Source organism: Myodes glareolus, chromosome 4, assembly GCF_982192425.1.
Source record: "Myodes glareolus chromosome 4, mMyoGla1.1, whole genome shotgun sequence".
In the NCBI taxonomy this organism is placed as follows: Eukaryota; Metazoa; Chordata; class Mammalia; order Rodentia; family Cricetidae; genus Myodes; species Myodes glareolus.
The window spans coordinates 80,463,946-80,536,034 of record NC_142029.1 but is presented as its reverse complement, the minus strand read 5'-3'; positions in this window follow the sequence as shown (position 1 = coordinate 80,536,034).

The following is a 72,089-nucleotide window of genomic DNA, read 5'->3' as shown; positions in this document are numbered from 1 at the left end:
ATATGGACTTCCTGCACAGAAATCTGCTGCAGTGATTTGAAATCTCTTATCAAAATAAACACAGTGTGCCAAATGGGTGTTAAGAGCAACAAGGAATGTTCGCTCATCGCCTAGGATGTGGTCTAAATCCTAGATATGACAAAAATCTACACTGAAATGAGGTCATGAGAACAGACCAGAGCAGAAAGAACACTATGGAGTAAGAAGACCGGCTTTCTACTCTTAACCCTGAGAAGCACTCTGTTTTGTTGTGTGACCTTGAATCGGTTGCTTTTACCTGCAGAATGGAGGGGTACACTTCCTTCAAGGTCCCTTCTGGTGATAAGGTTCTTTGATAAGTGGATGTGGTGAGCTCTGCAAAGCTCCACCCACCTCTCAGATGTCTACACGGCACAGCTTTATTCTCATTCTTTAAGCCATGTCTTATTTCAGCTGTTCCTTGGCTATGCAGAAGCTCTTCCATCTCACGTGATCCCACTTTCTTTCATTTCACTGGTCATCTTCTGAGCCGCTGGAGCCATTTCTGGAGAGTCCGTGCCCATGCCCCTGTCTTGTGGTGTCTCCCACAATGGTTTCAGAGTTTCAGGTTTTCCATTAAGGCCTTTGATCCCCTTGAATTGTTTTTGGAGTAGTTGAGAGACAGAGATCTAGTTTCATTCTTCTACAACGGAATATCCAATTTTCCCAGCATTGTTTGTGTGCTGGAGTATTTTCTCCGCTGTCTTTTTCAGTGTCTTTGGTATTTTGTTTTTGTTTAGTTTTTTGTTTCTGTTTTAATTTTGAGAATTTCACATGTGAGTCCAAAGCATCCACATCATTACCCACCTCTCTCTCTAGTCCCCTGAATTTCTCCATGTCCCCCACACTCTCCTCTCCAATTCACTTTTCTTCTATAATTATTGTTTTATCTACATTACTTATATATATATACACATGCAAATCCAATTTGTGTTGCTCATATATACATGTGCTTAGGGATGACCATGTAGGATTAGGAAGCCCTTAGAGGTCTCATCACTGAAGAAAACTGATTAACTGATTCTAATTCTCTTAATAGCTAACTGACAGTCTGTAACTATGCATCTAGGGGTGGGGCATTATGAAACATCCCCCTCCCCATCTATGATGGCATGTGATCTTGTACAGGTTTGGATAGGCAATGATGTGTTTGATATTTCATGGCTGGAGCATCCATGTCATGTCTAGAAGACACTATCATGTATAGATCTTGGGCAGGCAATGTTGTGGTTGGTATTTCGTTGGTGGAGCATCCATGAACGTCTAGAAGATACTATCTTGCAATAGCTGTTCTGGTCCTCTGGCTCTTCCAACCATTCTGGCACCACTTCCATGATGTTCCCTGATCCTTAAATGGAGGGGCTGTCTGTAGATGTATCAATTGGGGATGGAATTTTGGAGTTATAATTGTATACATGAGAAAATTAAATCTAGAGCTAGAGATATGGCTCAGTGGTTAAGAGTGATGGCTGCTTTTCCAGAGAACCCGTGTTCAATGCTCAGCTCATAACCATCTACAATTCTAGTTCTAGGGTATCCAAATGACCTCTTCTTGACTCTGGGGCATGCACTTGGTGCACAAAACATACATGTGAACAAAACACTCATGCACGTAAAATAAATAACTAAAAGTCGATTGATATTAAATAAATAATTTCCTAATACACCTCGAAGATTTAGAAGACCAAGAAAAAGCCAAACCCCAAATCAGTAGACAGAAAGAAATAATAAAAATCAGGGTATAAATCAATTTTAAAAATATTACAAAGACTCAACAAAACAGAGAGTTGGTTCTTTGAAGAGATAAACAAAATTAGCAAACCCTTAGTTAAACTAATCAAAAGAAAGAGAAAGAAGATCCAGTATAAAATTAGAGGTGAAAATTGATAATCTACAACAGATTCTAATGAAATGCAAAGGATCATTAAGGCATACTTTGAACGACTATATTCCAATAAAGTACAAAATCTAAAAGAAAAGGGTAAGTTTCTAAGTACATGTGTCCCACCAAAAGTAAATCAAGAGGATATAAACCGCTTAAACAGATCTATAACCTGCAATGAAACTCAAGTAATGATTATAAATCTCCCAACTAATAATGAAAGCCAAGGCTTAGTATTACTCTGACACAAAACTAGGTGAAGACAATATAGAAAAAGGAAATTGTAGGCTTATCTTCATGATGAATGTGTATGCGAAAAATATGCAAAACCTGACAAACCTACTCTAATAACACATCAGAAAAAAATCATTCACCAGAACCAAGTTAGCTTTAATTTCAGAGTGCTCTGTTTTATCCCTGATCTGTTATAATCAGGTTGGCCTTAATGTTGCTGTCATGGGCAAACTGTTTCTATTTCAATGCAAGACCACACGGCCCTACCAGCAAATAAAGGCCAGTCTGGCCCTGGGCTGTGTTCTCTTCCTCAGCCGAGAGGATTTCTTGCAGCACCTAGAGTAGTGTGTGGAGACCCAACTCCGCACCTGCTGCAGTATTCATGTCTACAGTCCAACCTCGGAGGGGAAAGGAGACAAATACTGGCAGTTTCTTTTCCTTTCTGTTTCTTTGTGTCTAAACAAAATACAGTTGCTCCTCTTAAACAAAATTTATGTGTTCTGTGTTTTAAAAAGTACTAGAAACAGTCTCTGAATCCTGCTTCTAAATGCCCTGGAGAGAGAAGGACCAGCTCAGATCACATGACTGTAACTGTCCAATGAACTTTGAGTAAGAGGGAAGGCTTGTGCAAGACATTTTATTTGGCAAGCTCTTTCCACAAAGAAGCGAAGTCCTCAGAGGACGAGGTCGTAATTTGGGCACAGCTTCAAGCAGGAATAGCCTACCCGGAGTATATGTTGGTGATCCCAATAATAAAATTAATGCTTTGCGTGATTTTTGTGCTTCGGCGTCAAGCCGTTCCCATGATAATTTTTAACCTCTTTAACTGCTTAAGACAATGGATAGTGTTCATTTTTATTTTAAAGTGAGAAAGGTGAGGGTCAGAGGAGTTAGTTTTTTCTATGCCTATACTACACTATAGCCTAGCACTGAGATGAAAATGAGGTTCCTACACCATTGAAAAGGTGAGGTAGTTCTTCCCACATTCTGGGGCATGGTAAAGAGAGATCAGTGAGAATTCAGTCAAGGTGAGATAACAAGAGAGAGACTTAGCCAATTTCCCATCCATCTGTCATATTCTAAACCCAGAGAGAAGCAGTGGGAGACAGTAATGTGTAGGCCAGGGGTGACTATAGAGGGAATAGAATTGTTTTTCATCTAGAAGGAAAAAGAGGTGATGGGAAAGGCAAGAAGGAGAGCCACCTAAGACTCACCGCACCTTCTGCAATGCTTGGACAGTTTAGGTAATCCATGGGCATACTCTCAAGGGCAGAACCTCTTGGGTCGGTGGGGTATGGAATGTGGTTCGGAATGGAGAGACAGAAAGCTCTGCTGAGAAGGTCAGTTCAGTGTCACATCAGCTATGTGACCTCCCTTCCCACAGTCCTCCCTTTATGCAAAGATTAAAGGGATGGCCTTACTTAGGCAGAAATAAAGAATAGCAGAAGGACCACTGGACACCTAGTCTAGCCTTCCAGTTCTGGGATCTATGATTTTAGTATGCACTTCAACGTCAGGAGAGCCTATACACTTGTCTCTGGTGGTACACGCTCATCCATTCCGAAGGGCCACAGCAATTGTGGGTTAAACTCATTGCCTAGATTACCTTCTCAGTAGGCTATTCCTGTAGGACATCCCGGAATAGTCCAGCATGACTTGCAGAGTGTGACCCAACAGCTATGATGGATGCCATGTGGCTCTCTCGTCAGTGGGGCCCTAACTAGACACCGGCTTCCGCTTGACTAAAGTGCGATCTCACTCCCAGTAGAGGGTCAGAGGATCAGTAGGCCAGGCAGGTGACTCCTTCACTTAGCCCCAGCACATTCCAAAGGGCATCAAAGGATCTGAGAGGCGTTTCGTATAAGAATCAAAATACACCCTATCTAAAGAAGGGCAAGCTTGACAGTGTTCAGGACATTTTTCTTTTCTTTTGATATTTCCATGTAAAATGTTTTTATAAGGGACAAGCCATTAATTTCTGGCTTATTACCTGGGAGTTGGAGTTGATTTTAAAGGATTAACACATAAATCAACTCAGCTCTGCCCTTGAGTGGGATCACAGATGTCCCCTAGTCATGGAGAGCTGAGCTTCTATCTTGGTGGTTTAGAGAGGCAGACAATAAACACTAAAGTCTTCACACAACACTTGTCCATCATGGGTGAGTCTCAGGGTAGGAGTCTCCCCTTAGGTCTTCAATTGGTAAGGCAGGAAAGCATCCTGCCATCAGAATCCTCTGTGCATCACCACCCACCACACAGTGCAAGGTTTATCAAGGACGCACAGTTAACTTAAACAAGGCCCCTCCCTGCCCATGGTGTTACCCTCAAAAGCTAAGCACATTAACCTTGTCTCTAGCACCCCTCCCTTTTGTGGCTACTTTGCTGTGAAATTACCTAATTCCCACCCAGTGCTTCATCCTCCGCTTGCTGTGACATGTGATTTAGTCTCATCCATACCCCCAGCACTGCTACCCTTCCCTGTCACTTTCTCCCATTCTCTGCAGCCATTCTCTGTACGGTCATTTGAGTCTCAAATGACTCAAGGATGAGAAGGATTAGGATTAGAGAGAAATAAACCGACTCTCTCTGTTCAGGAAGGTACAGCTATGGTTTGGTGACCAAGGTGTTACTCGGGAGACCTGAAGTCTCACCCTCAAAAGCTTTGTCCCTTTCCTTGCTCTGCTGTGACTCCATGGTTTGTAGGACATTCAATTTGCTACCCACACTGCCCATCATGAGCCCCTGAGCACAGTCCCTACGTTAGAGTCAAAAGCTAATTTACCATGGTGCCAGGAACCTTGACTCCCACACCAGCACAGCCTCCTGACCTCCGGGCTAACAATCGCCTTTCATCTCAAGCAACAACAATGACTTTTATCCTACAGAGTTACCTATCTGAAGATCTACCCAACCTCCCTCCATCCTGGGTCCTCAACTAACAGACAGGATAACTTGGCTACAGATCTTTGCCTCACCAGTAGCTCATGCTGACGGGACTAGACCCTGGATGGACTGCTACACTCACGACGAATAATGGAAGAGTTGTGTTTATTTCTGGAGTCCTTTTCCACGGGCCTCAGAAGAGCTGCTTCCCACATAGAACTGCAACTCTCCCTCGGAGGACTTTAAAATAAGACGTCTGTTCCCCAGTCCGAGTCTCACTTACTGCCTGGTTGCCTGGTGATCGTAATGATGCTGGCGGAGGCTATTAGCATTTTCCCCATCCCAGGTGGACTATGGAAACATTGGGCTGATAATTTTTCTTTTTGACACATAAAATAAATCCTAGCTCTTCCCACCGGCATTTCAGGTTTTAGGTTTCCATGGGATTACAAAGAACAGATAGGCTACAGCTTACGAAAAGAATAGGTTCAAAGACTCCCCCGCCTCTCCTTCTCTCTCTCTCTCTCTCTCTCTCTCTCTCTCTCTCTCTCTCTCTCTCTCTCAGAAAGTCTAGGTCCATTCTAGTCAGTGACCCTGAAGAGAGTTTAAGACTTTGGGGTGCTGAGTGAAGAAAATGAGGGACACCCCTCCAGAAGGCCACAGAGAGGATGTCTGGTGTGCAGCCAGCAGCCAATCCTACCGCCCACACCATAAGCAGTGTGACTGATCTTTAAAAATGGGATCACTCCTTGGGAATTGCTTTCATAGAGCTCACATTCTTCAAAGATGGTCAGTTACCCAACACACCAATTCAGTGCTGAATTTATACGATAAGAGGGGCAGAAATTATTTCAGCTGTTAGGCTAGACATGTATATGCTATGACCCACTCTCAGTCAGGTAGTTTCGTTACCTTACCAGCCAGGTCAGTTTCTCATTCCCAGACAAGCTCTGCCACCGCTGCCTAAGGTTTCCCTCTAATGCTACAGGGCTGAATCGCATGCTTTGTTAAGTGCCATGCCTTCTATGTTGGAACACACTAATTTTTCTTTATCATTTTTGAGAGGGCGAGGACCTTTAAGCATAAAATCTTAAATCTATGATGGCAGAAATGGCTCAGAGCCCGCACCAGTGAAGCGTGTAGGAGACACGGAGCTGAAATATCCCGCACTTCATCGGCACTATCCCCTGGGGACCAAACTCAGAAAACTCATACCTTGAAAAAGCCACCATAAATATTTAGTGAGCTGATAATCGAGGCAGAGCTGATGTAGAGCAGAGGCAGTAAATTCTCTTCCAAGACGTAGGGGAAATATTTTTCTTGGTCGAAATAATTTATGAGTACTGCGGGGGTAGAAGAGATGAGGAGTGGAGAACTAGAAATCGTGATTTGTTACGATTCTTATTTTCAGGACTTGAGTTTATTCCAGAGTGTTTTCTGTCCACCGCAGCATTGTGTGTGTCTGTGTGTGTGTACGAATCATCTGTCATATTCTTAAATCATAAAAACAATATACAAAGCAATTTCGTAAAAACCTTATCCTGGCTGGGATTTCAAGATCTGACCAATTTTGTTTCCATGTCGCCTGCCCTTTGACCAATCAGTGCACAGACCATCTACTGTAGTCTTTTAAAACCTGTACATTAAAAGCTTCTGACTCTGGGCCTAAGGTTTCAAAACCCTGAGGAGGCAAGTTGGTGGCAAAAGAAGAAGCTGAGCGCTAGCCAACACAAAGGCAATTACCAAAGGCCACATGCTAGTATAAAGCTGTAAGACTCATGGTGTGATACTCAAAAACGCCCACTGGGGAAAAACCACCTTAATCTGCCATTGCTCAAGAGCTAGCCATGAGGTTCTAGACAAAGTGGAGCCATCCTTAACTCTGCACGTTAAAAAGTATCTTTATGCTATCTGGAGCATACTAATGCTGGTCAGAACCTAGCTGAACAGCCCAATGTTTTCCCAGTGCATTCAAGAGTATTTATTTCTTACACAATGCCCTTGAAACAAAGGATCTTTATTTCCTGAAGCCAGGCAAGGAAACTCTCTGACAGGTTCATAATGCAGGGGGACATAGCAGAGACTCAGAGATGCTCTGCAGAAAAACAGTTGGTCTGTGTCAGGTCCAAAATGAACCCTGGACAAATGGCTGACTGTGGTGCCTATTAGCACACCAAGGTGCATGCTGGCCTCCATGCTTGCTCAGCATTGCAAGTTCCCATTACAGAGCCTTGCTAAATCCTGGCTCTCCTTCCAGCTCTCTTCAGCATGCCCCCCTACCCTAAACTTCTCCGGTTCTTAGGCTTCCCTTCCCCTAAGTTCTCAATCCTTCATAATTCTGCCATCTCAGCCTTGTGCTTTCTTGGTTCTCTCTCACACTTGGTTCCTTCTCTTGCCTCTCTCTCTTTTTTCCCTCTCTCGCTCTGCCTTGCCACGATGGCTGGGTTCAGTCTCCTGGGTCATGTTCAGTCTCTATTTTCTCTCCCTGTTCTGGACCCTGTCAGATGCCTCTGGCTGTGCTCTCCCTCATGTCTACAACAAAAGCCCTCCACTCTACCATACCTTTGAACAGCCATCTCTTCCTTTCACTCAGTCTGTTTTCATTTAACCCAGACCTTCCCAAGTCAATTTGACATCTAACTCTTGTTGATGGTTACTTTCCAATCTCCAGGAGACCTGTATCCACCATTCCTAATTCTGAGTAGTTCCAAGAAAAGTTGTCATCTCGCTAATTTCCAAGCCACTTCTCACCATGCTCCCGCTCTCTTGCCTCTCTTTCTCCTTGACTCATCTGCCAATTCCTATGATGCTTTTGGGAGGCTCTCAGATGGCCACCTGCTCTCGGAAGTTTTCCTTGTCCCCCCTGGTCCAATTGAAGCTCCACTTTTCTGTTTTCTTTAAACATCTGCCTTTCTCTGTGAGCATAGAGGGCCCTGAATCAAGATATAAATTCCAATGTATCTACCTCCCCCAAAAAAGACGGTTGAACCGGGAACATACTTTACCTCTCTTTGATTTCTTAGCATCTAGCACAGTGCTGAGGCCAAACAAAACAGATGTGGTGCATAGGGGAGAATTAACTGAATTGTACATATGAAACAATAGAGCTGACCTCTACAGGGCCGCTCCTGCTGCAGAAGGCAGTGGCTATATTCTCCTGGGTATCGTCTTTCTGGGGACCTTTTCTATCCTGGAGCCCTGCTTATAGAATATTTATTTGATTCTCCCACAAAACTACTGAATATAAACAAAAGAACATACAAAAAATCTCACTTGATGCCTGATCCTCTAAACAAAACTAATTTTGAGATAAATATAGACTGAGAAAGTCACAAAGCAGCCCATTTGTATTTCCCCAAAGACAGCATTTTACATAGCTAATTAGGATGTTGACGTTGATAGTATTTGTAGACATTATTCATAATTCTTTGTGTGTGTGTGTGTGTGTGTGTGTGTGTGTGCGTGTGTGTGTGTGTTATAGCTCCTTGCAGTTTTCTCACTTTTATAGATTGGTGCTACCAATGCACATACAAGAGAATGTGTGTGTGTGTGTGTGTGTGTGTGTGTGTGTGTGTAAAAGAGAGAGAGAGAGACAGACAGAGAGAGAGAGACAGAGAGACAGAGAGAGAGAGAGAGCTGCTCGTCAGCACAAAGACCTCTTTATGAGAATGATGGCTAGCCACCAACACACACAGCATCTTCTGACCATCACCTGCAGGGTGGGACAGTCATCACTGGAGTTTCAGGACACTGTTGGTGTAGGAGTTCCTTCTGTTTGTATGTTGCTTTCATTGTTTGATGAATAAAAAAAATTGCCTTGGCCTAGTTGATAGGGCAGAACCTAGGTAGGTGGAAAAAACAGAACTGAATGCTGGGAGGAAGGAGGGCAGAGTCAGAGAAGCCATGAATCCTCCGCCTGAGATGGATGCTGGTTAGAATCTCCGGTAAGCCACTGCCACGTGGCAATACACAGATTAATGGAGATGGGTTAAACTAATATGTAAGAGTTAGCCAATAAGAAGTTAGAGCTAAGGGCCAAGCAATATTTTAATTAATATAGTTTCTGTATGGTTATTTTGGGTGTAAAATAGCCAGGCAGCCGGGACAAACAAGCAGGCCCCTCCCTACAACATACTGCCATCTAGCAGGCTGCAGTGTATCCCCTGACTAAGACTAGAACATCCTTGATTTCAGCAGTGTTAGCAGAAGGTTCAGAATGTCAAAGGCTCAGGACAGTACCTCCAGCAGAGCAGGAAACAATCAGACCCCATCTCACCCCCCTTACCTCTTCCAAGGGACTCTCATGCTCTTGCAGCCTGGGAGTCTAAGGAATAAATGTCCTGTCTTGAGAGGAAAGGTTTCTTTGGGTGAGAAACATGGAGGAAAACCAACAGTGTCCAGTGAGTTGACCCAATCCTGGGTCTCTAGCTTGTTCCCATCAACAGAAGGATGAAGATGAGGAGCTCATTCCTAATCACTCAGCAGGCAGAGGCTGCGAACTGGGAGATCCATCTGCCAACACCGTGCCTGGCCTGGGGATAATCCCGGGAAGAAACAGTGACAGCAGTAAGAGGGTTTAGACACGGATCACTGTCTACATGCCAGGAAGCATTTAAGCTCAAAACCTCATTTAGCCCTCAGACCTAAGATCTCTATTGCATGCCCATATTTATTCCTTAGTCACTTTCCGCTCTGCCAGGCATGCAGTAATTGGGAAGCCTTTATCACGACGCCTTCTACAAAGGTCATCAACCTGTGACACTCCATCACGGTGTAGACACAAAGTACCTGAGCACCAGGAGAGCTTCGATGTTGAGTTAGAAGATCTCCTTCCTTCCTGTGGGATCAGAGCCCATGCCCAGGACCCACAGGAACAGGAACTAAGCTCCAAGCAAATTATCTTTTCATTCAGCTTTGTTCTTCTGCCTTCCTCTCTGACATAAAACTTTCTTTTTCATCAGCAAAAACAATTCAGAGTCCTATTTGACTTCAGCAAGATCATAAACTGACTTTTTTTTCATTGCTGAATTCCAGCTTGACCTAGTGGTTCATCCAGGGACCTTTAATTTCAAGCCTCTAACTTGTTGTGTAGAGAAGAGAGAGAATTCTTATTTCTATGTAAACTTCCAGATTTTACACTGATCAGCTCATCTATCTAGGACTGATGTAAGAGCCCCCCACGGATCTGGGAGGGCCACCCACTGATTGGCAAGGCTGTGCAGCTTGCCGCCTGAAGCTCTTGGAGTGAGGAAACAGTGGGTTTCCCATTAGCACCCAGATGGTCTTCCAACCCCCTGGCCTCTTTATAAAAGGCCATTCTGTATCCCACAGCCAGGTTGGAGTCTCTGTTTCATCTGGCCATGGCTCAGTACATCTCATGTGACTCACCTTCATCACACTGTCAAATTTACCTGGAATCATCCTTCCCAAAGAGGCACAGCCCTGGACATTACTGAGCTCCACCGGTTCATTGGGTCCTTGTAGGAAATTAAGACTAAGGTCACTCTTGTGGGTGTTCGGCAAGAGAAGTGGCTTCTTTTCGAAGCTGCCACTGAAGTCCCTTCTCCTAATTCACTCTTCTTGTATCTACAGAGAATTTCCATGTGGCAGAACCTACTATGTCCTTAATGTAGCCTAGTCATGTGTTCAGGTGGCCAGCACATCAATGGTTCACAGAAGTTTGGTTTCAGCTGGGAAGGATTCTGACTCTAAATCCCATGTTGTCTTTATCCTGTCATCATTAAAGGAACCAAGTTTTCAGGGTAGCTTTAAAAGGGAGTGAAGGAGGAAAGGGTTGATGACGATCGTGATGCTGCTGCTCCCACAACTGTGGATAACAATGCCAACATAAAAATAAGTCCATGGCCCTGGCCTTGTATTAAAAACAGTCCCTCTCAATTCCAGATGCTACAGATGTTCTCCACTGTCAACTTTAGTTGTTGCGTCTGATGACCATTGACAGCACACTGTCCCAAGGAAAACAAGGGCAATGCGTTTTACCTGTAAAACACCCCTAGCGGAGAGATGGGATAGATGAAGAAGGGTGCCAATTTATCATTCAGACTGGACACTTTGAAGAGAAAAGGGGGGATCTTATCGATTACAGAAGGGTGATAGGCATAAGCTTTTCAAAGGATATCTGAAACAAGATTCTCCCTCTCCAACGGCATGTGGGAGTCAAATGAAAACCTTCAGAGAGTTCGGGAAGCATGTTTAAGGCCACAGGGCTGCTAAGAGAGGGTGCCGTGTGTTGGAGCAAGGAGAGTTGCAGGCTAGGCTATATGGTCCTTCCTTTCACGCAGCTATGGTATTGAGACCCTCAGCCCCTTAGCACCCAGCTATCAGCAGAGACACGGGCCCTTTCATAGACAAGAGACAGATCAGATTTCTAGGAATGTCAGTCTGGTATCAACAAGTACTCTGTCATCAGTCACACAGTGTGCCTGAGGATCACAGGCTGCTGCTGTGCATGTCAGGGGAGGGCTACCACGGCCAAGAAAGCTCCTTGACCCCTTGACTCACACCGGCTCTTTCCACAATCACTTCCAGAAGCACACCATTGATGGCATTGTTCTTAGCCGAGGAGTACCAGGTTCCATCAAGGATGTCATGGGCAAGCATAGCCAATGAAGGTCTCAGTCAACAGGAGAATGTCAAGTAGCCATGAATCCATTCTTTCACTTATATTCACCATCTGGGAATTCTGAGCTGGGGAGTTCTCAGGCTACACAGTGGTTCAATTGTAACCTAGCCAGTGTCCTGCTTCTTGGGTGAAACCTATATTCTCAGCTCCCATTCACCATCACTCTACCCTTGCCTTAGACTGGACTTTGCTACACTCTGGATCTTTCTCTGCTCTTGGCTTCTGCTTATGTTGTTACCCCAACCTGTTCTATTTCCTTTCTGTAACACTCCATTCAGTCTGAAAACCTATACATTCCTTAATTCGTTACCTCTGTAAAGCCTTTACCGAACAGAATTAAGCCCATGTTTCCTCTTTGCATCCATAGCTTCTCACTAAAAATTTTAATCTAGCCCAAACTCAGCTTTCATCGTTAGCTCTAAGGTCATTTTGTTCACAGGCAGCAAACTGAGCTCTGTCTGTCTGGAAGCCCCTGTCACAGCACTCCAAATACTCTCCATCAAATGAGTAATATGTCCAGTGGTGTTCTCTAGACCTGCCATCTCCTTTGGGTATTGGTATTGTGACAATATTCTGAATTTATGGGAAATGGGACCACTCAGCAGCAACTGGGAAGAGCTCAGTAAATGTTCCTTTTACAAACAACTTATACGAGTCTTAGAAGAAGGGCAATACTAATGCCACTAGAAAAATGAAAAACAGAGGTGTTGGGAAAATAAACTAGCCTCTTCCGGTCAGGATGATTTGAATGCAGATCTATCTAACTCCAAAGCCTGTGTGCTTTTCATCAGCTCTTTGGGGGGGGGGCGGGGAGGGTACATGCAGCCCTTGTAGCCAGCACTTAAGGCCCTGGTGGGCAGCTCTGGCCCCTGCTAACATCAGTTTCTTCTTCTGTACTTCTTATTCTAGCACAGGGCCCCTCAGTGTGTTCTGGGAGTCATGAGATGAAGGTAGAGAATTCGATCCTCCTGTGCCTGTACCCTCTGATCCCAGATACTTACTTCCACCTGCCTGGTGCCCCAAGCCCTCTTCAAAGTCTTCCTGTCTTCAGACTCCAGCTCAGAGGTGATATGATAAGCCCGCATCTCTTGGTTGAGCGATAACTATCTGCCTTCTCTTAAGCAGTGATGCTTGTAGTTAGTACGACTTTGTTTACGCAGAGGTTAGAAATGCACATGGGACCAACTTAATAGTGGGAAGTGTAGGCCTTTGGGGTGGATGGAGAAAAGAGTCTGGAACACAGGGATGCTGCAAACTTATTGCATGTAACTTAACACATTAGTGACCTCTCACACCATATAGACAGACAAACACACAATGGCTCTCTACCTCTCTGTCTTCACCCACTCCCTTCTCCCTTCCTGTCATCCCACAGGCAGACTCTCAGGGTCTTTGCTCTGTAGCCATCAGAGGGAGAGGGAGTAGGGTGAGTTTAAAAGCAGCAACAAGTTCTGCAAACGTTCAACCCTCTAGAGTAGTAACTGAAAACAAAGAATATAAGATCACGGTTGGTGCCGGAGAATTATCTGTATTCTGTCAATCATATTTTAATAAAACGCTGATTGGCCAGGCAGGCAGTATAAGCGGGAAAGCCAGACAGGAAGTAGGGGTGGAGCAAAGAGACTGGGAGTATTCTGGAAGCAGAAGCTCTCTCTCAGCCACTCCTGCACAGATCACTGAAGAGGCAGCATGTAACTTGCCCAGCTGAGAAAGGTACGGAGCCATGTGCTAACATAGATAAGGATAATGGGGTAACATAAGTTATAAGAGTTAACAAGAAGCCTGACCTAATGGGCCAATCAGTTTATAACCTTATGGAGTCCTGTGTGTGATTTTTCTTTGTTGCTTGCCAGCTGTTGGGGTACCAGGAGGGACAGAAACCCCAACAAGCTGGCCCATCATGTTACACACGGTAGTAGAACGCTTTGACAGGAAGGAGATGCCTTGGAAGTGGTTTGACATACGTCCCTTGGCCTGATAAAAATAAGGAGCCAACACTCACTAAGTATCTCCTGTGTCCCAGGAGTTTCACGGCTATATAATTCCCATAACAATTATATATGACTATATATGTGGCTGAGCCATATACTATTAGCATAGCCACCTGGTAAATGAACAAACTAAAGCCTAGAGAAGTCTCACCAGCAAGTGACTGGTCTACATTCCTAGGACATATCACTACCAGAAGCGCTGCCTGGCTATCCTCGCTCCTTCCAGGCACATCACGTTGTTCCTGTTTATAATATTGCTATTCGAAATGACTCTGGGGAACATTTGTTTATTACCCCATCTCCTCCCCTACCTTCCCACTCCACTGAATACACTTAAGACACAGCAGAGATCCTGCTGCCCACATATCCCTCTGCATCCATAGTAGTCCTCAGGAAAGATTTGCATATGTGAAACAGTAGAGATGGAATTGAAAACAAGCCTGTGCTGTCCCGTGGTTCTTAGTCACCCTTCTATTTTATCTTCCTGGACCACTATTCTCTAGCCTGCAGGAACAGATGCATGAGAGCAATGGCGCTACTTGAATATTGAAGTAACCCACAAAAGGAAGCTACTGCTTGTGTCTCCTCTTCCTTAATCGCTTTATCCATCAAAGTCACCTCCTCTAGGGAAACCAGACCTGTTATCAACCAATGGTATCTTCCCTGTGTTATTCTGACAGAAATTTTTTTCTGATGTGGTCTTCACAGTTTTCGTTGGTTTAATTTTATGTTCTAGATTCTCATTCTGTAGCCCACACTAGAAATGTCTATGCACCTCAGGCTGCCCTGAAACCTATAAGGAATCTCCTGCCTCAGTCATTCAAGTGTTCCCATGGCAGGCATAAGCCACCAGAGTGACAAGGAATTCTCATAAGAAATGAAAAAATTGGGTTTCTATCAAGCACGGGGAACACCCACAGTTCTATGAACTCATTAGAGTTCAAGCCAAGTGTGTGGTCTGGGTCTTGGCAGAGGAGGGCTGCTTCTTCTTATTCCTGATCCAGTGCAAATACCCTCATAGGCCCTGGGAATAACTGCAGCCCAGTGGCTTCATTTAGCACCCATAGGTTTTCACAATGACCAGATAGCACTAGGGCTGCTACCTTGTTTTTCCCTGGCCAGGGTCACATCCATCCCCAGTATGTACTGGTAGTGATTCTGAAAGCACCAACTCACCCTATCTAAAAAGAAAAACCACAGGGTGTGGTGGTACACACTTGTTGTCCAAGTACTTGGGAGACTGAGTCAAGAGGATCAGGAATTCAAGGCCAGCATTGGCGATGTAACAAGTCTGAGGCTAGCCTGGACAACAGGAGGCTCTGTGTCAAAGAAAAAAGTATTTGAAAGGATGGTATTGTAACAAGATTATCATTACATTATGAGGAAACAGTTGGATTGGTTTAGCCGGGCATGGTGGCCAAGCATATCTCTATATAACACCAGCGTTTGGGAGATAGAATAATGGAAACAGTGATTCAAATACCAACTTGTACTACATAGTCAGTAGGAGGCCAACCTGGGATACATGAGGCACTATTTCAGAGAGAGAGAGAGAGAGAGAGAGAGAGAGAGAGAGAGAGAGAGAGAGAGAGAGAGAGAGAGAGAGACTGATAGGCTGATTTTCCTGTCTACCAATATTCTCTTTGCCTTGTTCTCCACTGACTTCTTGCTTTGGACTTTGTGGTAAATCACTTCTGCTAACCTTAGGGTTGTGAGTTAGCTATACGCAGACCAGGTTCTATGGATGTGACTTGAACTCTTTCAGGTCACATGAGGCCATTCAGTGTTCAGCAGCCATCCTGCCCAGCCTGAAAATACTAGCCTATCCAGGCCAAGCTTGGCGGTCTGCTTCCAGGCCAGCCTGAAGTCTAGGGATGGAGCAGGAAGAATGCATCTGGTAAGTCTATGCACATCTCCAGATGATGGATGTCAACATAAGTGTTTTGGCCACAACTCCCTTCATGAAGGAGCAGCAATCTAGCCAGTGAGTCACCATGAAAACTAACAAGGCAACGACCCATAAACATCAGAGGATGGTCATGTCACTATGGACTGGAATGACTGGGGAAGACTGTGGACTTAGAAGGGATCTTGGGCGAAGTGTTGGAGAGCAAATGGACTGTTGATAAATAAATATTGGAGAATAATAAATAAGGATAATAACTAAGGCAAAGGCTCGAGGACAGAAATGTGGAGGTGGGAGAGGAAGAAAACAGTGTGTAATTCTGGAGGGTGGAGTGACTTGGCAAAGGCCAAAGCTTCGTGTAGAATACTGGTGAGGAACAGGACTGGAGAAGGACACAGCTGTGTAGCATATGACTCAATAACATTTACTTAACCCAGTTGAAGAAGAGATGGAATGTTCTACATCTTGAAATCTCAGTGATTCAGGTCACGGGGAAAGAGTTTGCAGCCATACCTATGTTCTCCTTTGCTGGGGATTTTGTCGTCTATCCCTTAGGTATCAGTGTGTCTCCAGAACAAATCTTTCCCTGACATCTTTCTGGAATCCTCTCAAGGTAACTGTATCCACTGTCTTACCTTCAGTTACAAAGGATATGCCAAGAGGATTGCTTTGTCTCTGGTCTTGACTTTGAAATTTAGACTCTAAATCCAATTGTTTGACAATCACCTCAATATTTCTTCAATAGAATAATATATTCTTGACAGTACCTAACTAATTTTCACATTTTCTGCCATTCTTATGGGTAATATCCTTTCCTTCCTTCCTTCTTCACTTTCTTTCCTTCCTTCCTTTCACCCTTCCCTCCACATCAATTAAATATCTTCTATATTTTGCATAACAAATGAAATGGCCATTTATCTTTTGAGAATTCATAGTACAGTTAAACAGGTAGAAAAGTTCAATAGGTCTTTTTATTATTTAAAAATAATTAATATATTACTTACAAAAGTAAATATCCCTAACATACCAAAATAAATTAGATATACACAGCTTTGGAAGAATCCAATCACTTTTATCCAGAGGTTCAAAAACTGCCCCTTTCTCAAATAAAATCTGAGAAGAGCCTTAGATCTTGACATTAATCAGACAGAAAAAAAGGCAACAGCACTAGTTTGATGAGACAGGAGGAACAACGAATAGATGTTTATAAAGAGAGCTTTTATATTAACCAGGATAACGGCCCTCACTGTCTACCCATTACTGGCAAGAGCTATTCACATGTTTTTTATATGACCTTCAAATCATCATTTTACAAAAGATCACAGATTAGAAGTTGACCTGGAATCCCATGTTTCCCGGACTTGAGAACCTGAACAATGGAGCACGATGAGAGACAGAGCTGGAGCAGAGGGAAGAAACAAGAGCCCACAGATTCTCGAAAGTAATGAGCCATTATGCTAGGCTTCTAGGAAGAGACCTTACCTGGGGTAGACCTTCCTTAATGAGGGTCATCTTTGGAGTGATCCCAGGATTAATTGAGGGGTAGGAGGCCTCATGAATCAGATGATACAATAGGACGTCTATCATTGGGCAGGTGAACTTCGTGACTCCTGTAGTACGGAGTAGAAAAGAATGACCCTGTCATGACTTGGGTGTTGGGAGGTGTCTGGATTGATAACACTCTGGAATTTGAAGAGCCCTGCTTTTTAAATATTACTCTGCATTTTTGGGGGCTATTCAGTGTAGTATTATTGGGTGCCTGCATTCCAGGCCTTTCTAGGTAAGGTAGATAAAATTAATCAATAAGATACAGCCGCTGGCCTCAAGGGAGTCCTTGATTAATGATGGAGATACAAAAACAAAACAAAACAAAAACCAAATCATCATAGAGAATAACTCTGAATTCTATATATGGACACAGCATAGTGGCCTACATCACAGACAGGCTTCTTGCCTTCATAATCTACAAATTAATAGTTTATGGTAAGGTATTACAATATAGCCTAGGCTGACCCCAAACTCAAGAACCTTCTGTTTTTGCTTCCTAAGGACTGGCATTACATATGCCATAGGCAGACCTGGCTTGCTGTGGGACAATGGTCTTGTATCCTGTAAAGATTTGTCACTTGTATTGGTTTCATAAAATGCTGATTGACCAGCAGTCAGGCAGGAAGTATAGGCTGGGCAACCAGAATAGGAGAATTCTGGGAAGAGGAAAGGCTCAGTCTGAAGTTGTCACCAAGACACAGAGGACACAAGATGAGAATGCCTCACTGATAAAAGGTACAAGTCATATGTCTAACACGGACAAGAATTATGGGACAAGAATTAAGATACAAGAGTTAATAAGAAGTCTGAACTAATAGGCCAACCAGTTTATAATTAATGTAGGCCTCTATGTGTTTCTTTGGGACTAAATGGCTGTGGGTCCAGGCAGGACAGAAACTTCCATCAACACTGACTAAGTGAGGATCCACATTTCGAACAGCTGGTCATCTGTGCTTCCTGACTCTCAGCTACTTCTAACTATGTCCATAATTTTAACTTAACTCTGACATATGTACCTTTTATTATGTACCATATTTAATATCCTAATGGACTTATTCGTGCTAGCAATGCATTCTCTGGGTACTCATCGATTGTCAGGCCTTGCACCAGGCATGGTTCTTAGAGAACTCCTGAAACCAGTTAATACTTGGACTTTGGTTTTAAAATGAGAACACAGGGGTAAGGTTTCTGGATGATACTCAAAATATTACGACCTCTAGTACAGTAGCATTAAGAAAACCAGTCTTCAAGTTCCTGCACTGTGCAGTACCCATCACCAGAGTGGTTCATTTCAGGCTCATGAACTGCAAGAATCGATATTGTGAAAATGGTTATCTGACCAAAAGCAATCTACAGAGTCAGTGCAATCCTCATCAAAACATCAATACCATTTTCACAGAAATCAAGCATGTAAAAAAATGAAAACAAAGCTCAAACTGTCTAGGGAATCAGAGGACACTTATAGGAATGAAGAGAGAGGAGAACAGGGATCTGGCTGGATAAAATGCCCTTATTTAGTTTAGGACCACATACAGTGAATATGAAACAATGAACACCTCAAAGCAAATGTGGTCCACTCTGGGTCCAAAAGGATGAGCAAGAGCCTGAGGCAGGTTTTCCCTTGTGGGAGAGAAGCAGCAGTCTGCCATAGCAAAGACTACAGTGAGGTGAGAGTGACGTTGTTCATATCTCTTCAAGGCCTCACTCCAGAAGGAGGTCACAGCCAGGGGGTGACAGCCAAGCCCCACACGGCTGCCACCATTCAATGTGTCTGGGGTGCAGATGGTGAGAACAGCTTGCAATGTTCTTGTGATAAAGACGGACAGCCTTAATGGACCGTTTCTAGGGAACACAGCTTGGGATCTTTACAGGCTTCTAACCTCCTCTGGGGGGCCACTCCGTACTGATTCTCAGCAGAAGCTTCGTGAATCAGTCAGAATTGGAAGAAGGGTGTTGGTGGGAAAGACTCTGGGGGGAAATGAGAAGTCCCTGTGAGGGATACCTCCCACAGGACTACAAAAGCTTGTGCCCAGTATGCGACCTAGCAGGGTTCACTTAAGGAATGGAAGAGTGAGTGTATACAGGGAGGCTGACAGGCAGGAGAGTTCCCTATGGAGTTCAGAGGTTCCAGTCTCATTAACTTCTCACAAAGGTGATCCAATGCCACACCCCTGGGGCTGACTCCCTGCTGCTTCGGGCCTGAAGATCCTGGGAGAGAAGAACAGAGACAGAAATGGCATAATTGGCCCTATTGGACCCCCAGACAAAGGCACTTAAGAAATTCTGCCACATTTCACTCTCATGGTACCATGAGAGCTCTCAGCAGTCAAATTTCAACATGGAGGAGCCGTCAGTCACCTAAATCACTAAGCTATTTCCAATTATAGCAGAGAAGGGGAGAGTCAGTTTCCAAACTTGAGACCCCCTACTGATGGTTCCTAAAGCTGCCTCCAAATCACAAAATGCCAAGCCCCAACTCAGTTTTCCATGATAGTCATGAAATTCAGCGCCAGCACACTAAAGGCTCATGCCCATGTACAAAGGAAGAAAGGACCTCATTCCTACATTCGGTGAGCTATGTGATCTCTCTCGAGTCATCCAGCACTGAATTGAGCCCAACTGGAAACCTCTGTTATGGTTCAACACAGAAAGAATTTGAAGTTTCTCTTCATTCCTCTGTCGAATCGACAGCCAAAAGTCAGAGCCCAAACTCGCCCTTAGAAAGCAAAGCCTTGCCTCGTAGGCTCCCTCAGAATGAGAAAGGGCTTTTCTCATGAGCAAGCTTGTTCTCACAAGTTAGATAATTGTGATAAATCTCTGGGGTTTGGAAGCGTTTGGATAACACTCTGCAGGCCAGGGCCATTGAACAAACTGAACTGCTTAACCTTGTGGAGTTTGCACAATTCTCACCACAAGTCTGCTCAGAAAATGGGAGCTGGATCTCCAGATGCAGAGGTTTGGGGATGCGGGCCCAGTGCCCAGCCACACTAGTAGGAGTTGTGGTTAAAAGAGGCCTCGAGATATGAGCAGGGCCCAGAAAGCATTCCAGTCGGAAAGAACCAAGTGACCACCGGGAGTCTGCAACTGAGTTTACAACTGAAGCAGAAGGGGGGAGGCAGAACTGTCTGAAATCTCACAAGTGTTTCTAGGCCATTGGTCATTCCCCTGTTCTGGGGTTACTGGTGAGGCCCTTGAGCTGAATCACCAGCCATTTCCTCCTGTCTTACTGGACCCCAGCTGCAGAGCCCTCCTGTCTTACTGGACCCCAGCTGCAGAGCCCTCCTGTCTTACTGGACCCCAGCTGCAGAGCAGGCCACCTTTTCCAAAGTGGCCTATTTGCTATTACTGTTCACCACGCAAAGCTGATCAAATGCCAAGAGGGTCAGAGCAGCCCCTAGCTTACCAGGCCCATAGGAACGAGGAGGGTGGGAGTGTACAAGCTCAGGGACCCAGGCTCATGTTCGTAGTCAGTCCAGTTTCCATGGCCACAGAATGGCACTTGTTCTTCTCTTCGTTTCTCTTTTTCCTTTTGTGCATTTTCTAAGACAGATTTTGATTTATCTCATTTTCTCATTTATTTACTTTACATAACAACCAGTTTCCCCTCCCTCCTCTCCTCCAGTTGTCTCTCTCCCACCTCCCTTCTAGCCTCCCCCCCCAATCAACTCCTCCTCTGTTTCTATTCAGAAAGAGGCAGGCCTCCCATGGGAGTTAACAAAGCAAGCTATCAAGTTGAGGAAGGATCAAGCTCCTCCCCTTGCATCAAGGTTGAGCAAGGCAACCCAACTTGGCCATTGGGTTCCCAGAAGGCAGCTCTAGTGCCAGGGACAGGTCCTGATCACACGGCTAAGAGCCCCACAAACAAACCAAGCTACACAACTCACACACACACACACACACACACACACACACACAAGGCTTAGGTCAGCCCATGGATAAAGAAAATGTGGCACATTTACAAAGTGGATTATTACTCAGCAGTAAAAAAAACAATGACATCATGATTTATCTCTTTTTAGATTAATGGTTATTACTTAAGTAGTATTCTGTGTACTATCATCACAATTTTATAGACTTACAATCTCCAACACAACATTTTTAGAACATTGATGGTTTTGATAAAACTTCTGTGGTTACATTTATTTACAGTTTATTGTTAGCTAACTGGATAGTATAAGTATTTCATCTTGACCCAAGAAGGAAGTCTACTCTTCAGCATGCAGTGAAATCTGGTATGAACAGGTTGGGGACACTTTCCTATGTTATGAGCTATCATAACTCCTCAGGATATTTACTTTTGAGTTGACAAGTAAAAATTATATATTAATGGTGCTCCACATGGTATATATGTATGCATTTGTGGAGCTTTTCCTTTTATAGTAAAAACACCTGGAATATGTTCTTAACCTCTTCAAATATATAGTATATTCGTATTAACTATGACCACCATGCTGTACAATAGATCTCTTGAACTTATTTTTCCATATTTAAGATTCTGTGTTCTTTAATATCTCCCCATTCACCCATGCTAGTCTCTGATTACAATTACACTCTAAAAGGCTTACACTCCACATATAAGTGACAAAGAGATATTTGTCTCTCTATCCCTGCTTGTTTCATTTTATATAGCGTCCCAGGGATTGATCCATTTTCTCACAGATGACACAATTCCTTCCTTTTCTTTTTAAATTTTGTGAAATGAAGAGTAAGCTAATGAATTTCATTTTTATTTTAAGAAATGGTCACAGTTACCCCATCTTTCAGCAGCCACCACTGAGAACAGCCAGCCGCCATCTACACCAAGACTAAATGCCCTCGACACATGCTAGCAAAATCCCTCCTTAAAGAACTAAATTGCAAGCCTTGTTTTCAAATTCCATTCATCCACTGATGACATTTTGGTTGCTTCCTTGTCTCAGCTCTTGTGAAGGTTGGTTAAACGAACATAGAAGCGGAGGTAAACTTTTGATATGCTGATTTCAATTCCTTTAAGTATAAACTAAGAAGTAGACTTGTCGAATCACCTTATCATTCTATTTTAAATTTCTTGAAAGAAGTTAGACACCACTTCTGGTGTGAACAGGTGGGGAACACTTTCATGTTATGAGCTTACTACACATGCATGTATGGACTTTTGCTCCCCACACTGTAGCACACACAAGTTCCTTTTTCTCTACCTTCTCCTCAATACTGCATATCTTCCAGCTTTCTGACAGCAGCCAGTCTAATGTCATTGAGTCATTTCCACACATCCACTAGATAGCTCAATGTCTTTTTTGAAAAATGTTTATTTAGAATCTATGGTGGTTTGAATAGGTGCAGCCCTCATAGACTCCTCTGCTTGAGTGTTTGTTCCATAGGGAGTGGTACTATTAGGAGGTAGGGTCTTATTAGGAGGTAGGGTCTAACAAGGGCACTGTTGGAGTAGGTGTGGCCTTGTCAGAGAAGTGTGTCACTGTGGAGGCAACTTTGAGGTCTCATATATGCTCAAGCCATGTCCAGTGTAGCACACAGTTGCTTCTGCTGTCTGCAGATCAAAGTGCAGAACTCTCAGCTCCTTCTCCAGTTTCATGTCTGCCTGCACGGAGCCATGAAGATAACAAACTAAACCTCTGAAACTGTCAGCCAGCCCCAATTAAATGTCTTCCTTTATAAGAGTTGCTATGATCACAGTGTCTCTTCTGAGAAATAAAAACCCAAAGGCATAGCCTTCTATAAATACTATATTTAAAGTAGGAGGTTTATTTTACTATATTTGAATTTTAGAGCTTCTTCTATAGTTCAGATATTAGTCATTAATCAGAGGTACAGCTAGAAAATATTTTCTTCTGTTTCATAGGTTGTCTCTTTGCTTATTACTTCCTTTTTGGACTAAAAGTTATAATTTGGTATAATCCCATTTTTCAATATTTGTTTTTATTGTCTGTGCTTTGGAGTCACAGACAGAAGAATCACAGACCAGCAACAAGTTACAGAATATTGCCGTGTGCCTTCTATTGCTCTTACAGTTTCAAGTTTTATAGATAAAGTCTTTGATTTAATATTGGCTTGATTATCGAATATGGTGCGGGTTGAGGGTCTGGTTGCATTGCTTGCTCTGCATGTGGACAACAAGTTCTTGTAGCACCATTTGCTGAAGACACAGTTTTTCCCCACTCTATGTCTTATAGCATTGTTGAAAATGATGACAATACATGCATGAATTTTTTTTACTAACTCTCTGTCCTATTCATTTCTTCTCTGTCTGTTTCTGTGTACTTACCATGTAACATGCTATAGATTTGTAGCCAGTGCTCAAACCAAATAGATGGTGCTTGTCATTTTCAAACTGCATGTGTGTGTGTGTGTGTGTGTGTGTGTGTGTGTGTGTCAGGTGCCATGGCATGTATGTGGAGATTGTAGGACAGCATTGTGGAGCGGGTTCTCTCTGCATCCACTTTTATATGGATTCCAGAGTCACCAAACTTACAGGACAAGCTCTATTACCTCTAAGACATCTTGCTAGGTTTTTGTCATTTTTGTCAAAGATTATTTTGACCATTTTGCATCTTTAATATTTTCTTATGAGTGTTAGGACATTTCTACTATATGATAATGATGAGATTTTGATATAGATTACATTGAGTCTGTAGATAACTTTGAATATTCAGGCATTTAACAATATTATTTCTTCCCATACATAACATATGGTGTATTTTAATCCACTTGTTTTTTACTTAATTTTTCAGTTTATTTAAAAAACAATCTACTTTTTATTTTCATGATATGAGTTTAATGTTATTATCATTCATGAGATGACTGACAACAATGGTGCTATTCAAGTTTTTTTAAAAAAAAAGGTGCATCACCCCAAGGTAACACATTCTGTGAATACAGCAGTTTTATCGATTGGTATCTGTTGAGCCAGGAATAAATCTCATCTGATTATAGCAAATATTTTTACATGTTATTAAATTTGCTAGTAATTATTAAAGATTTTTGTATCTATATTCATCATGTGTATTGGCTTATATTTTTATAGCAGTCTATGTAGCTTTCATATAAGTGAAATGTTGAGCATAGGATGATTTTGGAGGTGATTTCATGTCCTGAATTTTTTGGAGACAGTTGAGAAGGAATGGTACTAAATTTTTTAGAACATTTTGTAGAATTTGGTAGCAAAGTCATCATTTTCTGAACTCATCTTTGTCTTTGATGGGAGATCATTCTTTTTTTCTTATAAATCCTTTGGACAGGGCTTCATATAGCTCTGGCTGACTTCAAACACAGTAGTACCTGAAAATGACCTAAACTCCTGATGCCCTGCTTCTGCCTATAGTGTGCTAAGATCCCAACTACAAGTATCCATGTCTTGCTAGAGAGTTTTTATTACTGATTTAATCTCCCTGTGTGTTACTGGTATGTTCCTATTTACTGTTTCTCGTAATTCAGTCTTGGTGGGCTGTACACTGCAGGGAATTTATCCATTGCCAATCAGGTTATCCAATTTTGTATATATTTTTTCACAGATGTCTCTTGGGGTCTCTTTTGCATCCCTGTGGTGTCTGTAGTAATTCCTCTCTTTCTGTTTTGGATTTTATGTGAGATCCTTAACCTAGCAAATGGTACCCAGATGCACTGGTCCTTTCAGAGTCAACCTTTCTAAGAAGGCTTCTATTACTCTTCTGATCTCTGCATCATTTCTTTCTACTCTGTACCTGCTGTTTTATGCCTCCTATTGGTTTTATGCATTTTATTTTCCTAGTTCTTTGAGATTTAACATTGAGCTGTGCATCTGGAATCCTCCAACTTGATACAGACACAAATCACTATAAGCTTCATACCTGTAATTGCTCATGATGCTGACACACATTTTTGTGCTTTGAAAAACTCTATGCATGCTTTGTGTCTTAAAATTTTTCTTAATTTCACATTTCTGCCCTGACATATCAGTTGTTCTGGATTGTGTTTAGTTTTTCACGTATTTATGAATTCTCTGAAATTACTCCTCCTACTGAGAGCTACCTTTCAGGGAACTATGTTTTCCAGAGTCTTCCTTTTGTTAAGACTTGTTTTGTCTTCCCATCCTAGGGAATCCTCATGTATTTTGTGAGAAATGTGCCTTCTGCCACTGCTGGATCTGTGTAAAGCCCATTTTGGATAAACCATAGAAGATGAGGATAAGGGAGAGTGAGGCGAAGTTAGTACACAGCAAGGAAATTCTAGGCCATGCTAATTGAATTTGATTCTCTACATAATTGAGCTTTATTTAAGGAACTGAAGAAAATACACATTTCAGAAAGATTCTTTGCCTTGATTGGAGAGACTAGCCAGGGGGAGGTAGGGCAGAGAACACTCAGGAAGGTGTCTCAATAACCCAGATAAGAGAGAGTTGTCGTTAAATAGGGTACACATTCAGAGATGGTATAGAGAAAGGCAGGGGTCCCAGAAATACTTAATGAGTCTATAATAATAGGCTCATTCTAGAAACAGGTGATTGGTAATGCAAAATGGTTCCTGGTTTCCCGTGTGAGGAAGTGAATATCTGGGACCATTGAGAATAGCTACCTGTGAGGATGAAGGGAAAATGTGGAGAAGGGAGGAGATACAGTATGCTCTGAAGATCATTAACATAAAAATATTACTTTGAATTTCATATACCTTGATACTTTTAGGCTATGCTTAGGTGGCTATGTATCTCATCCTGAATTCTGTGCCCATATTGAATTTTATATCACCTGCTTGTAACCCAGATCTGGACTCTCAGATCTAGATCTCAGTGTACCAGTGATGGGAAATTAAATAGGTGGCTCTAGTTTCTGATATGTTTTTGCCCTGAGTCAGTGATTTTTTTTTTGCAAACGAAAAAAAAAAGATTTTTTTTTCTGTGTTGTAGTTCTCTGTAAGTTCTTCAGGAAAACATTGCCTGTGCAGACCTAGGTATCGACTCCACGCTCAAGGAAGGTGTGTAGGCAATTTTGAGTTGTGCTATTTAAAAGAAGTTTGGGAAGGAAGAATATATTACCTGTGTTTCCTATTATAGTGAAATTTCCAGCATGCCTCCTGCTTAACCAAGTGCTGCTAACAATGTGAGGAACTGAAACTTTAGTCTCAGGCAAGAGAAACACGAACATTTGTCCTCGATCACCTCACAGGTCAGCAGAAAGAAGACGGGCACAGATACAATCCTGTGTCTTTCCTCTTCCCTTTCAGATTTTGTTCTTAGTAAGGGACAATAAATATTATTATGAAAGCCATCTTTATTGACAGATTCAATAGAAAGAATACTGTCCCTAAGAATTCATTCTGACTCAAGATTGAAAACACTCTGTAGTTTCAGATTTCCCATTTCTCCTCCATGATTTTGTATCTAAAGATTATCAACTAGGGAAGGCAGTACTATTGCTACACTGGGCTTCACAATGATGGTAGGCTACTAAAGATGCAGAGGGGACATGCAGCACGATTCCCTAGAACACTTTTCAGAGAATAGCAAAGAAGGTGGGGATGTTCCAGATCATTTTGTGTTTACAATTTGCAAATTATTATCCTCTCCAAAAGCCTGTATGTGAAAGTGCAGCAGTTCTTGTGTTGGTATCAGTATCTATTCACTCACTCTGAAGATACCTGAGGAAGGTCAGAATGGTGCAGGGAGGAAAGAGCATTTCTCCTTTTAAGGGATTGGAGAGGATATGTGAAAGGCAATTCTAATGAAGCATGTGGTCCCCAACTCTACCTCTACATCTGTAATTTCCATGGCACTAATAGATGCACTACATAGTCCACAACATGTATTGCTGATGGTGTTAAACATGGACTGCTCTATGAGGAGGAAAGGGAGGATTTTCTTGCCAGTTGTGCCAATAACTTCAGAGAATAGAGAATATCATGTGAGACTTCTGAAAAGCCATTGCCATCCTGAGACTGAGATGTATGACAACCAAAGAACCACCCTCTTCTTTCTCTTTTGAAACCTTGGTCCAATCATTTCTTCCCCCAGGAAGAATTTTTCTGGTGACCGTGTTCTCCTGTATGGTAGTCACCAGTAAAGGTTTCACTTTAGAAGAAAGTTCAACGGAAGAGAAAAGGAGAAAGTGATCACAATCAAATACAGACTCGAGAGCGCTACCAGTGCAGGCACACTTGGGTGATGGGAGCATCGCTCATGTAGGGTAGATATTCATGAGAATGATTATCTGGAAGTTGCCACCTCCTCTCAAAACTGGGTCAGGGTACTATTTCCTCCAGAGCTATTGAGGATCTATGAGACTGAGCATCTTATACAGTTGTAGATCTTAGGCAAACTATTTAATCTTACCATGTAACAGCTATCCTATTGTAAACGGGGATAATAAAAGTACCTACCTATGAGACTCCTCTTCAAAATTATTTAATAGAAGATAGGTATGGTGGTTGCATGCCTGTAATCACTACAGGTTGATTCCAATGTAGAAGGATCATAAGCTTGAGATGAGTCTGGACTACACAATGACTTCAAAGCCAGGTTGAGTTCCATAGCCTGCCCCAAAGCAAAGCTACTAGTTTAACAGAAGGATTAAGTGTCTCAAAGTAATTATAACCAGCAAAGCTTCACACCCAGAGAATACTACAAGAGCGTTTGTTCCAAGGAGGTTCATAAAACTCGCATGTTACATTCGATGTTGCAATGGAGGAGAGCTGAATTGGATGCTCGGGACCCACAGACTTGACTGTGGCCAGTACTCTCTGTGGCAATAAACCACAGGCAAAGAGCAGGAGGATAGTGAGTGACCGAATAAGAAGTTATAATCTTAGCCTAATTCCCAGTGAACCTTTTGCTTTCTTTTGCTGCAAGATATGATGTATATGAGGGGCTGGAGGCCATGCTTCTTACTACTCTGCAAGAATAAGACCTTGAGGTATTCATAGACACAGGCAGGTGGACTGCTGAAGTCCTCAGACCATGCTTAGGTCCCTGAGCTAATCCCTGAGCAAGATTTAGCCGCTACTTCTCTGCTACATGACAGTGCCTCTAATCTGCCTGAACTCTTTAAATACATTTATAGTTTTGTAGGCACTTTCCTTGTCCACTGCACAGGAGCTCAACAAAAATTGACTGAATTCTGCTGCAAGAATCCCCATCCCCTGTCATCTGCTCTCTTTGGCATTTGTGCTTTTATTCAGATGTCATGATTTGGGGTCCACATTGTAGTTCCGTTCCCACTTGTTTTACAGGGCTTCATCTTTCATCTAAAGCACTTTTTCCTTCCTCCCCTCTCCCTTTTCCTCCCTCTCTCTATCCTTCCCTACCCCTCTCATTCTTTCTATTCTGTATGCCTTGTAGCAAGAATACCCAGCACTAACTCCTGCAGTTCTTTCCTCTCATTTCCCCACACCACTCTCCTCCGTTACCCTGTTCAGCTCAAGCCATTTCCTTATTCACAACACTGCTTCCCTAGTGCACATTTCTCTAATTCTCAACCCAATCAACACATCCTATATCTATCCCCATTTAAAATTGAACAGTGATGTCTTTTGAAACTTTAAGGAAATAATCAACTGTCATATTTTAACTAAAAAGCTCCCTTTTCCAATCTGAATTTATAACACTGAGGATGTGATATAAGCTCACATCAAATAAATGATGGGCTATGTCAATTATTCATTTTCAAATACTTATTGAGAAGTGGAGTTATTATGGTAGCCAGGCTCCTTCTACTCTGGAATTTAAAACTAAAAAGAGAATTCAATTAAAAGTATACACCCAGTCTACCCAGAGCTGTGCCAGATCTTCTGAGAATAGCCTACATTCCAGCCTATCAGAAACCTCAGCGTGTATATGCTAATTTAGGAAGTTAAATTACTTTAATTAAACAGGAAATGCATTGGTATGTATGCAAGACAGCAAGGATAGTTTTTTAAAGCAGCATGTCTTGCCTCTTATTTCCCTCCAGAGGGAAGAACTCAACAGGATGTAAAGAACATGGCAATGTAACATCTTCTACTCCATGTGTCCCCTGAGTATAAGGTCAGGCTGAGGGGCAGAGCAGTTACTTAGCTTTCTATATATAGTACTCATCCTAAAACCCAGTATGCCTGGACTTACATAGCTCATTGCAAACCTCGACTTCTTAGTTTACCTAGAAAGACACCTCTAATAGGTGTATATAAAGTTCAAGATTTTATTCAAAGTTTGCTAAGCCCTCCGAAGAAACATTTTCCTTAAAGACAGAGTGCTTTCAAAATCTGGGCATAGTTCATTGGGTAGTATGCTTATATAGAATGAACAAAGCCCTGAATTTGTTCATCATAAACTAAGGATGGTGGCACTTGCCAGTAATCACAGCACTTAGGAAATAGAGGCAGATAGATCAGGAGTTCAAAACCAGCCTGGGCTGCATAAGACCATACATAAAATAAAATAAAATAAAATAAGCTAAAAACAAATTAATAGATACCATACCTATTTCTCCATCGATGTTTTGTTTTGTTTTGTTTTTTTGTTTGTTTGTTTATGAGATAAGGTTTCGTATAGCCTTGGCTGAACTTGAACTCACTGTGTTACCAAGGATGACTTTGAGTTTCTCATCATCCATGAATGATGGGATTACTAGCTTGCATTACCTTGCTAAATTTGTGTGGTGCTTGGGATGAAACCCAGGACTTTAGGCATGCTAGGCAAGCACTCCACCATATAAACTATAGCCCTAGTTCACTGACAGTTTTACAAAACATGTATTTAGTTCTGTCCAGTGTCTGTGACTAAAGGAATTCACTGGGTGAGATAATGTATTAATCCCAATACTTCATCATTTTGTATGCTTAACATTTGAAATCTGAGAAATGATTCTATAAATGACAGCTTCCTAGTCAATGCCAATGCACTTAACAGTGCCATCTGCATGGTTCTGGCTTTACAGCAGTGAAGGATACATGAGGAGAGGTTGTGGAATCTTCCTTCAGGGTTCCAGAGAACCAATGAGGCCACTTGTGTGGCAGGAGGGTCCCTACATGAAGGAGACAGTATTCCTTCTTGATGGATTTGCAGCTGTAAGCTGACATAAAAACCTTTCCATCCCAAGTTGGTTTTTGGCCATAGACTTTAGCACAACAATAGAAACCTAACTAGGACACCAAGGAAGAGGTATTCCAGCCACGTCATCCACCTGGTTAGTCTAGGGAACATGGAGAACACAAAAGCAAAATCCAGTCACCCGAGAGAAGCCACCTGATGGCTCCTCGGCCTGTAAGTTTATGACCCATTCTGAACCTAGGAGAGAACATCTGGCATTCTTCCAAACAATCAGCATAATTTTGTTGAACATTCACTTAATGTCAGGAAACATTCTGGAATGTAGATACAAAATTGTACTAAGTCTTCCTTACTAATAGCCTTTCCCTTACTTTTTGGGTATTCTTGCATGTCCCCCTAAGGTACATTGTGAGTGAAGGTTTGGTCTTTGGGGTTTTGACATCCAGAAATGGTACTGGGAAAGTTAGATTTTAAGAGGTTCTTAGGTTTTTGGTAGTGTACTTTTGGAAGGTAGCTTTTATGTAACACCTCAAGAGCCTACTGCTCCCCAGGTTTCCAAGCATGGAATTTGCTGTACTGCTGTGCTAGACACAGCTACATAAACCCTGTCCCTATCCTATCAATATTTACTTCTGGCTGCTCTTCCCCGCCCCCACCCAGTGTCCTGTGATCAGGGAACAACACTGACTCACTGTTTCCTCTGCCCTATATGAGCTCAAGGCAGCCATGTGTGGCCAAGCATGAATATTTCATCAACACCAGCTTGGGTGTATGGAATACTAAACATCTTCAGAAAGATGTTCTAGAAATTGTTCAAGTTCTCGATTCAATGGTCTCACCAGTATATGGTAGAAAGAGTGTTTTGTTTTCATTCTCTTTAATAAAATACTACTGATTTACAACAGGATGCCATAATTTAAATTATCCATACATAAAATCTATCCTAATTAACTGTAAATTCTTCAAAGTCAAACAGTATATCTTTTTCTTCTTTAAAATCACCATGTCTGTAGTATAGTTTATGAAATCCAACAATTAAACAGTTAGTCAGTCAGTCAGTAAGCATCAGCTTTGCTGAAGCCTAGTGTTATATTGATTAATCAACAGGACCACAAAATGATAGTGTCCTATTACAATTTTGGACAATACACAGTGTACCACGTGGAAATATCAAGGGCATCTGATTAGCCCACAAGATCTCTGCCTTCCGGGTCACTTGGATGTGTAGTCTCCATTAACATGCAAGAAAGCCAAAGATAGAATTTGCTTTTCTTCAGTATTTCCACAAAAATAAAGGTCTAGCAAAAAGGGGCCATGTATGGCAGCACGTGCAGAGTTTCCAGCATATGTCAGGGGAAAGCCACTGCTGTTACAGGGTTTACCCAGATATTATCTTCTCCATTCAGCCAGTATTTATCACCCTACTTAAAGCAATTTTTGATGAAGATCCTGGCAACCTAAATTCTGCTTTATTTTTAAAGCAGTTATTTGCCTTCAAATATAAACTAACAATGCCCGACAGATGGTAAGCACTCAATGAATGCTTATTAACTGGAAAATGATATCCATAGCTACTGTGGTAGACAGGTCCTCGTGTGACCTTCAAGAGTCTCTCTACATGACATACACACAATAACTATACTCCTATAAATCACTTCCACTGCAGTGAAAGCAAGATCTGTGAGATGAAGGGTTGTCTGGGATAATAGCACCCAAGGTTAGTTCTAGCATATGACAAAAGTGAATAATTTCTTTTTGAGACAGGGTCTTCCTATGTAGCCTAGGCTGGTCTCAAGCCTCTGTTCCTCCTGCCTCTAGCTCCACAGTGATGGGATCAGTCGATAGTAAGGTGAAAACAATACAGGTGGGAATAAAGTTCCTATATCAATCACAAAATGTTATCCTGAATGAATCTTATCTAATTAACAATGATATTAGCTACTTTTTCTTTGCTGTGATAAAACATCGTGACCAATGGAGACCAATGGAAAAGAAGAGATGATTTGGGCTGCGGTTACAAACAGAGGAGATTTGCCTTGGCAGGGAGTCATGGCAGCATTTGGCAGTCATGGCAGCAGAAGCAGGATGCTGAGAGACCACATCTCACCCCCAAGCGCACAGCAGAGAGAGCAAACTGGAAGGAAGGTGAGGCTACTCCACACTACAGAAACTCTGATGTATGAGTGTGAGCCTCCGAGAATCTGACTTCAAAGGTCTGATGAGGCTGACCATAAACATCCTCAAGGCTCCCTTGAATAGTCTGAATGGCCCCCAGCTAAAGATGACAGTTTTGGAAGTGAACATTTGTTCTTTTTTTGGCTTTTATGACAAATCAGACCTTCCAGACAAGCTATAATTTTAGTACATTTGCCACATGAAAGAGGGTTGCTTTCTGACAGTGGCTCTCCAACATTTCATGAGCTTCGTCTTACCTATTTTTCTTACAGAGATGATTTCTTCTGCTCAAATGCTTCCCAGAGGCCATGCTTATGCTATGGAACTCTTGATGTATTCTGTTCTTTAAGAACTGAAATGCAGCCATCCCCTCCCCTCCCATCTTCAGGTTGTTGTATTATAGGGAGGAACTACATTTAGTTTCCTGAGATACTTTGGGCTTGACTCTGTCTCTAGTCACAACTTCCAAACTTTCAAACCTCCCTCCCTCCATTATTCCTTATACTTGATCAACCTTTTATTCTAATTGAAATTGCTTCCTGTTACCCAATCTGTCAGTTTTCACAAGGGTTTTCTTGACACCAACCAAAAAGGAAACTATTTCTTCAACAACACTCTTCCAGAGAGTTCCATCACTGTCTTATCTTCCAATGGCATCATCCTTAGGAACACAAAGGTTTAGAGACAAAATTTTAAGAGCAAAGATTAATGGAAAGTCAAAGCTAGGTGGCCATTGTCTACAGCTATTTGATATTATGATATTTATAGCTAATAGTAAACACTGACTCAGTAATGAACTTTACATTCTGTTATTCATTGTTCATAATAAGAAAGCATTCAAAGATAGAAGTGGTACTTTCCTGTAACTAAATAATATATTGAAATACAGTGAGGAGCACAGAATCTGTGCTACAAGGTCCTGAAAGTCAAGAAGTTTACATAGTTTGCTCTAAACTACATTCTCAGAACCTAATGCAATAGCAGGAATATAATTAGTGCCTGGTAATAAATATGCATTCAAGTAGCAAATGAATGGAAGACATGATGTGAGAGGGTGATGCCTGTAGTGGACCCAACTGCTACCTAGTTTCACTCATGGAACACAACTGAGCAGGCAAAAGTCTCCTTTCCATGCTAGGTCAGGAATGAAGATGACTGCAGGTTCTTTCATTTTGATCTTGTAGTTCAGAGGAGTCTTTTATGTGGACTAGCAAGAGGAAGGGACAGAAGTCATAAGCTAGAACTCAACCACAGGACTATAACTTCCTGGTAAAGAAGCTAGGACATGTATTTTAGCTGCATCCTGAAAAACTTGTAGATGTTGGATTGTTATGAGTAGCTAAGTAGCTTCTACATGTGGGATGCCCCGTATCTTTAAGAAGGTGGAAACCAGATGCCATTTTATCTCCTCAAAGAAAATTGCTTTCTCTCTCCTTATTATATTAACATAAACATGTGTAGGGACTGAGCCTATTCTGACTACAGTCATCTCTGTCGTAATTTTGTTTTATCACCAGATCACACTGGCCCAATAGAACAAAGTCATTAAGATAGTTGTGTGATGTTGACACACTGCTTCTTAGTTGATGCTAGCATGTTAATTGAATAATTAATAATTAATTATTATTATTAAATAATTCTGGCTGGTCACAGCCAACTTTCTCAGCTTTGTACACAAGCGCTTTTCCCACAGCTGTATGTAACCAGAGACTGCTCATTCATTTCCTGGCTGCCCAGACCCAAATAATCACACAGAAACAATGCTAATTACAATACTGCTTAGGCAATGTCTCAGGCATATTTCTAGCTATCTTTTAGATCTTATATTAACCCATTTCTATTATTTTATATTTTACCAGGAGGCTCGTGGTTTGTTACCGCTCACTTCTTGGGTAGCTACATGGTGTCTGTCTCCTTCTGCAGCTACATGGTATCTCTTGGATTCTGCCTACTCTCTCTGTAGTTCTCTTGAATTTCCTGACTGACTTTATTCTGCCCTGCCATAGGCCAAAGCAGCTTCTTTATTAACCATTGGTAATAAAACGTATTTATAGCATACAGAGGGGAATTCCACATCAGCTTTAGACTTCATAAATATACCCCTCTTGCTGTCCCCCAAGACACACTGCTATCCATCACTCCAAAGTAAGCTGTACTCTGTCTGGTATCAGATCTGTCTGCCACTTTCTTTGGTCTCATAGTACCTCGTGACTAGCTCTTACTCAGTGAGACGGGGCTTTTCTAAAACAGCATGTAAAATGAACACTTGCATGGCATGGAATACCATTTCTTCATATGACTTCATTGTACCATTATCTACTATGTCATCAGAATTAGGAACAGAATATCAGCAGCCCTCCCCAACCCTTCAAGCAAATCCTTACCCCTGACCTGTCATTCGTGCGTACTGCTCTGCCTCAGCACAGAATTTAAACCTGGCCTCTTCTCTCGATGTGCCTCCCTAATTCTTAGTTCAAGTCATTGACTTTAAGTGCTGAGTACATTCTGAAATGACCTTCAGTTCACTGGGCCTCTAGTATATTTGAGTAACTTTCCTTTTTCCACCGAAGTTGTGCTTCTAAAGACAAACTAGCTAGAATCCGCCTCAGTTCAACAAGTAAAAGTGAAGCCAGACAGCAAAGTCTCTTTTTTACTTTCTGTGAATTCTCAATTAAGACCCAAATCTACCAAGGCTGGCATTTCAATTAACCAACTATCAACCTATTCCAAATCCTAACTTGCTGTCATAATGTTCTTATGGTCACTTTCCTGCTCTGATACTCTGTTATACTAACTTCTGGGTCAAAGTTCTCTGTGAAAGATTTACATCTAACTCTTCCCTTTTCATTTTAATTTATCCCATTATCCTCCATGTTGGTCTATGTACAACTTTTCACTCCTACAAAACTCTACCCCATTCAATATTGGCTGGTTCCTTGATGTCATGAATACCTGTGATAGCTTATACTGTAAACCGGGTACCTCTTTAACTGTCTCAAAAAGAATGTGAGATCAAACTCAAACAACAGGCCCGTGAGAATTTTCTCTTGAAGATAAAGGACTGTACCAAAATTGGAAGCAGAAGTAAGAATGTAACTTTCTAGAACCCAAACACATTCTTTCTCCCTCTCTAGAAACTGTCACCACAGCCACCACCACTGCCATCATCGTGATCATCATCCAGCTAGTTCTAAACCATCTTTAATTTCCCACACGCATGTCTCAATGCTTTCTTTGTTTGCTTTGCCTCAGGAATGTAGCCACCAGACAGCCCAATTTCGTGAGATTATCTTGTTTCCCAAAAAGGTCATCAAGTGTTCCAAAACTTTTTGCTGGAACCCTGTGCTTCATCTTTAAGCCTTTTAGCCAACATGCTTGCTAGCTTCCAGTCACAAATGAATCTTTCTGAGACAAGGTCACGATGCCACAGAGTTCAAGGGTGATTTTGCATCATGAGAGTCTTCCATGGCTCTGTTGAGCAATTACACTTCAAAATGCTAATGTTTAGTTCTGTCTCAGAAATTGGGGCTCTAGTCTGGCAATCCATGGGAGTGAGACATGAAAATTACTTTTCACCAACATCCCCTGCCCCTTGTAAATCTGATAAATGGTTCAGTATCTGTTCTAAATTCAGACTGTCTAGATGTCTGATTTCTGCTTTTCCTTCCCACTTGACCTCTGGTTATGTGACAAATAGCTTACCTGAGATCCACAACACTTCCATCCCATAAAACATGACTTTAAGATGCTTCTGTGAAGCACAGCTTAGTTTTTGTTTTAGACAGTTCTTTTGAGACATAAGACCTTAGTTTAATTCCCTCCTCCTCTGTATTTAATGAGGCAGATACTGACTCTTACAACATTACATTGTTAAAAGAATTTAAAGTATTTTTATTAATTCTTTGGTAATAAAATACATTGTATTTTTATAATATTCACTCCCTTCCCAATTTCTTGCAGATCCACCACCTCCATACTAACCCAACCTTGTATCCTCATTTTTTTGGTAAGTTCCTTGCATCTAATTTGTCCTGTACATAACCTCCTTGGAGTGTGGCCATCCACTGGAGAACAGTTCATCTCCCTGTGGCCACACCCTTAGAGAAAGCTAGCTCAACCCCTCCCCACAGCTATCAGTTCCCAGCAGCTCCTTAGCCAAGGGTGGGACTTTGTGCCCACTCCCACCCGCCTGCAAGCTGGAATTTTATCTGACTTGAATTACATTTTACTTTTTTCAAAAACAATGACAGTTTCAGTTCATACTAATAATTTATCTGTTTGGATAAAAAAAATGAAAACTGAAAAAGTTCATCCCCAAAGTCACACAGGCAGCTCAGAGACCAGTCAAGTACCTGAGCCTGGAATACAAACTCAGTTCTAGAGATAAAAGAAAAGCCTTGGCATTTCCCAAAGTGTTCACTTTCCTTTGACGTGGCCATGTTGATGCCAAAGATGTCTTGATGGAGTTCACAGGCAGAGAGGTGGAGCCAAGCTTACACATAGCAAGGGACCATGCTAGATATTTCTTCTCTAAACATTACTATAAATATAGCATACAGTGTTTTAAATATAATATAAATAGTTTATGTATAAATATATTCATTTGTAAATATATTTACAAATATATAAATAAATGTACTATAAATATATTAAAATATATTAATTATATATAATAGTGTAGCAATTATATATAATAAATATAGAATGGTGTTACAAAGTATCAAAACACTGTTTCTATATTGATTTATATTTATAAATATTATACTTATAAATTTTTAATAATATATAAATATATAAACATTTATAATCATAAATCAGTATAAAATACTGTGTTTTGATACTTTGCTCAACCATTTTAGCAAGGCTTTATTAAAACATGCCACTCTCTTTGGCCCTCCCTCTATCATGAACTTCTAGTCCATACAAGACTTTGAAAGATCTTTTTGGGGTGATGTTTTCACCCCAAAATGGCAGCCATTTTCTGCCACCACCAAGAAGAGCAGAAGAATGAACTGCTAAAGATTATAAAAGCAGATGGTGTAAGAACCCAATCCTACAAACCTGGATCCTGACCCACGCCCTCCTGAAGTCACACAGCCCTCCCTCCCACCATCCTCTTTGCTTAGCTCCGTCCAAGCCGCCTCTGTCTCAGCTACGCTATTGTTAACCAACACACACAACAGAACGCACACTCATACAATACACACATCAGGACTCACACTTACAATACTCTTTTTCCATGTTCTGCTAGAGTACATACGAAATGTCTTATAAAGGCATAACGTTTAAACAGGTGTACTTAATCTGCTTTATTAAGAGAATAAAAACTAAATGAAGCATCACTGAATAAAAGTGAAGTACATTTAGAAAAATGGAGTAGAAAGTAAAATACCTTTAAAGTTCAATTATTAATATTTAAATAAATAAGATTATTAAGGATAATGACTGCTAAAACACTCTAAAAAGATTAGTATCGTTAGTCAAGTTTTGAAGGTCCTAAGACAGGCAATTAAGACTAGAAACTAAAAGGGGTTTAAACACGAAAAAATAAGTAGTATGATAAATTTCTACATATGAATTCTTAGAGTAAGAATGACATTTATCTAAAAAGCTCTAGGCAGCAAATAAGTAAAAAGGACTCCCTTTTTACTATGTACTAGGAATTCTGGGAGCTTCTAAAAGTTCAGGGAATATAGTAACTGTTCCTGTCTTTATCTTTATATTACTGCTAATATCTCTGCTTCACACTGTATCCCAATTGCCCCAAGAATACCTGGTCCATCCTCCTAATGGAGCAATGACTGTAGGCTATTGGTCTGAATTACAAAGAATTCAAAATGTCACCCAGCGGCTCCTTTCAGATCCATGCCTTATTGGCTTTCCCCTTGTGTGCCTTGGTTGTGTTCTACACAAAGTGAGGAAAAGTGACCCTGACTTATTGAGGCAGATGTGTGGACCAACTGAGAGCATTTCAGTGAATCACTCAGTAGTGTATGCAAAACATAATCCATACTTGGTAAGCTTTAACTGTTTAATTGTTTTAGTAAATGAGACTGAAATCTTACAGGACCTTCTTCTTGTTCATTCCTGTGAACAGTGGACAGGTAGCCATAGTGGGAGTTCAAATATTAATCAAGCGAATTCTTACTTTTCCTCATTTTTTCTTTTCCTTTTTATCCTGTTAAAACACCACACAGACGGGGATGGCGGTGGGAGTAGCAACCACCAAGATTCAAATATTTATATATTTTAATGAAAATGAATAAGGTAATCAAAGATACATGACTTTCTCAGGCATGTTTCAGAACACACTGATAGCAATGTGGAGACACAGAAGAGGGTAAAATCGAGTCAACTTGAATTCAATCTTGAGAAAAATATATATCATGGAAACTAAAAGGGAAGTGTATTGAAAATGGACTCCTGAGGCTGCATGATAAAGTTAGAGTTCTAGGGATGAATTAAATACGGGGATTCAGAGAGTGGGTACTCTTGCTCGGGTACCACACATCTGTTGGAGGACCCGTCAGTTGATTCCATTTCCTGGTTATTGGGAACATGGTGGCAATGGGCGCTGCTGATCAAATGTCTGCAGAACAGCATGGTGAGTCTTCAGGCATAAGCCTCAGAGTGCTTTAGTTCGGTCATGTGGTAGATTTATTTCTGGTTTTTAAAGGAGTCCTCATCCTGATCTCCAGAGTGACTGCATCTCTTTGCATTCCCAGCGACAATGACTGAGGGTGGCTCTTCCCCCACAACCTCGCCAGCATTTGGTGTCAGTTGTTTTGGTGATCTAAGTCATTTTGACTGGGATGAGATGAAATCTCATAGTCATTTTTAACTTGCACTTCCATAATTGCTAAAGGTAATGAGCACTTTTTCAGGCATTTCTTTGTCATTTTTATTTCTTCTACTAAGATCTCTATTTAGATCCCTAACTCTTCATTTTTTTAATTGGACCATTTGTTTCCTTGACTCTTTGCCTTTTGAGTTCTTCGTATATTCTGGATACTAATCTTCTGTCAGATGTACAGCAGGAAAAAAATTCTCTCATATTTTGTGGATTTCTTCTTCACTCAATTGATAATTTCCTTAGCTTTACAGAAATGTTCTAGTTTCATGATGTACCAGGTGTCAAATGTTATCTTTAATTCCTGGGCAAATAGAGTTCTTTTTTTTAAAAAAAAATCCTTCCTACACTTATATCTTATAGGGTATTGCCTATGTTTTCTTCTAGTTTTTGAGTTGCAGGCTTCAAATTGATGTCTTTGATCCACTTGGATCTGGTTTTTGTGCAGAACAATGGACACAGGTCTAACTTCATTCTTCTACATGTGGACACCCAGCTTTCTCAGAAGCATTTGTTGGAGGTTCTGTCTTCTCACCAGTGTGTAGTTCTTTCCTCTTTGTCAAATACCAGAGAACTTTAGTTGTGATAACTCATGTCTATATCTTCTATAATATACTGCTAGTCTATTGTCTGGTTTCTGCCAGTACCATATTGTTTTTTATTACACTAGGTCTATAATATATCTTAAAGATTGGCATATCAATACCTCTAGTATTCTTTTTGCTTAGGATTGCTTCAGTTACCCAGGTGTTCTGGTTCCATATAAATTTGGGATATTTTCCCTATTTCTGAGAAGAATGTTGTAGGTATTTTGATTGGGATTATGCTAAATCTGTAAATTACTTTTGGTAGGATGGTCATTTTCACATTAATTTTACCCATCCATGAACATGGAAGGTCTTTCCTAGTATCTTTCTCTATCTCTTCAGAAATTCGAAGTTGTCAGTATAGAAGTCTTTTACCTCTTTGTTTGGATTTATTTAAAGATATTTAACATCTTAGATATTGTCATAAATGGGAAAGTTTCCATGATCTCGTCCTCAGTGCTTGTTGGTGGTGTATAAAAGATTGATGACATTTTACTGTTCTTATTGCACTATAAATTATTCTCCACCCCCTTCCCTTCCTCCATTTTCCCCCTTTACTTTCTCCTGTGACCCCCACTCTCCCAATTTACACAGGATACACGGGAGAACTTGTCATTTTCTCCTTCCTTTGTAGATCCATGTATGTCTCTCTTAGGGTCCTCTTTGCTGTCTAGGTTCTCTGGGGTTGTGGAAGGTAGGCTGGTTTTTCTTTGCTTTATGTCTAAAAACCACTTAAGAGTATATATTATATTTGCCTTTCTGGGGCTGGGTTGCCTCACTCAATAGGGTTTTTTTCTAGATCCATCCATTTGCATGCAAATTTCAAGATGTCATTATTCTTAACCTCTATGTAGTACTACACTGCGTAAATGTACCACATTTTCTTTATCCATTCGTTGGGTGAGGGGCATCTAGGTTGTTTCCAGGTTCTGGCTATTACAAATAATGCTGCTATGAACATAGTTGAGCACATGTCCTAGTGGTATGATTGAGAATTCTTTGGGTATATACCCAAAGTGATATTCCTGGGTCTTGAGATAAATTGTTTCCTAATTTCCTGAGAAATCACCATATTGATTTTCAAAGTGGCTGTACAAGTTTGAACTCCCACCAGCAATGGAGGAATTTCCCCCTTACCTCACATCCTCTTTATCATAAGCTGTCATTAGTGTTTTTGATTTTGGTCATTCTTACGGTATAATATGGAATCTCAGAGTTGTTTTAATTTGCATTTCTCTGATGGCTAAGGATGAACATTTCCTTAAGTGTCTTTTAGCCATTTGAAATTCATATGTTGAGAGCTCTCTGTTCAGGTCTATACCCCATTTTTTATTGGATTATTTGGTTCTTTTTTTTTATGTCAAATTTCTTGAGTTCTTTGTAGATTTTGGAGATAAGACCTCTGTCTGATATGGGGTTAGTGAAGATCTTTCCCCATTCTGTAGGCTTCTGTTTTGTCTTATTGATTGTGTCCTTTGATTTACAGAAGCTTTTCAGTTTCAAGAGGTTCCATTTATTAATTGTTTCTCTCAGTGTCTGTGCTACTGGGGTTATATTTAGGAGGGGGTTTCCTGTGCCAATACGTTCAAGTGTACTTCCCACTTTCTCTTCTATAAGGTTCAGTTTGGCTAGCTTTATGTTGAAGTCTTTTATCCATTCGGACTTGAGTTTTGTGCATGGCAATAGATATGGATCTGTTTTAATTCTTCTACATGTTGATATCAAGTTATTCCAGCACCATTTGTTAAATATGCTTTTATTCCCATTTGATATTTTTTGCTTCTTTGTCAAAAATCACGTGTTTGAAGGTGTGGATTAATATCCAGGTCTTCAATTCTGTTCTATTGATTCTCCTGTCTGTTTTTATGCTAACATCATACTGTTTTCAGTACTGTCACTCTGTAATAGAGTTTGAAGTCAGGGATTGTGATGCCTCCAGAAATTCTCTTATTATACAGGATTGTTTGGGCTATCCTGGGTTTTTTGCTTTTCCATATGAATTTGAGTACCATTCTTTCGAGGTCTGTGAAGAATTTTGCTGGAATTTTGATGGGCATTGCATTGAATCTTTTTGGTAAGATTGCTTAATTGCTTTTGGTAAGATTGTCATTTTTACTATGTTAATTCTACCTACCCAAGAACATGGGAGATTTTTTCACTTTCTGTTATCTTCTTCAATTTTTTTCTTCAAAGATTTAAAGTTGTGTCATACAAGTCTTCCACTTGTTTGGTTAAAGTTATTTTATGGTATTTGTGGCTATTGTGAAGGGTGATATTTCTCTGATTTTTTCTCAGCTCATTTGTCATCTGTGTACAGGAAGGCCACTGATTTTTTTGAGTTAATCCTGTATCCTGCTACATTACTGAAAGTGTTTATGATGTGTAGAAGTTCCTTGATAGAATTTTTGGGGTCACTTATGTAAGCTATCATATCCTCAGCAAATAGTGAGAGTTTGACTTCTTTTCGGCTTTATATCCCCTTGATCTCCCTTTTGGGTCTTATTGCTCTAGCTAGGACCTCAAGAACTATATTGAATAGATATGGAAAGAGTGGACAACCTTGTCTTATTCCTGATTTCACTGGGAATGCTGGGAGTTTCTCTCCATTTAGTTTTATGTTAGCTGTTGACTTGCTGTATATTGCCTTTATTATGTTTAGGTATGTTCCTTGTATCCCTGCTCTCTTCAAGACCTGTATTATGAAAGGATGTTGTATTTCGTCAAAAGCTTTTTCAACATCTAATGAGATAATCATGTGGTTTTTATTTTTCAGTTTGCTTATATGGTGGATTACGTTGACAGATTTTCATATGTTGAACCATCCCTGCATCTCTGGTATGAAGCCCACTTGATCACAGTGAATGATGGCTCTGATGTGTTCTTGGATTTGATTTGACAGTATATTTGCATCAATGTTCATAAGTGAGATTGGTCTGTAATTCTCTTTCTTAATAATGTATCCATCAATGACTACAGAAGGATATAATATTGCCTATGTAAACGGCAAGTGCATTGTAAGCAGCTTCCAAAACTCTAGAATTGACAGAGACATCTTGATACCTGGACATTCACCCAAAGTTCTTCTGTATCGTTGGGGTATCTAATCTTCAGCCTATAGGCCTCTAATATTTCCATGAAGCAGAAAATTTCAAAGACAGTTCCACCTATATTGGAAGTTTGTCAGTCACTTTCTTCTGTATCCTGCCAAATGTCTGGAAGACTCTTTCATGAAGCAGAAACCCTGAAGGACCAAGTAGGTATTATTTAAATCTGGTTCTGTCATGGAATATCATGTTTTCGCCTTCTAATGTGATTGACAGCTTTTCTGGGTATAGTTGTCTAGGCTGGCATCCATAGTCTGCATAATACTTTACCAGGACCTTCTGGCTTTCATTGCTTCCATTGAGAAGTTAGCCGTAATTCTGATAGGTCTGCTTTATATGTTACTTGACCCTTTTCCTTGGAAGCTCTTAATATTATTTCTTTATTCTGCATGTTTAGTGTTTTGATTATTATGTGGCAAGGAAATTTATTTTTGGTCTAGTCTATTTGGTATTCTGTAAGCTTTTATACTTTCATAGGCAAGTCCTTCTTTGGATTGGGAAAGCTTTCTTTGATTTTGTTAAATATATTTTCTGTGCCTTTTAATTGGACTTCTCCTTCTTCTATCCCTATTATTCTTAAGTTTGTTCTTTTCATGGTATTCCATATTTCCGGCATGTTTTGTGTTAAGCTTGTTTAGATTCAATATTTTCTTTGACCAATGAATCTATCTCCTCTATGATATCTTAAACACCTAAGATTCTCTCTTCCATCTCTTGTATTCTGCTGTTTATGCTTGCATTTATGGTTCCTGACCATTTATTCATAGTTTCCATTTCCGGAATTTCCTCGATTTGTGTTTTCTTTATTGTCTCAATTCCAAATTTCAAGTCTTGAATCATCTCTTTCACCTGTTTGATTGCTTTTTCTTAAATTTCTTTCATGTTTTTTTTCTTCCAATTTTTGTTTGTCTTTTCCTCTACTTCTCTGAGGAAATTTTTAATTTCCTCTTTAAGGGCCTCAAACAGTTTTCTAACAGTTATTTTTGAGGTTATTTTCTTCTGCTTCATCTGTGTTGGGGTGTTCTAGTTTTGCTGTTGTAGAGCCACTAGATTTTGGTGGTGCCATGCTGCTCTTTGTGTTATTTACCTATCTCTTGCTATTTCCCTATTTTTTTCTCCAGTCGGTGTAGTTGGGGACGTGTCTCTGGTGATCACTCCTCCTGGTGCCAGTGAATCCAAGACTCAGATGGCCTCTCCTTGAGGTGGAGTTGAGGCTACGGTTCTGGTAGCTTGGCACTCCTGCAGATTACTAGGGAGCTCCAGGAAGTTGCTCTGGCCTTGCCTGCCTCTTTCCAGTGGTTACTCAGGTTTTCCTGCATGCTCTCAGAGGTCTTCTGGGCCTTGTTTGCTTGCTCCTGGAGGTTGCTCAGGCATTGCTTGCCTTTGGGCAAGTCTTTCAGAGCTCGCAGCCTGGAAGCTGGCTGATGACTTTTTGTAGATTTATTTTGTATCATGCCACTTTGCTGAAGTTGTTGATTGCTTCTAATTTTTAGATCAATTTTTGGGATGCCATATGTATATTATCATATAACCTAAAATATTGATAGTCTGATTTCTTCTTTTCTTATTTATATCCCTTTATTTTCTTATTTTGCCTTACTTCTCTGTCTAGTGTTTCTAACATTGTTTTGAAAAGGAATGGGCACAGTGAGCAGTCCTATGTTGTTCCTGATTTTAATTGGTAAAATGTCCATGACATTAGATGCTGCCAAAGAAGGTAAACAACAGTGTTACCCAGCTGCAATACCTCTGAGCCACAATGATGATCAACATACAAGATATCCATAAAGGTGAAATAAGTGGCACTCATATGGTGAGCAACCAACAGCTGTCCAATCAGGCTTCTTCAAAGGGAGGGCAACTATGCCTTGTACTTGAAATTTAGTCAATTTCTTGAGGCTAGTGAGGTCATGGACTTTGGAAAAGAACCTATTCCTATGACTTTGCTAGACCAGCATGATTCTTTGCCACATGCTAAATCTTATCATTATACCCACAGATAAGTTCCTCACACCTCATCAAAGAAGCTTCTCTCTACAGCAGATGGAAACCAACACAGAAAATTGCAGCTAGACACAAGGCAGAAATCAATGGACCATAGGGTGCCTATCCCCAGTTAATATACCCACATCACAACTCTTTCACCATTGACCCAAGGAATATTATGGGAGAGAGGTACAAGGAGTCTCAGAAGCAGAACACCAGGAAGTCTGCTGTGAAACAGTCTCAGAAAGAGTTGCACAAACAAGATTGGAACTCTGGCACTAACAATAGACATGCCGACGTGGAAGTGGGGAAATTTCTCAGAGTTCTAGCCCTAGGTAAAAAACTATAGGCAACTGATGATGGTTGGGAAAGGGAAATTAGCCTCTCTTAAAGAGGAATCCCCTTATTCATTATCCAGTACAAAGCATTCTGCTCTAAAGCCATATATGCACCACCAAAAAAGTCAGTCAGACTCAGCAGGTTGTATTTATATATTTGTACATACATATACATATGTATTTATGCATATAACAATAATGATCATAGAAAAAGAAGTTATCAATTTGAGGGGTAGAATAGGAGGGGTTGGAAAGAGGTATGGGGGAGGGGCTAGAAGGAGGAAAGGGAAGAAGAAAGTGGTATAATTCTATTTAATTGAAATATATTTTTGAAAAGGAATAATTTACCAGTAAGCTAGAATAATTACAAAATTGTATGTTACTAACAACATAGTCTCAAAATATATCAAAGTAAAGGTAGCTGATAAAGTCATTGATTCAGACTACAAACCAATGTGTATTTATCTGGATCATAAAAACATTACATTCCCACAAGAAAGTTTTTAGTTATAGAGCATGTTGTTAAATATGGAATAGCTTCACAAAATAAGCCATAAGACACAGAATAAGTTCAAAAGTTATTTTCAAATCACATAAAATAATCAGCTTCAAGAAGAGAGGAAAGAGCCCCCACAGGGAGATTCTCATTTGACCCTCCCTTTCCCCAGCTCCTGGTGCCTTCACTTTGTGCCCATGACTGATGCCTTCTTTAAGTTCAGGTCCACTCATGTATTCAGGAACAAATCAGACTCAGGGAAAAGTGGTGAAACTCTCCAGTCAACAGCACCCATTGCCTCAAGATTTCCACCCCTGCTACTAGTAACATTTAACCTCTCTCCCCTGCAGCCCTACTCCAGAAGCACTAATCTTGGTCCCCAACTCACAGTTTTTAATGGTTTGCTTCTCAGCTTCTGAACGATGCATACAGTCTGGTCAGTGTGCCCCTGCCTAGTGAGAAATCCCTTGTCCTCAGCCTCCATTCCAGAAATTCTCAACCTGCAGATCATGACCCTCTTTAGGGGTTGAATGACCCTTTCGCAGGGGTCACATAGCAGAAAGCTTGTATATCAGATATTTACATTATGATTCATAACAGTAACAAAATTACAGTTATGAAGTAGCAATGAAATAGTTTTGTGGTTGGGGTTCACCGCAATGTGAGGAACATGGTTGCGGAATTAGGGAGGTTAAGAACCCCTGGTCTATACTGCCTTTCAGTGAAAAGCTATAATTGAGTCTCTTAGAAACAGCAGATACTGAATAAGAAGAGCTATCACCATCGAAATATGAGGTGGGTCACCTACTCCTGTCTCTCTGGGGTAATACTGGGATCAGGTGTCTGTGGTCCCCATGCTTGATACCTGGAAACCAGGGAGGATCCTACCCCAGTTCCAGAGACTGACTCAACTTTGTAACTCTTACTTCCTTACTATCTACTGTTTGGTATATCACACAGTAGAAAACTGCTTAAGTCCATTAGGTCTTTAAGACTTAGAGAATGCCTACCATACATTGATAGGGGATAATAAGATAAAAAAAAGACCTTTCCATTGTCAGGGCTCTAGGACAGGACACCAACATCAGAAAGAGCAAATATAACTACTCTCTATCTATACATGTACTGTGATGATTTCCTAATTTCAAAACACAATAATATGGCAGTCAGACTTTGATTGGGGGTTTGCAAACAACAGACAAAAGCCTATAGCCAATTTAAGCAAAGGAATGTATCATCACTCGTCTTCTAGTCCCAAATCAAAGAAAGAGCTTTGGAAAGAACAGGAACTTAGACAGCATCAGGGACATTTGCTTCAGGAACAGAATCCATTCTCTCCAGATGCTACCAGTGAGCCAAATAATTTATATTTCTTTTACTTCCCTTATGTTAATTTCCAGATACCATGTGACAGGACTTCTGACCTGCTTATTTCTTGGTTGAGAGAGGATAAGATTTTTTCACAATGCAAGGAAGAAAAAAACACATGAAATACAGCAGTGGGAGTTCCTAAAATAAAAGAGAGGTACTGTTACCAGGAGAAGAGTCAGGATGAAGAATCCTCAACAGATGTCAATGACAAAAGAGCAGCCTGGAAGAGGTCTGCTGAAGGCTGGACATTTATGTCTAAGCCAAAATGTCCTGGGGACGGAACAAATGAAAGCAGAATCTTTTAGGAATATTTGTGCAAATAATCTTTTGAGTCATTATGAGGCATAGCACAAGTGCCTTGTGAATGAGTTTAGAATCAAATTGAGAGAAAGCTGTGATAATGGAAACATTGGTATTTTCATTGGTGGGCGGGGAGAAGGAAAAGCCAGAAGAGAATATCATTTCATCTGGGATCTTTATTATTAAGTGGGAAAAAAGAACTCAAACAAGAGGAACATTGGTCAAAGTATAAAGACAGAAAATAAGCAAAGGTTTATGAAGACTGAAACTATAATTTCTTTTAAGAGTAGGTAGTTTGAATGCGTAGATAACAATGTAATGTTAGGCTGGGTAGGTGATGAGGAATAAGTAAAAGAATGAGCTTCCTCAGTCCAGCAAAGAGTCAGGAGGTCCTGGGCTCTGCTGGTAGCACTGTACCACAGAGGGATTGGCTAGTGCAGGAAGGGTGCTGCAGAGATAAGAACTCGTTTGAAGCAATGGACTACAATATAATGAGTAGCAGTAAATATTCAAGACTGACAAAGATTTCAAGGCAGGGAAAACCTAGGAAAAATGGGCAGAAATGTGTCTAGTCTGCCATGGCAGGGAAGAGGAGGAAGACAGGTCAGCTCTGAGGCTGTCTGCCTAGACCTGTGATTGCTGACCATAATGGTGTGGATTAAACGAGAGAAGGGAGGTGCAGGAGAAGACCAAAGAGATGATTTAGTTGGTAATCTGCATTCATAGAAATTGATGGCAAAGTGCCTCTGTCTTGGTCCTTTTTGTGGCGGTGTAACATAATGCCGGAGAAGGGATGATTTATAAAGAATAGAGATTCACCTCTCACAATTTTGTAGACTAAGAATCTATTGTCAAGGGATCAGAAGGCATGATTTCTGGTAAGGATCCTGTCCCTGTTCCTAAGATAACGCTTGGAAGTTATTAACTCCAGCAGGGAGGAATACAAGATCTCTCTCATGAAAGGAAGGTAGAAAAGGCAAAAGAAAAAACCCAGAGACTCCACCTTAACTTTTCAGTTGATAAGCCCATAATAAGAATGGAAGCTTCATGGTCTAATCACTTCTCATAGGCCTGAGTGTAATGATTAACATAGACAACATTATATCATCAATTAAATTTCAGTATGCATATTTAAGGGACAAACATTCAAACAGGGAGAATTAATGAAAGAATCAGAACAAACACAGAAGAAATTGTACCAGTACTGAGTACTGGGCAGCATCAGGGAAAATAAAGAATGAGTTGGTTTACTGTTTTGAGAAGTTGAGGGAACTTTTAGAATAAAGTCCAACTGGCTTACCGAGATTTAGGGTAAAGACATGAAGAGATACACTTAAAGCTGAGAGATAGTGAGAATGGGATAGTCAGAGAAGAGACCAGGGCTGCTGGCTGAAGGGTAGCAAGGCCAGGAAGGGGTCCTGGAATGCAGGAAGAAGAGCAGCGACACGGAATGACTGGAGATGAGCAAGCTCCTATTTTCCAGCTTTGATCTCAGTAGGTTGAGGGTGAATTCATATGTCAAAAGCAAGACTGGAGGAGCTAAGGCTTAAAAAAATAGAAAGATTTGAAGCAACTGCTGTGACTTATCGATGACCATAACATCTCCCTGGATGGCGGAAAACCCACTGAGTTCTTTTCACTCCCAGAAACTCCTGGTTTTGTGATCCAAACCATTGATTTGCACATCACCTTGACAATTTGACAGTCACAGTGGCCAGGGGTCTGTTGACTTCTTGTCCCCTGCAGACTGGGGCAATACTCTCAATCTAATGCAGTCATGCAATTGAATAGCTGACTTGTCCTTTTGTCCATCATGTTGCCATTAATTACACAGTCACTTTCCCACTTGGAGCCCCAAACACTGAACTGATATGACTGAGTCCAGGTGACTTAGTGGATATCAGACAAGTGTCAGCATGACTCAGTCACTCGGATATTTCATACAGCAAACCCCTGTAATTCCTTAATACTGTTGAGCCATGTATCATTTTACTGTTTATATTTTTGTCAAACATTACTTCATTTCTAAGGAACTCAGAAATATAGAAAGTAGATAGCAAATCCAAAATGCTAATTTTGTCATTTTGTTTCAGGATGTCCCCATAAGATCCATGGCATTTTGAGTTATCCTATAATACATCAGGATGTCTCTAGTATGCTACTAACATGCAAATGTAAGATACACTGGTTTTTAAATACGTATTTTCTATCGATTGACAGCTTTAGTGTGCAATCTGTGCAGAGTTTGCAAATCAAAACCAGATTCTATCCCATTCTTCTGCATTTACAAATTTTTATTTTTATATTTACATGAAAAGATGCCAGTTGGTTTTAAGTTCAAAAGGAAATTTCAAACACTGAGATTTGGATGATTCTAGAAATTGTACATGTATTTCAATCAACTTTTAAGATATCTTTAGTCCCCCAAACAAAAACAAAACATAAAATTGTATATAAATACAGAAATTGTATATAAATACAAATTTAGGTTAAAATTTGTCTATAACTCATACATCTTATAAAGTTAATACAAATAGCATATATGCTCAATAAAGGAAAATATTATTGAAATTGCCCTTATTGAAGTAGTTTTAGAGTACTAAGAAAGAAAACAAGGTATTCTTATAATGAAATAATTCAGGAGTACAAAATGTATAAATGATAATATAATGAACTTCTCACCTAGTCATGGAGTTTGAGAATGTATAACACAGATTTAAATGATGCCAATTTCAACTTAGAATTCCACTTTCTTACCTACTGTGTAAAAATGATATGATTTTAAAAGCTCCTAACAGGGTTTGTAGAATTTTACTATGGAACTTAACAAGTCAGAAAACGTTTGGGGATTCTGCCCTGTGGTCCCTGGTCTCGGAGGTGCTATTTAGCTGTGGATGCAGTGACCTCACCAGGTGGCTTACCAGGTTTAAGGACATGTGAAAACGCAAAGACAGTAAGTAAGGATTAAATATTGCTATTTTCTTAAACAAAAACCAGAGAAAAGAACTACCCACCTCTATCCATTTTCTATATTCTCATCTAGTTGTGTGATGGGCATTGAGTGGTGGGTTCAGAAAGCTACAGTTCAGATTAGAGGTTGAAAGAAACAATACCATACTGAGGGTTTCATTAGGTGCTAGATCCCATTATCAGTCACATTATAGTTATTATCTTTGTAATCCTTAGAGAGGAATTATCATGATTCTCATTTTATGCAAGAGGAAATGGAACTTCCCAAAACTGGTGGCTTTGGAGAAGCTATCCAAGCTTCACGATTTGTCTTCAAAGAAACATACTTTTTGGATTTTTGTTTATTTGTTTGCTTTCAGTATCTATTGTCCCAGGACTTAAGGTTTAGAACAAGCAGTAGCCTCATAATGAGACATCACAAATGAAAGCACAAGTTTACCTTCAAGATAACAAGGATAATTCTTACTCCTACTTACTTGTCTCATTCCTTTGCTGGTTCAGGAACCAAAGCTGCTTCCTTATTTCTACTCCTGGAGACAACGGGTTGCCAGGGAAACTAATGGACTAAGGAATACATTCTAAGAATAGTCTAGGTCTTGATTACGGGGATATTAGGACACTTGAATTAACTAATGACCAAAACCTCAAAATGCATTTCTGGAAGAATCTGCTTAATTACTGATTATCATCAATGATCCTGTGAATTCATGGCCACTTCCAAATGTATTTCTACTCTTTATCTACATTGTATTTCTAACATGGTGCTGCTGCATTTCTAAACACCATCCAAACACTTTACAGAATCCCAGGATACAAGCTCTGTTGCTCTCTGAAGAACAGAGAGGCACTAAAGAAATACGTGCAGAATAAGGAAAGGGATCAGGTAGAAGGAAGGGAATGAAAGAACAGAATTTCTTGGATCCTGAGTTGTTAGCACATTAAATAAGCTTATTAATAAATAAGTGGGGAAAGAACATTATTACTAATGTTTTCTGGGCATTGAAACTCAAGAGAAATTGAGGAAGTCTTTGGGGTGTGCTTAACAAGAATAGCACACTGGGTACACAGATCTAAGAATTACGCACATTTCAGGTTAGAGAATCATAGACTGGATCCCAGTGGTTCCTTCCCATTCTGTGTAAGCAGCCCCTGTATAAACTGGAGCTACCACCAGACACTGATTGCTAGTTATTTGCATAGCAGCCTGCAGCCCCCAAATGAGCATCAAATAGCATTAAGAATATGGTCATTGTTTCAAGTGTTTGAATATATCAGGAGTAAGTTTCAGGTTCCTAACCATGTGGACTCCACCAAGCAAACATCTAAGAACACTTGAAGTCAGTGTGGCAGTTCTCAGCATGGTTCCTCTTTCTCCCCATACCATACCACATCACTTCTACCAAACACTTTAAGAACTTATGGCTGAATAATACACTGAAATGGGCAATGGATTTTTTTCCAGTTTGGTCCCCCTCCCCCCATCCCATCTTCTATATAGGACATGATACTCATAGAGGAAGTTCTCCTGACTGTGTTGCATTTCCATGGTGATAGCAGAGGGCAAGGTTAACAAACCAGGGTGATGGGACCCTTCGACTGCAGGGAGCATGTAAAGGGAGGCCTTGCAAAGCGTCACAAGGAGACCTAACTTCACAGCATACTCTTTTGAATGGCCGACAGAGCCTGGCTTCTGCCTTTCTGAATGGACAAGCTTGTGATGTCCTGAGTATAATAATAGCTCCTTCCCTTCCCCGCTTGCAGAAATTGCTCTGCCCTTCCTCTCAGAGGCCAACAACTGATGCCTCTCATGACCAACAATCTGCCGATTGTTGCAATATGTATGTGCTCTTTGTGTTGGAACTAGCAGTTCAGAGATGCCAAGTTTTAGAAACCAAATGTACTTTAGAAAAGCAATTTGATCTTTGGGAACAAGGAATGCTAAAGTTTTGACCGTGTCAGGACAGGCCAAATTGATGAATTAATTAAATGGTGAATTGAAATCAAGTATCAGATAATTCAAATACTCACCCCTAAAATCTACCTCAGTTATTCTGTCCAAAACTAAATGTCCAGATTTTTCTGTTTGGTATTCTCTTCTACTTTTATGTAGGTGTCTTATACAGACTAGAATTTGTTCAGACTACAATTAGAGAGGAAGAGATGATGGAAATAAGATGAGCTACAGTGGACCAAGAGTATTAAAAGTAATTTGGGTCAAAACCTATGAGTTCTTTGAAAGGAAGCAAAACCAGCCACAGCTCCTAGGATCCTAAATATGGAATGAAATAGACCTTTGTGCCTTATGGAGCCACAAAGGCTCCATAATATTGAAGGATATTCAAGAGTAGGATTGCTTTTCCGATTTTGTATAATTGTAATAGATATTTAAAAATCAAGTGTTCCATGTACACATTGTCTCCCATGATTATCTAAATGCAAGAGAATCTGAATTTTAATAACTAAAGCTTCCGGTCCATATAGCAATTATCTACCAAATTTCCCGTTGAATAATGCTCATCTAACAAACTAAACCCAATGAGATCAAAGGTGACCTTCTGGTCTTCACCCTTTCACTGCCTTTTCCTTTACTTCCTTAAATACTCATGAGTCACTGGCTCAGACAGAATGGGCAGTCAACCTAGTCCCCCTTTTATCCATCATAAAGAACATCTTGTGACCTTAGCTATACACTCTTGTTATTGCTGCTCAAGCTCATTCCCTCCATTCTGTCTCCATTTCTGCCTGCATGATCTAGGTTTCCATTCTCTCTCCTAAGGAAGCTCACATCTTTTGTTCACATCCTTCTGCTTCCAACTTGCCCATGTCCAACAGTCTCTTCTCTGATATAAGATCAGAGTGGTATTTAAAACTTAAATGTAATGTGGTCATTCCTCTGCCTCAAAGAAACCAAAGTTCAGTGCAACAAACACAGCTTTCAGCCTGAAGGGGATAAAAGATCACTTATTCTGGAGCTAAATGAGTAACCATGACCTGGGGACATAACTTTAGGTAACCCCTACTTTCCTGCTCCAATACGATAACTGTTTCCTGATGCTCTTAAAGGCACATAACACAGAATATCCTAACTGAAGATACTTGTCAAATACATTAGTACAAGTGTCATGTTACAGGTTATACTAAAAGGGGAAAAGGTCTACTGTAGGTCTCAGGTGCCATTTGTTAGCTTTGGGATGGGGAAAAGCAACTGGCCTATTAATAAATTCCAAAATGTTTCACCTCATAGTCTCGGAGATGTTAGATCACACCCTGAGGTCAGTGAGAAATGACAATCCAGGTATCTAAAGATAGGCCAGGATAAATGACAGTTAGGCTCTGTCCTGCAACAGTCTAGCCTTTCTACAGCACTAAAGTTGTAGTTGGTTAACGAGCCACACAGAAGGTTCACTATAAGGTTACCTCTTTCCAGAAACTTACTCATACTACCTTCAGGATAAATCCCAAATGGACAAGACTTGGCAGGAACCTGTCTCATTCTCTCTCTCTCTCTCTCTCTCTCTCTCTCTCTCTCTCTCTCTACCGTACACTTTACTCTCTCTCTCTTACTTTACACAGACCTTCGCACACACATGGTGGTATAAATTCCATCTGGAATGAACTCCCTGATTTCTTGTATATACCACCACTATCTTGACTCTGGATCTTTGTCTAGAGCACAGTTCAAACCCTGTCCTATTACTCTAGACACTCATTATTCTGGACTGAGATCTAACTATAGGTACACTATCTGGAGATGCCTGCTTAGTTTTAATTTGTTAGTTTTAGTGTTCCCTAGCCTCCAATCCTCTAGCCAGGATGATCCTATAGCACTTCATATTTCTTCTACCCAAGCATTTCCTCACTCTGACCATTATAATGTGAATTGTACCACTGCGATTGCTTTTTATATTTTTATTTTAGATGCAAGCTCCATGAGGGAAGGAACAATACCCCCACATGGTGCTCAACAATGCTTTTGAAATGTTCCTGAAGAATTTTCAATAAACACTAATTATCAGAATATCAATGCACAGGTTACATAAGTGATACCTTTTAATCAGGAACTAACAAGTCTTGGACACCCCATAATATGCTCTTCTTATGATTATTGTTTTCTTTCCTCTCATATTCCAGGACTATCTCATATTTACCTTTGTATAGATTCCCACCGAAATCACTATGAAAGGAAATGTTGGAAATACTCATTTTCTAAGAAAAACTTCATGAATTAAAATTTGGCTCCTGTAGGAATTAATAAACTAGCCCTTCCAAAAAACATGGGTGGAGTGCATATTATCAACATTTTTGTCATTTTTTTCTAAGCCAGGAAATAAGTTGAACGGAAGAAAGGATTCAAGATTATCTTCCTTGGAAATAACATATAGAGAAAGAGTTTGCCAATTGCCTAAATATTTTCATCATGATGTCTTAGGTCACTTAGTAATCTCTTTAATTTCTAACAAATGTAAGATGTTTTTGTAGAATTACAGTGTCTGAGAGGGTCCGTAGCAGTGATCTGGTCCTGTCTGACAATTCCAACCGGGACATCCATCTATGGCCATTCAAGTTTCTAAAACCCAGCATTGATTTCCATATCTCAACTTGTAAAAAGATCCTTTGCTGATTAATGACCATAGAAGGAAAACCATCATCAGGTCGGCTTGTAGGATCCTGTATTAGACAGTCCCCTCTTGGGGACTTCATCTCTCTTGAGTCCCCTCATGTATTCTATCCTCCCCGCATATGCCGTACTTCAAACAAGCCTTGCCCTTTCAAATCCCCGCACTGGTGCCTGTCTCTAGCTGTGAGTCTTCCTTCAACTGTCTTTGCCGAACACTCACTTAATCTTCAGTGCTCACTCTTCCAGCATCACGAATGTTAGGAAAGCAGTAGCACTAGGACCCTGAGCTAGTATGAGACTCTGACTGCAAGGACATGGCAGCTTAACTTTATCTCCACATAGTGAGAGGAAGCATGCTTATTATAGATGGTCTATGATTGGCGGTGTTTTGGGAACAACCTTGGAGTCTCAGGAACAATAACTATTAATAGTCACCCAGCCAACTACAAGGACAAGTTGCCAACTTCAAGTCCCCTGGAGGTGATTCTGGGATATCCCTCTCTTTGCCTCCTAGTCTGCTATTCACCACTCTCAGTGTGGCTTCTTGCTCACCATGCTGCTGGGCATCTGGAAACTTCTCTTGGCACACCGAGCTAGACAAACAGCTAGACATGTCCCTTACATCATGAGCCCCTTTCTGTGTCAGCTTTGATTTCTCAGGCTGCCACTTACATGACATCTGCCCCGATTTCCCAATTAGCCATCTGTAAGCCAAAGTCTGGCTGAAAATGAAAATCAAATGAAGAAGGCATGTTTACTCAATGCCCTGGTTTAAAAAAGAAAATAGGTTTCCCAGTCCCCGGTGTCATCTTTGTTTTTTGTTTTTATAAATGGCAGGTGAGTTAAAAGATAAAAATAAAATCACTTGGGAAAAGTTCAGCTCAGACTTGAAAATCGCTTAAGCCTGTAGCCATTGGCATTACACACTGAAAAGCCAGACATTTCCGACTGACAATGTCATCAAAACCCTCTTGGTGACAAGAAGATGACATGATCATATGTGTGTTAAATTGGTGCAAAGATCTGTTTTTCTGTAACAGAAAACAAGAAGTTTCCAGTTCAGAAAACTTCTCTGAAAGTTCTGAATTGTTTTATAGTTTAAGTAAATATCCCCCAAAAGTGTCCTGGGTGTATTTATGGTGTGTCCGCTTTACAGTTATATCCTGGTTTCTTTTCTCATATATTTTCTCATAACTGAATTCACATATCAGTTATCTGTCATAAGTCAATAGAAAAATGGCAAAGATGCCAGTGTTCTTAAACAAAAGATAGACTTTCTTTTTATCCTTATGTTCCAATTTTCCCTTCTTCAAAAAAAAAATCTTTATTCTTTGTTAGTTTTATTTGATTGTGAAACATAAATTTATATATTAAGAAAAAATTTTGTAGGCCAAGTAGTAGTAATGCACGCCTTCAATCCCAGCACTTGGGAGAGAGAGACAGTCAGATCTCTGTGAGTTTGAGGCCAGCTTGGCCTAAAAGGTTAATTCCAGGACAGTCAAGTCTTTGCAAAGAAAAAAACAAAGCAAAAACAAACAAACAAATAAATAAATAAGATTTTTCTAGCAGGTTAGACTGACTTCCTGACATCATTTGTCACTCGAATAACTGGATACTCAACTGCATCTCACTAGAGAATCTATGAATTGATGAGTGTAGATGAACCCTATGTGGGAAGCTATCCTGCCAGTGTGTTGTTGAGATAGGTTCATCCATGTATGGATCACAGTACTCTTGTACTCTTCCTAATAGCCAGCATTTGGAATCAGGTTAGGTAGACAGATGGGTACACAAACAATGGTGCATTTCAAACCACTGCAATAGCACATTCCATGCTTATAAGAAATGAAATTTTGCAGCAATATGGATGGGACTAGAGAACACTATGTTGAGCTAAATAAGTCAGGCCCAGAAAAGGTAAATGTCGCATGTTGTCACAGCATGTATAATCTAAAAATATTAATTACCCCCACTTATTCACCAAAGAGGCAGAGAGTGGAACAGTAGTTACCACAGGTTGAAAGGATTAGGTAGGAATATAAAAAATAGTTAAGGGATGAAATCGTACTAGAAAAATACTTTCTAGTGTTCGTTTTATATATTTGTAGGTAACCATGATTGATAAGCAGTAATTGTACATTTCAAAGTAGCAAGTAGAGAGAATTTTGTTCCAAATACACACACTCACAGAACCACAGGGCACACATGTGCAGGATACCGTGTGACCTGATCTAATCACTCCACAATATATATATATATATATATATATATATATATATATATATATATATATATGAGACTGTGTCTCAGAAATGTGTACAATTAATATGTCAATTAAAAACAAACCATTTTAGAGTCTATTTTTATACAATCTTGTATCACCCTTTTCTTGTCCTCACTAAGACTAGCCAGTGTGAGAGTGTGAGGCGTGTGACAGCATGTCTATTTTTTAATTTCTAAAGAATTCCTTTTTTATCCTTAAATGTTTTATTTTGACGTGACTTTTATTAGCAGAAACCATTATAACTCCTATGGGAAATAAAATGCTTATATATTGTCCCTTAAATCCTAGGTGCCAATGGTATAGTATCCAACTTTCCTTCCCCAAGAGTGTAGTTATCTCTAGGGAGGCAAGACAGCCTGACTGCAAGGCTTTAGGGAGACAACACATGACTTCATGAGTTTTTCTTTCTATCCTTGCTAGAGTTGCTAGGAGATCTCCCTTCTTTAAAATACACCTTTCTCCACGCATCCAAAAGAGGTTTCCATGGGTTAACACTCGGCATTTGAAAGGGAAAGGCAGAGAGGAGGTCATGGCTGAGAAAAAGGCTGTCTTGGAGAGCTTGGTCTGACAGTCGGCAGGGAGCACCCTGCTGCAGAGGGTCACAACCCTAAGTTCTGTTTCGTGTTAGGGAGTCATGGCCAAGGTTCGTCAAAACAAAGCCACACACAACACCCTAGTGCCAAACAGGGCAGGAGCTCTGGCCTGTGCAAATGAAATCACTGGAAATTCCTCTGGAGGGAGAGTCCCAGGCCCTGAGCTCTGTGGCTAAGCAAACGCAGATGTCTAATTGTGCTTTCTCCCTCAGGCACAGCTTGGAGCATGTCACTTCCCTTTCCAAGAATCCTTAAAGATGCCACCCTGCTCGAACAAAGTGCGAACTCTTCAACCTGCTTTTCAACTTTCCCGATGTTTTGCTTCAGTGTATTCCCAATTATGAGCCACGATAGTCCAGAGTGCCAGTCATGAGCCACTGTAGCCCAAAGTATCAAACATGAGCCATGATGGGCCCCAAATGCCAAACATCCTCCGGCCAACAGCCCACCCTTTCCTGCCCTTTCCCCTTTCAAACTAGCTCAATTCCAGACTCTTTACCTATTTTCTTCCCTCTTCTAGGGGACGCATTGCTCCTCCGTAGTTGTGTTGAATGGCCTTTCTGAGGACACTTACACCGAACACCAACAGTTCTTCAGCTTACCTAGTGTGTTGCTGAGCAAGTCCCAAGTCTTCTGTTTCTCCTCTGATCAATGGGAATTATTTTATAATTCCCTTACTCTGAGGATTCCATTAGTGTCAGAAGAGCACGTAGATTCCTGCCTGGCACCACACACCAGTTCGTTAGGAGGTCTTCCTATTCTGATTATGCTGCCGTGCTGGGACCTGCACTGACCTGCCATGTACTCTCAGAAGCACTGTGGTTCCCACCTGATGAGCACCGAAGAATGTATTGTTGGACTAAAAAGCTTTTCCATTGGTTAAATTTGTGGGGTGACCCTGGGCAAATCATGCCAAGCAAAGCAAACAAGGCAGATCTCTGAAGGAGGAGACCCCACTTCAGGTTTGGTTCACGCTCCTCCTTCAGAACATCTAAGAGAACCACCCCACATGGAGGCTGGCACACCCACTGGCTTCCTGGGGGCTGCAAAGCCCGGATATATCACAACGAAGAGGAAAAGTGGTGGGATTCATAAGGTCAGCAGTCTCCATCCCTAAACTACATCAACTTCCATCACTAAAGCTACAGAATGAACACAAAGCTACAGAATGATTTTGGCTGCTAATTCTCAGGCATCTGGTCTCCCAATCCCCCACATTGTTAGAAATGACTTAGATCTCTCCAGAGCTGGGTTCACATCAGTCATGTCTGCCTCTGCTTCATTGTACTGAGAACTAAGACAGTGCTTTCACAGGTTTCTTGCTAACCCAAACATTAGCTAGGAGTACAAGCTTTTCCAAAGTGTCTCTTAGTGTTTGCTTTCACAGCAGACAGCTGGATCCCTGTATCAGGCTTTGCATTCAGTCAAATTCTTATTTTAATTAAAGTATATGAATAAAATTAACCTTACAGAGATGCCTAACTAAACAGAACAAGGACCCCGTCAAAGGGGGAGCTAAAGGTCAGTTGCAAAGTGCAGAACCTGAACCAGGCAAGCAAAACTTCTGGGCTGTGTCATATTAGAATCCATTTATTTTTCTTGCATTTTAAGTGGCTCTTTTTACTGTGCATTGACCATGGGAAAAGATCAGTTCACTGAGTGATGTAGACCTTGAAAGTGCTAATATGTTTCATTATATAGCACACAAACCTCCAGGCTGCTAACATTGCCAACAAACTCCTAAGAGGATCTTTTAAATATTTGCTGGGTTGCTCGTGGGAGACATTTTTAATCTTTTTCTTTAAAACTCATTTATTTTTATTTTTATCTTTATGTGGGAGGGGGTACCCATGGGCCACAGCACACATGTGGAGGTCAGAGGACAATGTTGGGTGTCGGTCCTTACCTTTACTTTGTTTGAGACAAAGTCTCTATTGTCTTTCCTTAATGAAAACGTCATTAATTGGCCCACAAGTCTCCACGATTTCCCTTGCTCCTTCTCCCATGGTGCCATAGCAGGAACACAGTTTCAAATGTGAGCTACTGTACCTGGCTTTACATGGTTTGTGGGGATCTGAACTCAGCACCTCGTGATTACACAACAAGTACTCTATCTCCCCCACTCCCCAGCCAGGTCCCCAGCCAGGTCCCGAGCCAGAAAGTTCAAAATCTGATCACTGACAATACGTGTTGTCAATTGTTTCCCTGGACAGTTTCCAATTTTGTGAAATACAGAATTTTGTAGTATGACCAAAATATTCTCTGGATTTCCCCAGTGTCTGTTGTTAAGTCCCCCTTTTCATTTCTGATTTTGTTAATTTGGAAGGTCTCTCTCTGCCTTTTGATTAATTTGGATAAGGGTTTGTCTATCTTATTGATTTTCTCAGAGTCAGCTTTTTGTTTCATTGATTCTTTGTATTGTTTTCTTTGTTTCTATTTACTGATTTCAGCCCTCAATTTGATTATTTCCTGTCTTCTACTCCTCCTGGGTGAGTCTGCTTCTTTTTATTCTAGAGCTTTCAGGTGTGCTGTTAAGTCACTAGTGTGAGCTTTCTCCACTTTCTTTATGTGGGCACTTAGTGTATGAACTTTCCTCCTAGCACTGCTTTCATAGTGTCCCGTAGGTTTGGGTTCATTGTGTCTTCATTTTTGTTGAATTCTAGGAATTCTTTAATTTCTTTATTTTTTCCTTGACCTAGGGGTGATTCAGTTGAACATTGTTCAATTTCCATGCATTTGTGGACTTTTTGCAATTAGTGCTGTCTTTGAATTGTAACTTTAAGCCATGGTGATCTGATAAGATACAAGGGGTTATTCCATTTTTTTTTAATTTGTTGAGTTTTTGCTTTATTACCAAGTATGTAGTCAATTTTAGAGAATGTTTCATGAGGTGTTGAGAGGAAGACATATTCTTCTTTGTTTGGGTTGAATGTTCTGTAGATGTCTGTTAAGCCCATTTGTGTCATAACTTCTGTTAGTTCCTTTATTTCTCTGTTAAGTTTCTTCTGGCAGACCTGTCCAGTGATGAGAGTGGAGTGTTGAAGACTCCCACTATTAATGTGTGGGGTTTGATGTGTGATTTGTGCTTTAGTAATGTTTCTTTTACAAATGTGGGCATAGATGTTCAGAACTGAGACTTCATCTTAATGGAACTTCCCACTGATGAATAAGAAATATCCTTCTTCATCTCTTTTGATTAATTTTAGTTTAGATATTAGTATAGTTATACAAACTTGTTTCTTAAGTCCATTTGATTGAAGAATCTTTCTTCAAGCCTTCGCTCTGAGGTAATGTCTGTTTTTGAATTTGAGATGTGTCTCTTATAAGCAGCAGAAGGATGGATTCTGTTTTCGTATCCATTCTGTTAATCTATGTCTTTTTATAGGTGAATTGAGACCATTAATATTAGTAATATTTAAATGACCAGAAATTGTTAGTACTTGCTATTTTGGGTCTTGTTGATGGTGGTGGTATTATGTGAGTGTTTTCCTTCTTTGGATTTTGCTGGTGTGGAACTATCTATTGCCTTTATTTTTGTGGGTGTAGCTAGCATCCCTGGGTTTGAGTTTTCCTTCTAGTACTTTCTGTACAGCTGGATTTGTGAGTAGGTATTATTTAAATCTGGTTTTGTTATGGAATATCTTGTTTATTACATCAATGATGATTGAAAGCTTTGCTGGGTATAGTAGTCTAGGCTGGCATCCATGGTTCCTTAGTGTCTACAGAATGTCTATCCAGGACCTTCTGGGCTTTCAGAGTTTCTATTGAGAAGTCTGGTATAATTCTGATAGGTCTGCCTTTATATGTTACTTGGTCTTTTTCCTTGGAAGCTATTAATATTCTTTCTTTATTCTGTATGTTTAGTGTTTTGATTATTATGAGGTGAGGGGACTTCTTCAGTTCAATCTATTTGGTGTTCTGTAAGTCACTTGTACTTTCATAAGCATATTCTTCTTTAGGTTGGGAAAGTTTTTTTCTATGATTTTGTTGAATTTTTTTCTGTGTCTTTAAGCTGGCCTTTTTAGGTTTAGTATTTTCATAGTGACCCAGATTTCCGGAATATTTTGTGTTAAGAGTTAGTTGGATTTAACATTTCTTTGACTGATGAATCTATTTCTTCTATTTTATCTTCAGCACCTGAGAGTCTCTTTTCCATCTTTTATATTCTGTTGGTTAAGCTTGTATCTGTAGTTCCTGATTGTTTGCCCAGAATTTCCATCTCCAGAATTTCCTCGGTTTGTGCTTTCTTTGTTGCCTCTATTTCAAATCTTGAACCATTTCCTTCTTCTGTTCAATTGTTTTTTCTTGACTTTCTTTGCTTTAAGTGATTTGTTGATTTCTTAAATTTTTTCGTTTGTCTTTTCCTTCATTTCTTTAAGGAAAATTTTCATTTCCTCTTTTAGGGTCACTATCATCTTTGTAAAACTATTTTTAAGGTCATTTTCTTCTGTTTCATGTACACTAGGATGTGCAGGTCTTGCTGGTAAAGAACCCCTTGTTTCTGGTAATGCTATACTGTTCTTTATGTTGTTTAATGTGTTCTTACACTGCTGTTTGCCCGTCTCTTTCTAGTGGATGCAGGTGGTGTCTTGCTTCAAGGGGTCACTCTTCCTCCAATTGGTGCAGGTGGGGCCTGTGGCTTAGTAGGTGCCTCTTCCTCCAGGTGCAGGTGGGTCCATACCTCTGGTGAATGCTGATAAGCCTCTGAAACTCCTCCAGGCATAGGTGAGGCCAAGGGTCCCGTGGTTGCAGATGCCATGGGGAATGGCTGGAAGTGTGGGGAGGCTGCTTACAGGTTTCTGGGGCTTAGCTGGGTATAGGTATGGCACAGGATGTGCCTCTGGGGGCAAGGGCCTAAAGAGTAGGGTCCTCCAACCTGGGACCCAGACACTCACCTCTTCAGGCGCATTTAGAACCAAGGCTCTTTCCATGAATAGATGGGGCCAAGGCTCTCGTGATCTCAGATGCCATGGGGGATTGTAGGGAGTGTAGGGAAGCTGCTCCCAGGTCTGTGGAACTCTGGTGGGTAGGAGGGCATGAAATGTGCATTTTAGGACTATGACCTAGAGAGTAGGGCTCTCCAGTCGGGGAGCCAGATACTCACCTCTCCAGGTAGGGGCGGGGCCAAGGCTCTGGTGGTCTCAGATGCTGTGGGGGATGGTCAGGTGTGTGGTGTTGGGGGAGGCCACTTGTTCATTCCCAGCTACCCAAACCATGAAATAATCACTCTGAAACTATATTATTTGCAATACTGTTTGGCCAATAGCTTATGTGTATTTCTGGCTAGCTCTTATATCCTAAACTAACCCATATCCATTAATCTGTGTATAGCCACATGGCTGTTGCCTCCTGGGTAAAGTTCTATCCAGCATCTGTCTCAGGTGGGATTACATGGCTTCTCCTTGACTCTGCCTACTCTCTCTACATATCTCTTTCAGCTTGGCTATATTCTGTTAAGTCATTGGCTGAAAGCAGCTTCTTTATTCATTAACTAATAAAACCAACACATATATGGAAGGACTTCCCACACCATTTCCCTTTTTCTGTTTAAATAAAAAGGAAGGTTTTAACTTTAGCATAGTAGTTGGGCACCAGTGTGTTGGCAGAGTCTGCTTGTTCCTTCCCAGCTGCCTAGACTCGAAATAATCACACATAAACTCTATTAATTAAATCTCTGCTTGGCCAATCACTTAAGCATATTGCTAGCTAGCTCTTACATCTAGAATTAACCCATTTCCATTATTTTATATTTTACCACAAGGCTCATGGCCTACCAGCAAGGGTCCAGCTGTCAGCTTGCATCTTTCCCACTGGTGGCTACATGGCATCTCTTTGACTCCACCTACCCTCTCTATATATCTCTCTTCCAGTCTGGTTATATTCTGTTAAGTCATTGACTGAAAAAAGCTTCTTTCTTAATCAATAAAAGCAACACATATACAGAAGGATGGTATATACATACAGTATATACATACATACACACATACATACACATACAGTATATACAGTATATACTGTATATACATACCAGTGTGAGAAGTCTGCTGCCAGGCCTCTGGGGTTTTGTTGGGTGGGGGTGGGGCATAGGATGTGCTTCTGGGGACAATGGCCTCTCCAGATGGCAGCAAGATCAAGGCTCTGGTGGTCACAGATGCCGTGGGGGATGATTGTGAGTGTGGGGAGGCTGCTCCTAAGTCTCTGGGGCTCTGGTGGGTAGATGTAGGGCAAGGGATATCCTCCGGGGACTGTGGCCTAGTGATGCTAGTGAACCTAGCATCGCTAGAGTTCAAATGGTCTTATTTTAAGTCCTGTGTATGCCTCTGTGTAAGTTTGTGCATGTGCGTGCAGATGCTCATAGATGGCAGAAGAGGCTGATTTACTGGATTGGAGTTACAGGCAATTATAAACCACCTGACATGGGTACTGAAGACCTAACTCAGGTCCTCTGCAAGAGCAGGAAGTACTCCTAACCACGGAGCCATCTCTTCAGCCCCAGGTAGTTCTTAGATCTGCTATTTTAATTTTCGTCTGTGGATTCATAGCGATGCAGATGATGACTCTACCGTGATGTGATAGTGTTCAGCAGAGGCAAGGACAGGCTGTCAGCATTGAGTAGGTGACTGATATGGTACGTTAAAACCACACGGATGGGAAAGGAGACATTTCCTCTCTTTACTTGGGACTCGTATTTCTTCCCTTTCCCCTTGAATTTCTTCATAGAGGACATACCAGGTCCCTTTAGGATCAGAGTACGGCAAGAGTGACAACTTGAAAAGCCACCTAGAAAGCAATGGTACGGGACCTGCACCATTGGATTCTTCTCTTTCAATGTGCTCTCTTTCAAAAGACAGAGTAGCTGGGAACCACAGTACACTCTTAACCCTGAAGCCTCAAACATTAAAGTATTTCCAAAAGCCTGAGTCTATCAGCCCTAATGCTCTTTTCATATCAAATGCCGATGGTATCTTCCTTACAACATTTAATTCACCAATTCATATCATAAAATACACGTCTTTATAAATTCAAAGAAGGAAAAAGGGAATGGGGAAAAGTATAGAGCTTCAGAAACCCAGAGCTAAAAGATCTCAAATTCATGCAAAAATGTCACAGAAAATGAGGAGAAACAACACAGAGATGAATGGAGAAAGAAAGTCTCCTCGTTAAGTCCTCATCACTGCCTGGGGCTGGAGAGATGGCTCAGCATCTGGAAATATCTGCTGCTATTAGAGAAGACCAGGAGTTGATTCCCAACATCTAGGTGGTGGCTCACCACCATCTGTAATTCCATCATGAGAAGACCAGGCATGTACATGGTACACATACATACATTCAGGAAAAACATTTACATGCATACAATACAATTTTTAAAAATAAATTATTACTGAAATAATAAGTAATAATAAATATAATTATTATAATAAATATAAATGTTTATATATTAATAAAATGAACATAAATATTGATAAATATAAATAAAATAATATATAATTATTATAAAATAATAACAAATCAGAAAATTTGAAAAGAAATGTAAATGAATAGTGTTAGAAATTGGAAAGTATCCAGACAAGACAAATCTAAAGAAACATAGGCATAAACATATGATTAAATTTCTGATAATTAAAGACAAAAAAATATTAAAAGCAACTCACAAATCCCAAAACCTACCTACACAGAAAAAAAACCAACCAAAATATTAATAAATCCTCATTTTAATCATGAAGGTAAAACAGAAGGGAAAGGTTTTTCTAGCCCCAGAGAAATAAAAAACCTCTATTTGGGCATCATATTTTGTAAAATCAGGCAGTGGTGGCACACACCTTTAATCCCAGTAGCCACACTAGTTAGTTATAGAGGCTGGGTGGTGGTGGTGCACACCTTTAATCCCAGCACTAGAGAGAAATATAAAGGGGAATGAGACAGGAACTCACTCTTTCTTCCGTCTAAATATTTCAGAGAGGTAAGAGCTCTCGAATGGTTGACTGCTTTGCTTCTCTGATCTTTCAGTTTGAACCCCAATATCTGTCTATGGGTTTTTAATATTCATGCTACATTATTATTATTTTTAAAAATTCAATATCTGGACTAAAGCAATAGATTTTCTAGACTTTATAACAAATTTGTCTTCTGTCGGATAAACACTGAATAAATTAGAGATCATCAAAGATAAAGCAAGTGCTTTTGGAAGACAATGTCATGATGGAAGAAAGATAAGGTAGACTGAGAGAAAAAATGCAAATCCTGTTCCAAACAACAGACTAACATCCAGACTTCTCAAAGGCAGGCATGGTGGTCCATCCTGATAGTTCCAAGCACTCTGAAAGATGAAGGAAAAATTTTTAGAGCTCAAGACCAGTCTGAGCTACATATAAGCTGCCTCAATGCCAGAACAAACAAAAGTATTCTCAAAACTGTGCAATGAGAAGAGAGACAACCTAATCTGATAATGGACAATATATATCCCAAAGAAGAATATACACAAATGTCAAATGGGCACATGTAAAGATGTTCAAAATCATTAATCATCAAAGAAATAAAAATCAAAACTGCATTCATTGGGTTTAACAATATATACGTACACATACACAATCACAGCATACCTATCAGATGGCTCAAATTTAAAAAATAGTGATGTCAACCCTTGAAAGAAAGTCAGTAAATTAGATCACCAGTGGGAATGCATATAGTACAGAATTCTGGGAAAGAGTTTGGTACATTCTTTGAAAACCAACCATGCATTGATTATACAATGATTACATTCCTGGGAATTTTTCCCAGAGAAATGATCATCTATGTGTACATCAACATACATGTTTATATGTATTCTCTGGAATACTACTTAGCAATAAAGATGAATGAACTATTGATAGATTACAATAATCTGATGAGCCATTTCTAGGAATCGATTAAAAATTGTCACTTCCAAAAGGTTACATACTGTATGATTCTATGGACATAAAGAACTTTAAATGACAAAATTCTAGTAATGTTGAGTGAGGTAGTGGCTACCAGTCTCCTGACATGGCTGTCTATGCACTGACTGACTTTGGTGAGTAAAAGTCTCTGTTCCTGGATTCTGAATTGTTCTATCTATAGTATACAACTGATACTGTACTACACAAGCTACCTGGTATGTAGAGAATATACATATACATATATATGTGTGTGTGTATTAATAACTTATTTCTTCAAAAGCCTAAAAATATAGGACTTTATTACATATTATCCAATATTTTCAAGCCCCATAATCTTGTTTTTATAATAAAAAGTAGTGTGGGGTGGGGTAGGCATTGAGGAGGAGGAGTTGGGGTGAATTTGATCAGAATACATGTGGGTATATATAAAACTCTCAAATAACAAAAACTAAAACCCTTTAAGTCGGCATACTTATAAGTACCGATAAGTCAGGCCACATACAAAAGAGGTACATAAGTAGCAGGAATGTTTTCATGTAAAAAGTTCCTTCGGTTCATCTTACGTCAACATTTTATAATACCCAAGTTAAAACTAAGTAAGTCACCAACACTACTTAGCAAACAACAGTCTTTGTTCAGTCAGTTTCCAGTTTTATGATCCATCCCAGGACCCCATGCCCCACAGTTGTCTCCTGAGTGCCCTGAAGGAAAGTCCCTGTTTCCTCATTTTGGTAACAACCCTTTCTTCCACAAAGTTGCTTTTCTCTTAAGCCAATATGGAATCGTTCATTCGTTTTTATTTACTAGAAGGACTGCAGTAAAATTCACAGTTATGCAAAGATTTACAACATGCAAGGTGAAAGTTTGACACAATTGTACACTGGGAAGTGACTTCCATAATGAAGTAAACTCGCATGGCCAGTGTCTCAGTGACCACTCTCGTGTTCTGTGGGTGGTGAGAACACTTGAGGTTTATTCTCATGACAAAACTCAGGTATGTAATGCGGTATTATGCTGTTCATTATCATTTCAAAGCATGTTACACATCAGGTCTCTAGGCCTTATTCCCCCTACGCAAGGTTGTCTGAGCAACACATAATTCTAAAAGCAACTCTCAGCGCTGATTTTTCCTATTGGAAGAAATGGGATTCCATGGTCCCGATTCTTATTAAATTTGCATTTTGGCTCCTACATATCAAATGGCAGGCAGACTAAAAGCTCCAATTGTTTCCAAGACTAAAGGCAGAAGGAAGAGGAAGAACAAAAAACGATGAGGAGGAAGAGGAACAAGGATGAGGGCTGAGGACGGGGGAACAATGAAGAGGAACAGGAGAATTATGTAACCCTCTACTCCTCTCCCCTCACAAAACAGAAATGAGGTGGATTAGGACCATAAAAGCCAGAATGAAGTCTCCACACTTTCTTGATTTAACATGCTATGTGGTTACTGTTAACACATGTGTTTCCAATCACCACTGTCTTAAAAACAGTGCAAATGTGGGTGCTAAGAGAATCGGACCTGCCAAACGTATCTGACATCACAACACCCTTGGACGAGCTCTCAGTGAAATGTGGATATATATGCACACCACCACAGTTCTGTTTTATTAAACTCATAACATTTCCACCCCATTTAAACTCACCGCGATAGCACACGTTGTTTGGGTGATGGTTTCCCTTCCAACTGGCGCTCAGAATCCTATATTAAGCCAGATCCACAATCCAATGCCAAGACCATGATTAGCTCTCCTCTCCACATGGGTCTCTTGTTTTGTTTAAGTGGCTATGCAATGCTGGATATAACCATCTGTGGTTGGCCTAAGGATAGAACCTGGATGTGACAATGGCTGTGGAAAGCATTAAAAATGTGGCTCTGATTTGCTTTAGGGGTATCTATGATTTTGTAGCTAAGGGCAGTATATCTATAAGTGGATTGCCTTAGTGGCCCCTACACCATGTGTAGCTCACAGATGTGTTTTATTTGGCTAACTCAATGTTAGAAAGGCATCTGAATGTGTGGCTAATCTTTACATATTAGGAGAGATTCTACATGAAAATATGTATTTCTAGCTTCTTCTGAAAATTCTGATGTGGCCACAGTTGGGCCTGCTTTTCCACGTGGCAACAATTGGCCGGGGCTGCAGAGCAGCTGGGTTTTTGAGACGGGCTCTGTACCATCTGGTTAGCATCTCTATCCAGCTCACTTCTCCCATTTATGTAACTTGCCTCCATTCTGGGGGTGTTCCGATTTTCAACACTGGCTTATAACAACAGAACTTTAGATTATCTAAGCTTCTTTTTTGACCAAGGGAGGAAATCTGTCATGAGAAAATATGATGACCAATGTCTTAATCTGGTTTCTTCAAAAGTAGACCTTGTAATAAAGATTCAAGCATAAGTAATTTTTTTAGGAGTTGAACCAAGAAAACACTAGTAGGGAAATAGAGAAGTGGATTGAGAAGAGATGAAAACCAATCAAGAAATAGTGTGAAGGAAGTCATCACAATAGTCAACTAAAGCTTAATTATTCTAGAGAATTCTGAGAGGAACATAAAGTATGGCCCAACAGAGGGACAAGAGAGTGGGGAAGTGTAAACCTGTTCTTACAAGTTATCAGATGACGGCGCTTAGAAGGAGCAAACCTCGGTGTTTACAGTCACCTATGCTGAGGCAGATGGTAAGAACTGCGAATTAGTGCCAAGACCCAGTGGGATACATACATGGTATCAGCTACATCAAGTTTCTGAGGTCATCACCAAATGATGGACAAAATGATGGTTTCGTCTCAGAAAATGCAAGTGACAGTTGGGGTTTGCTGACTGCTATTTCCAAGTTTCTCTCTCTGGTGGGAACTTCTCATTCTCTGAACAAACGAAAAATATATTCAAGTAGGCCTTCACTTTCTACTCATTCCTACCCTCTGGATAAATGGTGGTATTCAGCCCCGAAGAAGAGAGTTATATGGAATTACAGAGAGTGACTTCTGAAGATGACAATGTATGTTTCTTGACCACCTTAAATATGACAATCAAATTCTATTCACTTTTGCTAACAATGATGAGTCATGTGAGAACTGTGAGGGCCTCAGACATGTATATATAAGCTCTACAGTTGTGAAAAAATTTCTTTTGGTGAGAATTCTCCCTAAATACCAAGCCCCACAATATGTTTATGGTGCTATTTCATACCCTTTTCCATTGATTTATCTAAAAGCAATCTGACAAGAAGAAATCTAAGGAAAGCTTTGTTTGGATTACAGTTTAAGAGTATGACAAGAACATGGGGTGGCAGGTCACATTTCCCAGGATGCAGAAGGCACACCCATAGAGGAGGGGCTATCAAACTCTAGGATCTCACTTCTAGTGAGGCTCCACTTTCTAAGAGTCCACATGCTTCCAAAGTGGTAGGTGGGACAAAACGTTCACATGCACGAATCTGCTGATGACATTTTACATTCAAAACCACATCAGTGACCTTGCACTGAAAAGGCTGGAGTGTTGTGTAATTTTTTATGTAGCTTGAATCTTGCAGTAGCAGGAGAAAGTTTTTCAACATAAGGGGGAAGAGTCAGACAAAGCATTACCACTTTCTTCTCCAATGGGGCCTCCCAGATAATTGTATAGTGTCACTTCCACTAGGGATGGGCTTTTTCCAGTCAGTTTGCTGGCCCACATTCCCATACTCTGGAAAAATCCTGCTAGAAACATCCAAAGCTACGCCTACTAGTTTTGTAGTTTTCCCTCAGTACAAGCAAGATAAAACCCAAAATCAACTGCCATGGTACCTGGGAAATTGTCTTAGTTGGATTTCTATTACTGTGATAAAACACCTTGACCAAATGCAACTTGGGGAAGTTAAGTGTTTATTTCATTTTATGGTTTATAATTCACTGAAGAGGGCCATCAGGGAGGGAACTCAAGACAGGAACCTAGAGGTAAAAAGTGAAGGAGACCGTGAAGAAATGCTGAGTACTGGCTTGTTCCCCACTGATTGCTCAGTCTGCTTTCTTGTATCTCCCAAGACTGCTGGCCCACGGACGACACTACCCATAGTGGACTGGGTCCTCCCACATCATTCAAGAAAATTCCCTACAGATTTGCCCACAGACAATTTGATGGGGGCATCGAGGTTCCTCTTCCCAGCAACTCATTGTGTCAAGCTGATGAAAACCCAACCAGAATAGAAGGCATTTATTTTTAGGGCCAGTGCCTTTTTCCTGAGCCAAGAACAAATACTAGTGAAAATAAGCCAGGCTGGACACAATTTCTCTTCAAGCCCTGAGTAGCCATAATGATTGGTATTGACTGACGGCTTCATAAAGACCTTTGCCAAATTGATTTTCTCATTAGCTTTCTGAATGTGATGCAAATGCATTTAGATTAGGATAACAAAAAAAATTACTCAATATAAAATGATGCCATTCGGATTCAATTACTCAACAGGAACCGTAGAAAGTTGATCCACAATGACGACACGTTGATTAGTATTGGATATAATTGCTCAAGAAGCATGAGCATACTCAGAAAAGGACTGGACAAAACACGTGGATTATAAAACGATTATGGAAGATGTGAGTATCCATGGGAGAGTAGAGGGCTATCCCAAAAGAGGACCTCAGAACAATCTGTGTTAATCAGTTTTCTATCACTATAGCTAAATCTCTAGGACAAGTAATACAAAGAGAAATGATTCAGCTCCTATTTTGGAGGTTCTGCCCCATGAATGATTGTCCCCACTGCTTCAGGCCCAGTGACAATGAAGCATTTCATGATGGCGATACATGGTAAAACAAAACCATTACCTCATGGTCCTTAGCAAAAGAGTTAGGGAGGGACCATAGTGCCAGTTTCCTTGAGCATGTCCTGGAATAAAGAGCTTCAGATAAACTCATTTCTAAATGTCTCTATCACTTCCCTGTAGTGGCACACTAAGGACCAGGATTTTAACACAGGAGCTTTGAGGGGACAGTCAGTATCTAAATTCTATTATACCCAGACAAGCTTTTCAAGAGCATGTGTCTTTTCAGTAAAGTCATGCTGACCGTGCCTCAGGATCATAGAAGTTCTACCCACCTCAGTCTCACCCTGAGTGGTAACACCCAGCACGGTATAAAGGCTATCTACAAGAGTCCTGGTCAATGCCACCACTTCCACTGACCACCAATGTGTGGGTGGTGTCCTTAATTAAACATTGCACTAGCTGAAATCAATGTGAACCCTGTAAGATTGTTTCCATGGAAATACGCTCCTTAACAGAACACACTATTCCAGCGTCACCGTGGATTGACATTTCACACTACAGATACCACTTATAACTGCTCATTTGTTGAATGCTATATATCACCAAAAGAGTGTGCCTGTCAACAGTCACAGGCCAGGAAGAAGATCAGGGGGTTTCATGCCTCCT